The sequence below is a fragment of the Stegastes partitus genome, unplaced genomic scaffold (assembly GCF_000690725.1).
Source record: "Stegastes partitus isolate 25-593 unplaced genomic scaffold, Stegastes_partitus-1.0.2 Scaffold167, whole genome shotgun sequence".
Classification (NCBI taxonomy): Eukaryota; Metazoa; Chordata; class Actinopteri; family Pomacentridae; genus Stegastes; species Stegastes partitus.
The window spans coordinates 112,156-170,054 of record NW_007577898.1 but is presented as its reverse complement, the minus strand read 5'-3'; the positions used below and the strand labels follow the sequence as shown (position 1 = coordinate 170,054).

At 40.0% G+C, this 57,899-nt stretch overlaps 5 protein-coding genes across 11 annotated transcripts in view; 3 read left to right on the top strand and 2 right to left on the bottom strand.

The window, feature by feature from the left end:
* The window catches only part of dnajb4 (DnaJ heat shock protein family (Hsp40) member B4), a 7,874-nt gene extending 7,105 nt beyond the window's left edge, over positions 1 to 769 (bottom strand). The window contains exon 1 of the mRNA XM_008279653.1: positions 369 to 769. Coding sequence (XP_008277875.1) covers positions 369 to 579 — 211 coding nt within the window. The 5' untranslated portion in view covers positions 580 to 769. The remainder of the gene's footprint in view (positions 1 to 368) is intronic.
* Positions 770 to 5,043: 4,274 nt separating this feature from the next.
* Positions 5,044 to 12,723, top strand: slc25a24l (solute carrier family 25 member 24, like). The gene is made up of 10 exons (XM_008279652.1): positions 5,044 to 5,166; positions 5,266 to 5,392; positions 5,826 to 5,913; positions 7,130 to 7,241; positions 7,350 to 7,508; positions 9,479 to 9,616; positions 9,701 to 9,811; positions 10,625 to 10,792; positions 12,030 to 12,168; positions 12,256 to 12,723. Exons 1-10 carry the CDS (start codon positions 5,044 to 5,046, stop codon positions 12,441 to 12,443), a joined length of 1,353 nt encoding a protein of 450 aa, XP_008277874.1. The 3' UTR covers positions 12,444 to 12,723.
* Positions 12,724 to 13,751: 1,028 nt separating this feature from the next.
* On the top strand, positions 13,752 to 26,088 carry fubp1 (far upstream element (FUSE) binding protein 1). 7 transcript variants are annotated; one of them, XR_520106.1, is made up of 21 exons: positions 13,752 to 13,882; positions 14,296 to 14,419; positions 15,653 to 15,688; positions 15,826 to 15,862; positions 15,970 to 16,016; positions 16,124 to 16,195; positions 16,287 to 16,344; positions 16,457 to 16,619; positions 16,943 to 17,041; positions 17,179 to 17,277; positions 17,381 to 17,483; positions 17,780 to 18,019; positions 18,270 to 18,430; positions 19,222 to 19,373; positions 19,479 to 19,555; positions 19,763 to 19,888; positions 20,240 to 20,314; positions 20,781 to 20,843; positions 22,533 to 22,693; positions 22,774 to 24,918; positions 25,426 to 26,088. XR_520106.1 is itself a non-coding variant. In XM_008279648.1 (20 exons), exons 1-20 carry the CDS (start codon positions 13,790 to 13,792, stop codon positions 22,792 to 22,794), a joined length of 1,974 nt encoding a protein of 657 aa, XP_008277870.1. In that variant the 5' UTR covers positions 13,752 to 13,789; the 3' UTR covers positions 22,795 to 26,088. The 7 variants fall into 7 exon arrangements, 6 of the variants coding, with proteins under 6 accessions (XP_008277870.1, XP_008277868.1, XP_008277869.1 ...); XM_008279648.1 differs by having other exon boundaries at positions 14,296 to 14,386; positions 22,774 to 26,088; XM_008279646.1 differs by having other exon boundaries at positions 17,780 to 18,013; positions 22,774 to 26,088.
* Positions 26,089 to 26,162: 74 nt separating this feature from the next.
* On the bottom strand, positions 26,163 to 43,484 carry miga1 (mitoguardin 1). Its single transcript, XM_008279644.1, has 16 exons — positions 43,387 to 43,484; positions 41,542 to 41,698; positions 38,668 to 38,839; positions 38,138 to 38,256; positions 37,562 to 37,694; positions 37,224 to 37,360; positions 34,737 to 34,860; positions 33,777 to 33,877; positions 32,049 to 32,158; positions 31,810 to 31,882; positions 31,077 to 31,163; positions 30,895 to 30,993; positions 30,641 to 30,775; positions 30,464 to 30,517; positions 30,159 to 30,275; positions 26,163 to 28,752 (listed from the first exon to the last, which is right to left on the bottom strand). The coding sequence occupies exons 2-16, from the start codon at positions 41,638 to 41,640 to the stop codon at positions 28,531 to 28,533; spliced, it is 1,782 nt and encodes a 593-aa protein (XP_008277866.1). The 5' UTR covers positions 41,641 to 41,698; positions 43,387 to 43,484; the 3' UTR covers positions 26,163 to 28,530.
* Positions 43,485 to 45,608: 2,124 nt separating this feature from the next.
* usp33 (ubiquitin specific peptidase 33) overlaps positions 45,609 to 57,899 on the top strand; it is a 24,997-nt gene continuing 12,706 nt past the window's right edge. Inside the window, exons 1-7 of the mRNA XM_008279636.1 lie at positions 45,609 to 45,752; positions 49,886 to 49,984; positions 50,125 to 50,178; positions 50,302 to 50,364; positions 54,012 to 54,161; positions 54,388 to 54,496; positions 56,873 to 56,942. Coding sequence (XP_008277858.1) covers positions 49,901 to 49,984; positions 50,125 to 50,178; positions 50,302 to 50,364; positions 54,012 to 54,161; positions 54,388 to 54,496; positions 56,873 to 56,942 — 530 coding nt within the window. The 5' untranslated portion in view covers positions 45,609 to 45,752; positions 49,886 to 49,900. The remainder of the gene's footprint in view (positions 45,753 to 49,885; positions 49,985 to 50,124; positions 50,179 to 50,301; positions 50,365 to 54,011; positions 54,162 to 54,387; positions 54,497 to 56,872; positions 56,943 to 57,899) is intronic.

The following is a 57,899-nucleotide window of genomic DNA, read 5'->3' as shown; positions in this document are numbered from 1 at the left end:
GGCCCATTTTTTTCTTTTTACACATTCCTTTTTTTACAGTGCACATACAGACTGCTGTTCATTTTTGTCTAGTGTAACACCCTTTTTGTGTGGATTTGTCCTGGAGATGGTGGCAGGCTGCTGTTTCTGTTCAAACAGAGGCTTAAATCTAAATGATAGAGCAGTGATGTGCTCCTTATGATAAAGTGCAGGCCTGTGAACAGCTGTTCTGTGGGCCTGCTGCTGATTCTCTGTGGGACTTGAAGTAGAGCCAGTTGTGCAGAATTTATTTTATTTTTTATTATTATTATTTTTAAAAGGCCAATTAAGAACCAGTCTCTCACCGGCAAAAGATCATCCCATAAAAACCCCCAGTAAACACTGGTTACCTTCTTCTCCGTACTGGTCGTATATCTCCCGTTTCTTCGGATCACTCAGGACTTCATATGCTTCGGCGATTTCCTTGAATTTCTCCTCGGCGGCTGCAGACTTGTTTTTGTCCGGATGCCATTTCAGCGCCTGTTTTCTGTACGCTTTCTTTATGTCCTCCTCCGTGGCTCCTTTGGAGATGCCCAGCGTTTTGTAGTAATCTTTACCCATTTTTCAGGGTTTTTCTCTTCCCTTAATAAGCTGAGATGGTTGGAGGAGAGCAGCTGGAGACCGGCCTGAGTCTGGACGACGCTTCGCTGGTCGCTGGTTGTCACAGCAGACTGATAAACACCAAGTCTCCGCAGACAGACGCACAGTTCGGGATGAAGACCATTTAGAGGCGGTTAGTCAACGCCGTGGACCTTCTGTTATTTATCCGAGGCTGGATGACCCTCTTTAAATAGCCACAGCTCCCTCCCTGCATCACACCGACCGTCAAGTCACCGTCAGTGCAGCCGACTGCTTCCGGTGTCTGAGGCTGAGCCGCTTTATTCTGACAGACATCCTCCAAAACCAACAGGCTCTGACGTTTTATTTAATAGTCAAAACAAATAGATACACATTCCCACGAAGCAAATAAATATGGCTGGAAAAATAATTCCTGAAGCAAATAATTAAGGGGATAAAAAAAAATGTAATCATGAAAAAGGAATTTTATTTTGAAAAAAAAAGACAGCATATCTTTAACTGCTAAGAACTGTAAGAAATAAATAAATAAAAAGAACATATTACTGTTATTTTAAAGCTCTTCCCTGTTTTGATAAATTGCAAATGATATTTGGTGAAATTATAGGAAAAAATGTGTTCATTTACATGTTAATCATAAAAAATGTCCACATCATCAAAAAAAAAAAAAGTGTTACAGTTACATTCCACAGTTTCTGAACTATTTCACGGTTAAAAAGTTAAAAATAAAATAAAAATACAGGTTGTTTTTTGTAGTGTACATGTTTTTGAACACTTTACTGGGATACATACCTTCCCTGTTTAGCTAATTTGCAGATAAAACCTAGTTTAATCACAGAAGAAATTAATTAATATACACATTAACCGTAAAAATCAAGGGTCAGGGAGAGTTATTAACAAGTTAAATATTAAAAACAGGCCAAAACTGGTAATAGTGTCAAGACCCATAATCTGTACTTTTGTAAATGGTCACGCTTGAAATTACACTATTATTGCTGTATTTAAATCAGCATAATATAATTTTAATTTAAATATATTTTCATTGAATGAAAAAAAGTGCATTGTACAGTTAAAAAAAAAAAAAAAAACAAGTTTACAGATTTGACCTGTTTTGCTAAATTGCAGGTAATCCATCCATCCATTATCTAAGGGCTACACTTAGAGACAGACAACCAAGCACACTCACATTCACACCTACAGACAATTTAGAATCATCAATTAACCTCAACATGTTTATGGACTGTGGGAGAGAACCCACGCTGCACGGGGAGAACATGCAAACTCCACACAGAAAGCTCCCGGGTATCCTCATCGGGACGCGAACCGGCGACCCTCTTGCTGCGAGGTAACAGTACTAACCACTGCGCCACCTTGCAGCCCTAAATTGCAGATAATATGTAGTAAAATCAAACAAAAAACATTAACTAATATGTTCACTGTAGAACAACAACAGTGACAGAAACAGGTCAAAAATGCACAAAATGTCCACATTAAAAAATATTTTTGCAAATATTTGGCGAACCATAAATTTACACTGTTTTCCTGTTTTTAAAATCAGCTCAAAAGATTTTTTAAAAACTAATATTTGCTGTAATTTACAGTCTTTCTCGTGTGTGTGTGCACGCGCGCGCCTGTTTTATTTTTGACCTTTTTATTTGTCTAAATATTTTTTGCACGACCACAAACGTCTTTTATTTTGAAGGCTGGTGTCGGTGTCGGTTGGCCGTAACTTGACACTGTGAGCTTGAGTCCAGCGGCTCTTTCTAGAAGAGCAAATGCTGAGGCTGGTCAGCCACTAAACAGGGCTCCTGACACATCATCCAGGTGAGAGGTGAAAACTGGGCTTCATGACGTCATCACCAAAATATCACCTGGACTCCTCCCACCCCAGGAGCTCCTCCCCCCAAAAACCACAAGATGACAAAACAAAGAACTCCAGAGGTATTTCATGCTTATTGTGAGCTATAAGGTCAATGTAACTCACTTTCCACTTCCATACACTCAATGTTATAACTCTGTTTTTAAAAGGCGATATATATGAAGTTCTTTTTTCCTTCCGCAATACATTCCACATGAACAAACAGCAAAACAACACAAAACCACAAAGCACACATTAAAAAGACTAATAAATCAATCTAAATGTGTTCCTTATGTGACTCTCTTGCTTTGTGTCGTCGTTGAGAATAAACCTCCAGAACATCCAGAGTCCAATGTCACAGCTGGACTCTGCAGAAGTTAAAGTGTGATGACATGTATATTAATAGTAGCTGCTGAAGAGGTCAAGCCTCCAATAAATATATGAATTCAATAAATATAATAAATAATCGTCACTCTGCTTGTCCAGACTACAAAGTAGGCTGATGGGTAATTTTTTCCCCCAAAATACCAAAATTGATCTATGAATCTAAAATATCACAGACACCGTTTCAAATGTCCATAGTTGATGGTAAAAAAGTTTAACCTGTTAAGATCTGGTGTCCACATGCGTAGACATCACATTTTGGGTTATACTACCACAGTAGTAATAATGTTATATATATGTTTTTCCATATGTTTTTATGTTCTTTATACTTTTTTTTTTTCATTCCGCTTTGCTATTTGATCAGAAGAAATAGCAAAGAGAAATAAAAATTGCATATCAAACAAGGGCTCGGATCTTAAGAGGTTAAAGCGAATCAGAGATGGTCAAGCAGAAAGTCTCTGATGATTTAAAAAAACCCCACATATGATGTTTGGCACAGCTGTATGACCATTTGATGACCTTCGTCAGAGGAACAGAACAGTGTTCATGACAGCTTACAAATTCAAAACTTGACAGTAATGCACAGATGTCTTTGTTTAGGATTTGTTCTTTATCTATTTTGTATAAAAGAGCCGAGACACACAGAGGAGTAAAGTACAAACACTGTAAACGGGGACATGCAGATTTGTGAGTCCTGCTTCGATGTAGTTTGTGTATTCCAGCTGTGTGTCGCCTCTTCAGACATCACAGGTGCCTCAAAGTAAAGATCTACACCTCCTCACTCCTCCAGATGCATTTTAGGAACGGAGACGTCCTTCAAGGCGTTAAGGTTGATTTGAGGAGGTTGAGGAGGCTGGAAAGAGCGAAATGTCTCGTTATCACCCGTCATCGTTCTGTTTCTGTCCACAGAACTTCTGCAGGAACTTTCAAAGACAAAGCGAGTCCAGCAAAAGACATTGATGGAAAAATACAACTTGTTGAGCGTTGTATAGACGCTGCTCTTTTCCTTGTGACCTGGTCTGTTGTGGTTCGATGGGCTTTGCAGGCACATTCTCACCCAAAACTGAACTCGTGTTAACAACTGTGTAATTATTCTAGTCACAACATGTTCTGTGTTCACTCGTGTCTATAAAAAAAAGCTGCACTGAGAGAAGCGGCTCTTCTCTTCTGGTGCCTTTGTTGCTGTGAGACTGAACCCAGGGTTATAATAAAATATTGATCTGATTAATCTGAACTGATCTCTTGTAGAGTTTTTCTGACCAACAGTTATTCCTTCTGGGGTCCACAAAGATATTTGATGTGATGAATCTGAAATATTATATGAGATACATGGATATTTGACTTGTGGTAAAAGAAAATATCTGAAAAGCACATCTGTTATGTGAATTTCTTTTTTTTATTATTATTTTTTTTTTACACTAGTACACTGATTCATACATGGACAGTAAAAAACAAATACCTTATATTATAATAACACATATAGCAATGATATATATGTTTGCTTTTTTTCCCCTTTTACATGTCAGATGCTGTTTCACAAACAAAATATGTAGTTTTTTTTGTAAGTATATGCTTTAATTTTGTCTTTAAATGTCAAGGTCTGATGTCTTTTTGTTTTGTTTTTTCTACTGTTTTTAATTTAATGTATTTTTTGTTTTTAATTTAATGTAAGAAAACTAATGGCAACAAAACGAAGGAAGCAGCTGATTGAACATGATTTTAAACCAGAATATATTATATTACACAGCAAAAAATAAAAAGAGACCAGAAAAGCCTGAACATGGAGCATTTTTATGTGTTTCCTGGATCATTCCCATGATGCTCGTCTGCCTAAACACACATTTAACCCGTATTGTGTGTAATTAAAGCATTTGAAAATGAATCCCATAATTAATTCTGTCATTATTACAGCCCACACTGAGTCTGTGTCGGTAGCATAGCTCGTAAACCGGAGGCCACGGTGCTGATGGAAGCTTCTCCCGCAGCCACAGCGCCACCTGCTGCAGCCCTGAGTCACTGTTACTCTGTTTGCTGCTCATAAAAGCTGCATTGGCTCTGAGCTCAGCCAATGAGTCAGCGTCTGTGCAGAGCTGCAGGTCAACGCTGTCTGATGGTAATCAATGCATTCACCCTGTCCCGTGAAAGGCCCTGCAGCAGACAGAGCCAGCTGAGCATTTGCAAAAATTTAATTACTGTCTTCATGAAACATGGATCAGTTTCGTGGTTTATTTACCAAACTGGACCAGAACCAGGATGGATTCATATCGGTGGCGGAGCTGCACGACGAGATGAGGAAGCATGGGATCCTGTCAGCAGATGGGAAGGTCCAGGTAGCATGTCTGGGTTTAATAAGCTCTATGTCTTAGGGAACAACTGTCATTTCATTCATTTTGCACCTGCTAAACAAAGAGCTCCTCTCTGTCTCCTAGAAAATCATTGATTCTTATGACAAAGACAAGGACGGCCTGCTGGATTATGAAGAGTTCCTCAGCTACATGATGGACAGAGAGAAGAAATGGAAAATTTACTTTCACGACCTTGACAAGAACAACTGTGGTGAGTTAGACACTTTTACCACTTAAAAGCTGACATATTTCTCAAGGAAGAAAATGCTGCAAATTTGTTGTTGAATTCATACTATGAACACAATGTAGTGACTTTTTAATGTGCTTTCGAAGCTTGTCACCTCCTTCTTATGTCATTTAAAGACCGTACTGAACATAATTCCTATTTGTGAAGGATTTCCTCTCTGCAAACTAAAACAAATGCTCGTTCTTTGACAGTTAAATGTGTTTTTCAAGGTCAGACGGTAACGGCTGGCACGCAGACAAAAGATCTGTTTATGGTACACAGTGCTGCAGCTCCACACTGACCCTTGCTCTGTTACCGACACCTTTAGCGGCGTCATCATTTGACACTTTGCAGGGCAACAAGAGGACGAGCAGCAGCAGTGTCTGTTTGTAATTCTGTGCATTTCTTCTCTGATCAGGAGTGATTGACCTGGAAGACGTCGTATGTTTGTTTAAGGAGTTAGGAGTGGTCATTTCAAAGCCGAATGCAAAAAAAATTATACAAATGTAAGATTTTTTTGCCCACTACCTACCTGAACACACAGTTTTTGTGCTGCAGTTGTCACACGGGGTTCAAACTAATTTGCATGTGAGGCAGATAGTTTTACGTTTGATATTGGCTTCACTGTGCAGTAACGTGTATTTATGGTGTAATGAGATGATAAGTTCACACTGATTCCTTCATATACGGTGATAAAACACAATGGAAGTAAACTTAAGTCTTGGGTTGCCAGGTCTGAGCACATTCTAAGTCAAAACGCACATATAGCATCCAAGCCAAATCTTTTTTTTTTTGGATTAAATTGCGCAACATTAGAGGGAATGCAGGTGATGGAGCCTGCAGATACAAAAGAGTAAATGGACTTTTTGCCACCCAGAGTGATCCTTCAGTTTGGACTCACTACCTGGCAACCCTGAGTTTATCATATGTCTGGAAGACAAAGGATTAGTATCGCTCTGTCATAAATCAGTTACTTATTATTGATCGATAAAGACTTTACTGATATGTTTAAGTGATCTGAGGGTTATTCCAGCTCAAATCATCAGCGGCCTCCTGTCCGACCATCTCTGATGTGCTTGAAACTTTCTTTATCATAAACTATGGATATAAATGATATGTGTGACATTTTAGTTTAAAACGACAAGTATGCCCTCACAGATACTTTGACCATGAACCCTTTTGAAACACCTTCTCTACCTGCATCCGACTGTCTACCAATGTTGTTGTTTTTGTGGTACAACTTGTCATACCTGTTCAATCAGTTATGAAAGTTCACTTTTGTTTTATTTTGTAATGTTGTGAAATGCAGCTTCGTATGGTTCAGATATTATCACTGGCTGACTTCTGCATTATAAATCTTTTTTGGTTAATTTGTGTTCAAAGACTTTTTATGACAGCTCCATTTTCTTTTTTTCATGTTTCAGTTCACCCATAATCACAAATTATTTGATTTTCTTTAATATCTTTATAAATATTCATATTTTATGCTATAAAAATCCAGGCAAATCAGAGATGATTGGGCAGAAGTTGTTCTGTAAATGTGATGATTTGAGATGGAATGACCCTTATCGGTTTGTCTTGTTGCAAAGAACCACTCAGCTGACCTTTAAGACACAGTTCAATAACTAAATCTATGAGACAACATGCCTAGCTGGTCATCAAGGTTCTTTTTGAAAAGATAAAACAAACCAAATATTTGCTGTTGTTGTTTGCTGACTGCAGGATGGATGAGGACAGCTCCATGACGGTGGACTGGGGCGAATTCCTGCATCACATCATCCTCAACCCCGTGGACAGCATCGGGGAGCTGGTGTCGTCATGGAAACACAGTTTGGTGAGACCACGTGGACCGACCCTGACACTCCATACACAATATTAATATGGTGAATAAAAAAGATAACAGATATAAGAAGGTCTAATCCCTCTGGTTGTCCTGCTGTAGGTGTTTGATGTGGGGGAGAGCCGCGCCATGCCCATCGAGTTCCCTGAAGAGGCGTCTGGCTTCGGTGTCTGGAGGACGTTTGTTCTGGCAGCAGGTCTGGCTGATGCTGTGTCTCGGACTGTGACGGCACCAATAGACCGACTAAAAACCCAGCTTCAGGTCAGCTCCTCCTCTTAACTTCCACCCATTCCATCCATTATCTATACACCGCTTAATCCTCACTAGGGTCATGGGGGGGCTGTAGCCTATCCCAGCTGACTTAAGGTGAAGGCAGGGGACACCCTGGACAGGTCGCCAGTCTCCTATTAACTTAGCTTAGCTTAGCTTAGCTTAACTTAACTTAACTTAACATACTCACTTTTTATTAAATATGCTAATGTTAACATGTTAATTCATGAAATATTTGCTTATATGGGATGCCTAAATGGAAAAATCTTTTATCAGGAGAACTGAGTGCCATCATCCATGTGTGAAGTTTTATTTGAAAGATAATATCCTCTAGTTTCTGAATAATACAGATGTTTAGCATGTGGCTAAAACACAACTTCAAGTACATCTGTTTAAACATGGCTCAGATACATTTTCTACTCCCTTCCACATTTGAATACCAATAACTACAACACACTTTATGCCCAAACTATGCAAATTATACATCAATTGTTGTGCTTTTTTCAGGGTCAATACCAATTATTACTAATCAAGAAGACCAATTTGGTACAATTTGTATGATAGACTTAGCCATATGACATTTTTGATATTTTGATCCATTTTTTAAAGAACTTAAGCCTATACCAAGATGGGTTTTTAAAATTTTTTTTTAAATGACTTGTTTAAATGGAAGCTCATCCTGTTTCACTTGTCTCAGGGTGTGAAGATACTCTGTTATCTGACCTGACCTGCCCTGTTGTACATAATTTATCTTGTCCTGATAATAGAGGGGCGTCGAGTTCATAGTTAAACATCACTGTGAATACACAGTGGTGTGTAGAAAACAACAACGCTTGAAGCAGTTAAAGCAAAGAGAGGATGCCTTCAAGGATAATGAAATGAATATTTTTGGTTTATCAGTGAGCATTATACAATGTGCAGTGAAGAGGAAAACAGTTTGTTGGTACAGTTTATCAAGGTACTTGGCAGGTAGGTTGTTCTAACACCTTAGAGAACTTGTCATAGTTCTTTGGTGGGTTTAGTCTGTCAGTAATGTTGAGATCTAAATACAGTGAGTTCTTCATGTCTTCGGCTGCATGTTTGGGGCCAATTAGATGCCTCTTTGATGGTACTGATGGATCGAAATCAAAAGCTTCCCAAACTTTTAGACAGCCCTCCTGCGACCCTCGTGAGGATTAAGTGATGTGTAGATGATGGATGGATGGAGCTCATAGTGCATGACCTCTGACCTCCCAGGATAGAGCAAGTGAAAAGAGGTTGACAGAAATGTTTGTTGCATGTGTTCCTGCACTGCAAAAATGAAAACAAAAACAAAAACAAACAAAAAACTGCAGAAAAAAAAGGTTAATTGTGCTAGAAGAAAAAAACATTTTTAATAAACAATGTAATACACTAAGGTCCAAAAACAAACAAACAAACAGTGACAATTACAGCAAATATCTGTAAAATAATGATATTTTTAGCTGATTTAAATACACAATAATTTTGTGGTTATGCGCTATGATGTTTATTTATTTTTATAAAACTACATATTTTCAGTAATTTAAGAAAAGGGGGGATCATTAAAAAATGTAAAGAATTATTTACTGTTTTTCAATCTTGAATTACACATTTTTACTTTGATTTAAATCAATTATCACTATCTGTAAAATAGTGATAATTGATTTAAATACAATACAAATATCATAATACGACCATCAAATGTTGAAAAGAAGGAATTGCCATTTGTAAAAGTATGGATTTTTGATGTGGATGTTATTTACAGTTCTTTTACGGTGTAAATTAATATTTTTTTTCCTTTAAAATAACAGCAAATTCTTTAAAAAATACTTTTAAAACTGTTTAAAAAGGCTAATTGCTTTCACATTGTGCATTTAGCCGGACCCTACCAGCAACAACAACTACCTACAACTGGCTAAGAGAGTGATTCCAGCTGCAACGCTTTCCACTCTGCTCCACAGGTTCATGGATCCAAGGCCTTCTCTCAGGGCTTTCAGGAGATGAGGGCTGGTGGTCTGCGCTCCATGTGGCAGGGAAACGCCGTCAACGTGCTGAAAGGAACCCCACAGTCAACACTGCAGTGTCTTATCTACGCCCAGGTGAGCAGCTCAGGCTCTCTAATTTGAATTATTCATAAAAGGTTTCTTGTTTCTAATTGATAAGGGCTGCTCTGCTCCGTCCAGATGAAGGTTTACACCCAGAACAGAACCCAGGAGACTCTGACGGTGCAGCAGCGCTTCGGTTTGGGCTGCGTGTCAGGAGCTGTTGCTCACGCTGCCTTCTACCCTCTAGAGGTATCAGGTCCGAGTGCTCCGACATTCCTGTCCTGTGTTTTAACATGAAGACTGAGCATTGTTAAAGCAGAGTTATTATTGTTAATTCCAAACATCACTGTGTCGTTGTCATATTATTAAGAAGTTTGGCATCATCAGCAGTATTGCACAGAAAAAAAGTTCAAACACTGCAACCCATCAAAATGTACTTGTTGAAAATGTGCTAAACCAATATAGAATAAAAGAGGATTCTTTATTAAATTAAGCAGCAATTTTGTCAGTGCCTTCACAAAATCCGATAAGAAATGTGCAGATATGAAAATGTTTTGTAGAAAAATCACATGTACAAGTAACGTTATTGTTGTAAGGAGTTGATGTTCCAGTTCTAGATAAACACATATCAAAGTAATGGCTTGAAGTTGTGCAAAAAGAACACACATGCAGTTCTATGTACACATATGTAAACATACGTAGGTTCAGTGTATAAATACAAGGTGCACACGAGACAAAGGTGCAAAATGTGTCGATATTTCCACATTGTGTATATGTAAACACATTCATGAGTTGCTGGTTGGCACTAACAAAGAGAATTCTTACAAGATGTTTAGTCTTTTATGTCATTAACAAAAAATAAATCATGAAGCCACATCAGTACTTTGCTACTCAACTCATGAAAGTTAAAAAATACTTCACAAGACAAAAAACAAAGTACTGGTGTTCATATCTCATTTTGAAATGAAGCCCTGCATTTGTGCTTTATATTTAAGAACTATGTTTAACGTATCAGTGGAGGTTTATTTCAGTGGCCTCTGTCTCTTCTTATCCGTCCTGCAGGTGTTGAAGGTGAGGCTGAACCTGCAGCAGGCTGGAACCTATCATGGCGTCGTGGCCTGCGCTCGATCCATCTACAGAAACGAGTCGCTGTCTTCCTTCTACAGAGGATTTAAACCGAGCATCCTCTGCATGATCCCCTACGCAGGAGTGGAGTGTGCAGTTCATCAGGTGAGCCACGACAACACTGGAAAGATCGAGTGAAAACAATGAATGTTTTTAACAGCTGTACCTGTAATTTTTTTTTTAACATTTTATTGTTATTTCACGGATTTTCTGTGTTTTGGTAAATGACACAGCATGACTGGTAAAATCACAGAAACAAAGTATTAATTTACATGTTACCTGTGGGGAATAAAATAATGTCCATGTCAAAAATATGTTCTTTTTTTTTTTACAGTATTTATTTTTTTGTAGCATTTGACTGTAAAATTATACCATTTTTAATTAATTTAAAATAGCATGAAATCATTATTTTACAGATAGTCGCTGTTATTTGAAAGAAATTGATGTATTTTAATTAATGAAAAATGCTTAATATTATGAGCTGTTATTTTACCGATTTCCCCTGTTTTGTTAAGTTGCAAATATTATCTTGTAAAATCCCAGAAAAAAAGTATTAATTAACATGTTGACGGAAAAAACAGGCCCAAAACTATAAATAACATCCACATCAAATGGTGATTTGTTCTTTCACAACATTTGACCGTAAAATAATTCAACTTTTACTGTATTTAAATTTGCAAAAAACTAATAGTTTTATAAACCGTTGCTGTTTTGGGGGATAAAATGATGTATATCAATGATGGAAAATGGTAAATAATATTTTAAGTGTAATTTTACAGATTTTCCATCATTTGTTAGGTTACAGGTAGTAAAATCAATTGTATTTATTTTTTATTAATCTACATGTTGACAGCAAAAACAAGGAAACAAAAATAAGGCAGACTTTTGGCTGCTGCTTTAGCTCACCTGGTTGAGCTGGTGACCCATGCTCACGAGCTACTGTCACCGATGCAGTGGTTGTGGGTTTGAATCCCGCTCATGGCCCTTTGCTGCATCCCCTTCCCCCCATTCTTCTCCCCCACTTCTCATCTCTGCTTTGACTGTCCTAAGTAATAAAGGCAAAAAGGCCAAAAAATAACTTTTTAAAAAAAAGGCAGAACTGTAAATAATGTCTGTATCAAAAATCTGTATTTTTACAAGCAGTAATTAATTGTTTTTACATAACATCACTGTTCACATTGTATTAAAATCTGCTATAAACATCATAATTTGATTGATATTTACCGTTACATTACTGCTACTGTTATTACATTTTTGTTGTATTGTTTTTTGTTTGGTTTTGTTTAGTTTTTTTACAGTTACACTCTTATTTTGAAACATACCAATTTGCTCCTCATTGCAGTCCATCATGTCCTGGGCAAAGCGTGATCCCACCTACAACAGCGACTCCAGCCTGTTCTTCTTCAGCTTTGTGGCCTTCGCCTCTGGACAGATGACCAGTTATCCACTGGCGGTGATTCGAACGCAGCAGCAAGCGCAGGGTAACATCTATCATTTCTCTGACACATTAGAAATGATTTTAGGCACTTTGAGATGATCTGATGCTCACTTTTTGGTTTGTTTTCCAGCTTTCATTCCAGATTCCCGCCGAGCTTCAGGTGCGTTAGCAGGACTCACTGGGATATATGAGAGAGGAGGATTGCGAGGATATTATAACGGCATGGGAGCGAGCTTCGTCAGGGCTATTCCATGTGCTTTGATAAACTACACTCTGACTAGGAAGTTTGAAAATGTGTTTTCTTCCATCGAATCTTGATGAATGTGGAGAACAATACAAAGCTGTGACTGTTATTAATGTTAACTGACTGTCCAAAAGTAACAGGAATTCTAAAAAAAACAACTAAAAAGGGGGGCTGACATTCATAAAGTAAATCATAATGCTCAACGTAAGTCTGCGGGATTGCTTTTTAATTATTATTTTAGTCAGTGGTTTTTCTACTGACCAGGAAAACATGAAACTAACACTGATGCACCATTGACTGAAAAATACTGAATAATGTGAACAAGTGTAATGATTACCAACTTGGGATTTGCTGTGTAAATATGGATATGAGCTGTCATGTGTGCTGTACAATAAAATTTTATTTCTTAATTGGGATCAGCTTCCATTCATCATTAACAGTGTTGAGGCTTTGACGTGACTTATGACAGATGTGCTATTAAATTGGTGTTTATTAACCATTAATTTCAAATCAAGGCAGTCATTTGACATAAAATATTATAGACGTTGCTCGTTATCACGGCCACGCTTCATAGCAGCTGAATCACAACATTACAAGACAACAGGAAGTACAATTCTAGATTTGTAACACTAATTGTTATGACTAACATTATAAAACACTAAAATAAAGTACAGCCTCAAGCATGTAAAAAAATGGAATTAATTCATGAACTGGATAATGATCAAAACATTACAAATAATGCTTTACAATTGTTTGTGTTGTTCTCTTAGTAAACTTCTTTTCATTTTTATTCATTTTTTTCTTACTATTATTTGTATACTTCATTTGTTACATGCTTTATTTTTGTCATGTACTTTTTTTTATGACTGATTTCACTTTTAAATTGTATTAATGAAAAAAAAAAGTAATTTACATTTACATATCGACAGGAAACACACAAACAAACAAACAGGCCGAAATTGTAAATATACCTTCATGGTAATTTGTTCGTTTCTAATATTTGACCAAAAAATTACACAATTTTACTATATTTAAAACAGCAAAAAATCTAATAGTTTTATGTATATTTAACGTGTTTTCAAAGAAAATTATATATATTAAGAAAAATCTGTATTTGATTTCCCTGTTTTGTTGAATAACAGAACTTTTTTAACTCATTGCAATTTTTCCTTATCGTAATTTTTTCTTTTAATTTTGATCGCATGTTTTAGTGGTTAATTTTTGTATTTGTTTTTTTACATTTTCTTATAAAGCACTGAATAACCTATGTGCATGATATGATGCTATTAAAACACTTTGCCTTTGCCTGCTGCTGACGTTATCGCGAGATAAAGATGTGATCGCGATATTTTCCGTCCAAATCCCGTGAATGAAGCCCGCCATCTTGTAGCGCGAGTAGGAGAAGAGAGCAGCAGCAGATATGGCAGACTACAGCAGCGTGGCTCCTCCGTCCTCTAACGCCGGTGGCGGCATGAACGACGCTTTCAAAGACGCTCTACAGCGAGCACGACAGGTAACAACATCGTCAAAACATTTAATTAAAAAAATATTCCGCGGCCGGACAGCAGAGAGCGAGTTTGGGTGCTTTCTGCGGTCACCAACGAGATCACGGCAGGCTAGGCTAAGCTAACGAACGATGACTAACCATACGCCACACTTCAAAACGGAAAACAGATGTGAGCACAGATGCGACTACAGCTGCGTGTTCAGACTAAATTTACCAAATATATAACAGTAACCACAAATATAGGCGTTATGGGGTGTAGTGAGTCCAACCTACCCCTCGATGTGAAGCTTTCCTTTGTTGCTGCAGACTTCCGCACAAAAGTGTAGGCCGCAAGCAGCGTGTCTCCTCAGACGCACCTACACGAAAACTGCAAATAAATCACCTCAACTGTTGTTTTTCTTCTTTGTTTTGTTGTACAGATCGCAGCGAAGATCGGTGGCGATGGCGTAGCGGCACCCCCTACAAACGAATTCGGCTATGGAGGTCAGAAAAGGCCCCTGGAGGACGCTGGTGGGTATTTTCCCATGCCTAACCTGAATATCGGTCAGTGGCTCAAATCGATTTCAATGCAAGTCTTGTTAGTTAAATGCTTGCCTGCGTGTTTTAGCAGCTACTAAAATGTATTCGCCTGTGTAGACGTGTTATTAACTCAGCATCTCTCTACAGTACTGTTGTCTTCATATCAATGTGCATTTTCACCAATAAGTCTTAACACTCTGTTCATTACTACTAACCATAGGAGCAGTTCACAATGTTGTAGACTTTATGCAATTTGTTGGTTATGGCATGTGTTTATGGTTGATGATAATTCACTGTTTGTCTTCACAGCTGTTTGAAATCAGTGTATATGTATTAATATTTGGATCTGAACTGACCAGTTAGCGTAGTTACAGAAGACAGAAAAACAACAAGAAAAAGCAAAAATTCGTGAAAAACTACCAGAATGTCCATATACAAAACCCAGATATTCATAGCCATATTGCTCCAAAGTCATAGTTGTAGAGTTACATCTCAAGCTATGCTAATAATGGGCTCCACACCGTTTGAAATCTTTGTTATAGTGAATCTGTTCCATTTTGGCAATGGGGAGAATGTTGTTGAGACTTCAGGTGTTTTTTGTTCTATTTATTTTAAGATGTAATAATGTTTGAGTTACGCCTTATTGGGGAAAAAATGCCCCTTGAAAACTAGCTAAATATGCACCACCAGAATTTTGTATTGTGCTATAAAACCAGGTTGAACATGTTGGTTTTCCCAATGCTAAACCAGTCAACTGTGGAGAATTTGAGTGAAATTAAAAGCATTATACATGATATTTTTGTTAGTTACACACAGGTAATAGTAATAAACTCTGATACAACACTCCTGCTATAAATCCTGCCTCAATTAAGGTTGTGATGTTAATTTTTTTTTGCTTAAACTGTCTGAGATGTGCTGATTTATTACTGAATTTATTATGACTTTAGAAGTTCTAGTCTATCTGTGTTGCACAAAACTGAAGATTTTTTTGCCTCCAAAGCTGAATCAGCAACTGTCCTAAGCAGTTTGAACAAAAAAAACAAACATTATAACCCTTTGTGAGGTGGGACTTCCTCCAGGGCTGTTTTATTGAGAGTATTGTCTATCCCTTTATGTGTAGATGCTTCTGTAATTGTTTTTTATTTCAGGCTATGTTTAAAAACCAATTTCACATGTGTGAAACCACCAGTAATCAAGTGATAGTTTTGGCATAATGAAAGATTCTGATGATTTTTTGTTGTTGTTGTGTTGTTGCAGACCAACCAGAGACGAAGAAAGTGGCTACAAATGATGGTAAGTGACCCGATGACACTGCTGTAGTTAGTTGTGTTTGTGTAAATCTGCATTTAATTATTAACTTGAAAGAATAAATATTTGTACTTATTGATATGGATACTTTTCCTCTAATGTGCTGTGGTGTGTTTTTTCAGCCTTTTCAGCAATTGGAGGCATGGGAGGCCCCCCAAGGTAGATAAAGTTGCAGCTTTGCTTGCTTTTCCTTACCTACACCTACGCCTTATTGTATTATTCAGTTCATAGGTATAATGTGTAAAGTTTCTTCTTTTCATTATCAGGTCAACATCAGAAGAATTCAAAGTTCCAGATGGAATGGTTGGATTCAGTAAGTTTTTTTTGTTTTGTTTTTTTTATGGAAAACAAGCAATGAAAACATAATTTCTATGTTGTTACTGTTACTGACAATTTTCTTTTTTTTTTTATTTTCTTCAGTTATTGGAAGAGGAGGCGAGCAGATATCACGTCTTCAGCAGGAGTCTGGGTGTAAAATACAGATTGCTCCTGGTAGGTTTGGATCTGTTGGTGATGTAACAACGGCTAGTTTTTGTTGTTGTTCGAGGGTTTTTGTATTGACAGCCCATTTTCTGTGTTGTAGACAGCGGAGGGATGCCAGATAGGTCAGTCACATTAACGGGACCACCAGAATCAATCCAGTAAGTGCCAACCTGTTTCCAGTTAAAGTAGAACATCTCATGAGTCACTGCTTCAGTTGGTTCCTTGTCAGTGTTTGCAGATGATGTATGATGACAATTTTTCTCCCATCAGGACTGCAAAGCGGCTACTAACAGAAATCGTCGAGAAGGGACGTCCAGCCCCAGCGTTCCACCACAACGACGGCCCGGGAATGACTGTCCAGGAGATTATGGTCCCTGCTTCTAAAGCCGGCCTTGTCATTGGAAAGGGAGGAGAAACCATCAAAAGCCTTCAGGTGAGTGTTCAGTCAAAGTGAGAGACAAAAATGGAGGGACAGTAGGGTGATGTAGTGAGTAGAGCCGCAACAATTATTTGATTATAAGGTAAAAGCAGTTGACAGATTAAGACGACATTGATCAAATTAACAGAGAGACGATCATTTGGATTCCGTTTAAAATGTGTACGGTCTATGATGAAAACTCATGCACCACGCTGAGAAGCTGATGGATAAACCCAACCCTAAATTATCTGAGACCTGAACACACACAAATAAGAGACGAGTGCGTTTGTTTTTGAGACTGAAGCACACTGATGGTTTCGATTTCTCTGGATTTGCAGGAACGAGCTGGAGTGAAGATGGTCATGATCCAGGACGGACCCCAAAACACAGGCGCAGACAAGCCACTCCGCATTTCAGGAGAACCCTTTAAAGTTCAGGTGGGGTTTTTTGTTTGTGCATTTCAAACATTAGAATCAGGATATGATCTTAAGTGATCTAAACCACTTGCTTAATTGTCTGTGTGGAGGCTGCTTATATCGAGCTGTAATGATAACGTGATTTCTTTTCTCTTCAGCAAGCCAAAGAGATGGTGATGGAGCTGATCAGAGACCAGGGCTTCAGGGAGCAGAGAGGCGAGTACGGTTCAAGGATCGGAGGAGGAGACAGCTTAGATGTGAGTATTTATTTTTTCCATTTTATTTCATTTTAAAATCCGTTCAGAAATGAGGGTTTAAAAACATGCCTTACATTTGTCTTTCTATTCTTTTGCCGATCAGGTTCCCGTCCCACGGTTTGCAGTAGGCATCGTCATTGGGAGAAACGGTGAAATGATAAAGAAAATACAGAATGACACCGGCGTCAGGATTCAGTTCAAACCAGGTGAGCGATGAACGTGGCATCAATACAATTCACAAAGAAGTGGCCAAAAATACATTGATTTAGACTTAGTTGAAAATGTGTACGGTCTGTGATGAAAACTCATGCACCACGCTGACAAACTGATGGATAACCCCAACCCTAAACTATCTGAGACCTGAACACACACAACTAAGAGGCTGTTTTAGTTTGACCATATTATAGAAAATAGTACATTTGTTCTGTGTAATAACAACAGAGGCTGAAATTGGAGTAACACTGTCTCAGTAGTGTCTAATCCCCCTGTTTCCTCCCTCCAGATGACGGCAGCACACCAGACAGGATAGCACAGATCATGGGTCCCCCTGATCAGGCTCAGCATGCAGCAGAGATCATCTCCGACCTGCTGAGGAGCGTCCAGGCTGGAGGACCTCCAGGACACGGGGGCGGCAGGGGACGTGGCCGCGGACAAGGCAACTGGAACATGGGACCCCCCGGTGGCCTGCAAGAGTTTACTTTCACGGTCCCAACAATGAAAACCGGCCTGATCATTGGTAAAGGCAAGTAGCTCCTTAGCTGCTGTGCTCCACTTTGGATTTATGAGTAAGAAAATCAAGTTCAGTTAGAAGAACCAGACATAACTAGTTTTGTCAGGTGCATTATTGTCTGGAAAACCACAGACATGCTCTTGGGCTGGATTTTATATCTCAGCAATACAATTTTAAGGTAGCAAAAGTGAGAGGCAAGAGAGTCAAAGTCTATCAGCCTGTACATGTTATTACATGGAGTAATGATTTATGTATTTTCCAGGTGGTGAGACAATCAAAGGCATCAGCCAGCAGTCTGGAGCCAGAATCGAGCTACAGAGGAATCCTCCGCCCAACGCTGATCCCAACATAAAGATGTTCACCGTCAGAGGCTCCCCTCAACAGATTGACTACGCCAGGCAGCTGGTGGAGGAGAAAATTGGGGTGAGACCTTCAAGCGACACCACACTTCCACTGCGACGTTTGAGGTTAAACTGGCTAATCCAGGCATGAAAGAGGCACATAAGTGGTGCGCTTGCATTGCGCAGAGATCTGTACTGCAGATTTAAAAATAGACAAGTCTTCCATTTACACAGAAATGAGTCAATAATGTCTGGATTTTCTAAATTTCCTACTTTGTATTGGACAGTGCTTCCACTTTGGGGTTAGTCCTCAGCTGGCCCATTTTGCGGTACACATTGGTCTGCCTGCACCTCAGTGTCAGTCTGCGTCTTTAAACCAATCACAGTCATCTTGGGCGGAGCTAAGTGAAACATGCAGCTTCTGTGTTTCCTCAATAGTGACAGGTGGAACATTGGCATGCATGGAGCCGAGCACTGTCATCATAATAAATAATCACTGCCTTACTGTATGATCTAAATCCTCGGCAAAAAACCGTCAGTGTTGCAGGTTGCTGTAGTTTCCTGTTGTGGTGGATTTAAAAAAGAAAAAGTAACACACAGACAGTGGAAGGGCAAGACAAAGCTGATCGTGAGCAACCAGTGACACCGATGCCCACATCTGGTGACTCAGACTACTGTGGAGATCTCAGTCACCCTGTCAGCATTTCTTTTGTCAGTATCAGCTGACAGTTTCTTGGTAGCTGTATTCTTTACAAAATCTACTGTAGATTGTAGATTTTAATTTATTACACGCTGTCACAAAACGAAGGCCATTTATCTTGTTTTGCTGCGACTGCTTGTTTATTGACTGCAGTGTGTTTTTGTTTTTTTCAGGGACCAGTCACTCCTATGGGTGGTCCACATGGTCCTCCTGGCCCACACGGAGGACCAGGCCCACATGGTCCTCCAGGACCACCAGGACCCCCCGGAGCTCCCATGGGTCCATACAACCCTGGACCATACAACCAGGGACCTCCAGGACCACAGTCAGTCCAGTAGCCATTTCTTCGCTAGCTTTTTGTGATTGTAAGAATATTTAGACACAAGTGGAGGATGCAGCGTGTTGATGGTTCTGTGTCATCTTTCATCAGTGGTCCTCCTGCTCCTTACCAGCCTCAAGGATGGGGCAATGGCTACCCACACTGGCAGCAGGGACAGCCTGATCCAAGTGAGTACCTGCTGACAGAAGACGCAGTGGTTCAGCTAAAAGGCCCTTTGTCACGATTATTCCTTTTATTAGAGCAATGGTTTTTAATCAGTTACAAGATATATAAACAAGAATTCTGAATTACTCACAGGTTATATAATGTATCTGTATGATCATAGCCTTTATCTTGGCCCGTGTGTGGTAACAAAACTCATCTGCCATGTGCAGATAAAGCAGCAGCTGATGCCAACGCAGCAGCGTGGGCAGCCTACTACGCTCAGTACAGCCAGCAGCCGCAGGCTCCCATGACCCCGACCAGCGGAGCTCCAGGCACAACTCAAACCAACGGCCAAGGTAACCGAAACGTTCTTCAGCTAACGCAAAGCAGAAAGTGTTTGCTTCTTGTACAAGCAGAATCTGCTAGATGAGTGTAGAGCAGCGTAGTTGAGTAGATTTACTTTAGCGTTCTGTGCTCATGTCTTCCTGGTGTTGCTAACTGAAGACAGGTTGGATGGTTTCACCTTTAAATGACTTTGCTTTTGCAGAGCAACTCTTTTTTTTAAAAAAAAAAAACTTTTTTTTATATTACCCCAGGGACAGGATAGTTTTCCTCCACCATCCCTAGGCTGACAGCCCAACCCAGGCAGGTGGAGGACAAACTGCTGAGAATGATTTACTAATTACAAGTACCGTTTTTTTTAACAGGTGACCCACAGGCTGCAGGTCAGAGTGGACAGGCAGATTACACCAAGGCCTGGGAGGAATATTACAAGAAAATGGGTATATGAACGTAGTTTCAGTGTACACCTATTAACACAAGACAGTCTAAACAGTCACTGGGCATTCAATCAGCTTCTTTTTCAGGTCTGGGCATTTGTCAGCATTACTGGCCTGCAGTGGAGCTTGTCAGTGTGTCTCCACTTGGTTTGACATTTGACGCCTGTGCTGTTTAGACTGCAACACTTTTGATTATCTGCAGGACTGAGCTGTCGACACAGAACCACCTTAATGATCTTAGAGTAGCCTACTTTTTTTTTTAGTCTATCTCAGGGCTTCATCCACACTGATGGCAGAGTTTTGCCACGTGTCATGAATGTTTTACTGTTACTGAATGTGTGTAGAGTTAAATGATGAACATGTTGGATTTGTGGCTTATGGATATAAGCAATGTAGGACCAGTGTTGTGTTGTGTCTTGTTCCCTTTGTTACACCTGGATGCATTGACACGTTTGGATTTTCTCTGCAGGTCAACAGAGTCAACAACCTCAGGACTACACAAAAGCCTGGGAGGAGTATTACAAGAAACAAGGTTAGTATTCTTTTCCATTTTTAGAATACAACAACTGTGATTTGAACTATTTTTATGATGGATGACTGCATTAGCAAAACAGTCTGCATCTTCTGAAGTGAATAATTTAGGTATTATGGGATTCTGGTGCTAAAAGTAATGTTTTATACGAACTTGATATGTAATATTGACAGCCTCCTGAGCTTAGAAACAGTTGTAATTTCTGTAAGAGGCTTACTAAAAGATGGCCACAGATTTAAAGAGTCCAAGAGCAGCAGCACTACAATGTGGTTGTTAAATAGACACCTGAGGTAAAACCGTCCTAGTTTCCTTGCAGCTCTGATGATGCTCATGTTAAAGGGTGGTTGTCTCCTCTAGCAGCTCTCTGTAGTAGAGTTGCTGCTCTCTCAGCCGCCCAATATAAAGGCAGAAGGTTTCTGACCCACCACCAGAGGCGTTGGTTGTGGGTTCGTTCCCCTTCTTATAAATATAATCTCCAAAGATTCTAAACTGTTGTTGCCTTCTCTGTTCATTATAGAAACTGGAATAGTAGCATATCATATGTAGTCATTTCATAATATGTTGGAGAACAAGTTTTACATCGTGTTGTTGCTTCATAGCCTAAAGGGTTGAATAGAAGAATCGAGTACTTTATACCGAGGAGTGTTTGTGTTGAGATCAGTCAGTCTGTGCAGGATAAAGACACCTCTCCTCCTTCTGCCCTTTTCTTGTCTGCTTTTTAAAGAGTGAAGTCAAACTCGACAACAGCAGCTGCTCTCGTCTCAAACCGCTCAAATATTCAGGCCTGTTGGAGTCATGACCGCACTCAGATCTGTTATTAGGCATGCCATTTTTTTTTTCATGTCTGCAGCCAGAAGCAAACTGTCTGCTTTATGTAGCTGCTGAGTGCCAGAGGTTTGAACATGTTTCAAGTCTGTACAGAGCAGCACAACTGTTTCTCTGCCTATTTTCAAATGTGAATTTATCACTAAAAGATTTAAAATGTGAAGAACAGCGGCCACAAGTGGTAGCCACAGGAACAGCCCATGATGAATTTACCTTCATTTCGCAGCAGCCATCACAAGTGTTTTTTAGTTTTTGTGTTTGCATCATCACTTTAAATTTTAGTTTTGGGGTGTTTGGAAGTCTTCCAAAAGTCTAAACAAAGTTATGCCACTGAATGTGTTAAACAGAGAATATATATTACAGGTAGTTATGTAGGAAGTACATCTTTAAATGTAAATATGGAAATAGTACTGTTTGCTAAAGCTGCATGATTATAGGCAAAATTATTATCTTTATATATTTTTTTATAAGTATCACAATTCAGTGATTTTTTTTTTTTTTTAAGGGACAAAATGTTTTTATTGCGCCTCACAGTACACCCAACGAATGCTGTTTGTATCACAGTAAGGCTCTGCAGTAATGGTTCACTCCACATCTCTGCACATAGAAGTCTGTAGTCTCCCCACTTAACCACAACTAGTGCAACATGGACTGTTTTTATCTGATTAATTCAATTATTTATGCATCCCTACTGCTAAGTGGTAATAACCAAGTATTCTGTGTTAGATTACAGTCCTACACCTGAAGTTAACTCATTCAGTCCTAATCCTGCTTCTCAGTACAGACCTCTGGATAAATGTTGGTGTCGTTTCTCTCGAGCTCGTTTTCTCCACTCACCTGATCCACTCTCGTTTTACCCTCCAGGTCAAGCAGCCCCTCAGGCTGCAACGGCGGCGGCGGCAGCCTCTCAGCCCGGAGGCCAGCCGGACTACAGCGCTGCCTGGGCGGAGTACTACCGACAGCAGGCTGCATACTACGGCACGGCCAACCCTCAGTCGATGGGTGCAGCACCACAAGCCCCTCAGGTACACCCCCGATAAGAATCCGCCCTCCACATTCACTTACACTCAGTCGATTTGTACCGTAACCCTCCTTCCCTCCTCAGGTTTCCACAGGGCTCCAGTGACTGCAGCAGCTGCTCAAACTTAACCAAAAACTACTTTCCTCCCTACACAGGTTTTTAGCTTTTTATTTTGGGAAGCTGAGTCCACTGTTTCTGCTGTTAACATGCAATGTATCTTCTATGTATTTCTTCTGCACAGGGCCAGTAATGTGAAGTGGACATAAAGTAAATGCTACATTGTCGAAACAAAATCCTTTGTTAAATGTTTGGATGCAGACGCCTTGATGAAGATCTTAAATTTCCTTGGTTTGAAAGTGTTTCACATAGATGGCAGATTACCCGGCGAACACGTCCTCCTTGATTTTTTCTTTTTTTGTTGTTTTTCTTTTTCTTGTAAATGCTTTTGTTTTTAGTGAGGTAATTATACATATGGTCATTCCAGCCCTGTATTCTACATTAAATGTGGTTAGAACTCATGTTTATTAAACTGTAGACATTACCATGTAAATCATCTCAGTTTTAAAATGCTCTTTGCCTGTTGTGTTTTTGCAATAAAACAAACTGAAACCTCCTGTGTTGGTAAGTTGGGGTGGTTTTAAAACCAAGAGGGGGTGGAGATGAACTTCTGTATGCTTTTGTTATTTTACGGGAGGGGAAACTGTTGAACTGCAGGCCATGTGTGGGGTTTTAATTGTCCAAAAATGGTTGACTCCAAGTTGTTGCTGTCCTGTCTCTCTCCAACTGTCTATAAGGCTCTTAGATAATATTTGCGTGCAATGATCCTGAACGGTTCAGACCAACAAACGTCCTTGTTGATAGACGATTTTTTTTTTAATACACTCCCTGTTTCCTGACTTTAGCAGTAGACTGTTTGACATGAGCAAGTTGCCAGGTATCTGTGTATCGCATCCCATGCATTAACTGCGTTGCTGTGGCTCTTTCTTTATTTACTGTTGCCTCGTTTGCTGACATTGTTGAGGTAGTATGCACTGTATTTTGCCTTGATATAGTCACTTCCTCCTCCACAGGCAAGTTTAGAAAAGCGGTAAGCAAGTACTCTTCTCATGTTCCTCAGACAAACGTGGTTCCAAGAAATGTTGCATATTTTTAGTGTTATATATATCTATATATCTATATTTTTGTGCTGTTCTTTTTCCAGGACAGTCAGGTAAAAAAACCAAAACAAATTGCCACTGTATCAGAAATGCATTGAAACTTTTGTCTTGCCCAATTGTGAACTAACTCACATGTATAAATTTGTTTTTTTTAAAAAGAATGTTTTTTTAATATAAAAACATTGCAAAAAAAAAGTTTTTTTTGCTGTGCCCATTCTGTTAGTGTTTATCCAGTATAAGAACGTAGATGTTGTAGGCTCGGGGGTGGCTAAGCAGTCTTCATCCTTCAGTTGAGCCCTCCTGTAATGTAAGTACACTTTGAGAAATACACGCCTTTTTTTTCTCGATGCTTTATAAATTGCAAAACATGTAGTACATATATATCTATTTTTTGTCACATATTGCCATTTTCCCCTTTGTCTTGGGTAAGTATGAAATGTTCTGAGGAGAGGCATAGTGCTTTAGACTCTGATGATTCTTGTACCACATGTTTCTGAGACTTATCTCCCCCTTTGTGACTGCACAACATTCAGCCTCTGAGTCTCCACAGTATGCTGTAGTGTTTGTGTAGGTAGCATTTCAGTCGGATTTCTGAACTGAGGGTTTGAATGTCAGCACTCTGATACACTGCTGGTAGGAACTGTTTTAAGGATGTCCATGTTGGTTGTATTTTTTGCGTTGTGATTATCTGACCTGCTAAGTGCCATTGTGTAGTCGATGTGTTTTCTTTTTAAAAAGAAAAATGCCATTCATTGCAACGCTAGAAAACTCCTACTGCATAACTCCAGCGTAGCATGCTTAGGTTTCTTGCTGATAATTTCTTTAATGTCCTACATGAGCATGTGGAATGCTAGTAGTGGAAGTGCTTTCTGACTAGCTCAGTATTGATTTTTTTAAAACAATGATTCTGAATGAGCACTGTTGTTGAAAGGCTGTTGATATTTAAGGTTTCGAAAAAGCAAATCTTATTTTTTTGACTGCATTGTTCACTGATGGCAAACAGTGCGATTATATCTGATCTTTGCAGTGTCGTCCCAGACCTTGCACCTTAGGTTCTGCTGCAATAACACAGGTAAGCGCAACCTAAGGAAACCAGTGTTTTTGTCCAGTGACATGACCAATATTACATGCAAAGAAAATGCTTACCTGTGTCGTTAACAATGCATTTAGTCGTTAAAGAAATGTCCAGGATTATCAGCCCTTTTTTTTTTTTGTCTTTTTTAAAAGATGCTTTCATGAATGAACTGCATGATATGAGCTGTTTCACTTGTTACATGACCCCAGGAAAAAAAAAGGTTGTTGCATTAGGAGGAAATGTTGTGCTTAATATTTGATGATAGCCTTATTCTTTGCACCCGGTAAGTCTGACAAGCGACTGTATATCGATGCTTTTAGTGGTGTAACAAACTGCATGCCTGTTGCCAGAAGTTAGCAATGTGCTCAGGTTTTTAAAACACAAAACGGTGAAATACATGATTTTTTTTTTTGAAGTACATTTTTCTGTCGTGGTGTGAATCTGCCCTCAAGTGCAGTGCAAATCTACTATTGAAACGCTGCTGCCTTCACTTCTCGCTCACAGTGTTGGAGGATGCTGCAGGCTTAGGTCGTAGAATCAGGCCGTGTCGTAGTTTGTCCCCAAAAGGAGGAATCCTTTGAGTCAATCCCACTGCTGAACGTAGACCGTTCAAGAGCTCCAGTGATAAGGTAACAAAACAGCAACGCAATGAAATTCAAATTCTGTGATTGCAAAAAAAAAAGAAAAATTGAGTGTTGGTCAGATACATGTTTTTCTAGCCCGGATTGTTGTTGTTTTAATCATGATAGTGTATCCAGAGCTGTCTGATGGCTGTTTGTTTCATCGTGTCACTGCCTTCATGAATAACTTTTAGTCACGAACAGGAATGTGCTTTAGAAAGTTGGACGAGGACAGGAACTGATATACTGGCAGTAAAATTTGGGATTAGCAGTTGTTTTATTTTTTTTTAAAGATCACTTTTCTCTGTAGTTACAAAGGTCACACTGTTTTGTTTGAGGCTATTCACTCTGTACATGTGAGATGCTCAGTGTTTCAACACAGAGTTCGAGGGGGTGTAGAAGACAAAACAAGGAGCATGCCTTAGAGGTAAACAAGGTTTCATGTGCTGTGTATATTAAATCTATTGGTTTGTTTTTTTTGAATTAACTGTTCTGACTTCTAAAATGTTGCCATGTTCATTAATAAAGTTGTAACTAATAAACTGGACGAATGTCCTCGAGTCTTATTCAGTATATCACAGGGAAGTATGCACACATTTAATTGAAAGCAGGAAAAATACGTCAAACACATTCAGAGTCTTTATTTGCTTAATTTATACACAAAACAAAGTGAATGCACAAAATTAACCGTCCCCTCTGTGTGGACAAAACTACTAGTGTCGTTGTAAAATAAGACTTTTATTACAAGTCGGTCTCAAAACAACACAATATGTGCATTAGAAGGTTTTGGTCACTTCTCAGGTTCATACCAACCATAAAAAAACACATCTGAAACTCAAAAATATCTTCAAAGGGCAGATATTTAGCGCTTAACTCGCTCGTGTTGCTGTCAGTGATGGAAAACCATCTCAGATCATACATTAAACATCGTCGTCATTTTTTATTGCAGAGCTGTGACTGAAAAATAACCAATATTTGGTTTTGATGGTTGTGAGTCACTGCGTGTCAGACTCAGTGCTGTCAGTCTCAAATTAATTTAAAGGAGGGACCAATAGTCCTTTTTCAAAGCAGCCATTTGGACACGAAATAACAGGTAAACAAAGGTGTTGCTAATAATGATAATTAAGGCTCTGCACCGAAGTAGAAACATAATCATTACTGTCATCACTAATGCCCATGTTTATCTGCTATTGAAAAAGGTTTGTTTATTAAAACATATGGTACAAAGAAGCTGAAATTATTACCCTCACAAAACAGTTTCTACCTGCCCAGCTCATCAAAAAAGTCGCCTGAAACCCAGTCAAATCTGGCAACACTGCAGCTCTGACCTTAGTGTCTCTAGTAGTAATTTCATCTATTATTGATTGTCAGCAAATAAAACACACCGAAAAGTTGCGAGAGGCCGTCTTAACATCCTAAAATGTTTTCTACAGCATAACTAGCAGCTGAAAATACAGAAGTGAATGTGTTTACTGTCTAAACAAAACATAATCACAGTGTAGAGCCTGGATCCAGCAATTTCTTGCTTTAAATTCTCCTTAAAGGTTGTAAAAACAGCTGCTTACTTGTTCACTTCAGCCTTAAAGCATTTAACATAGGGTAGATGATCATTTATGAAACAACAGGCTTCTTTTTATGGTCAGTATGAACAAGAGGAGAGATCATGTGAGTGGTGTTTTAGGACAGACTTGAAATAATATAAAACTTTAAAGGTGGAGTCTGTGATCCTGGAGAACGACTGCTTTTGAGTTTCTTGACATATTTGAATAGTGAGCATGTGCTAGATTTACTATCCTTTGCACAAGCTGAAGCAGAATTCGCTGAAAAAGTGTGTCAATATTCTCAAAATTTATCAAAAGCTGCATTGGTTTAGCATCACGTTCTCCACCTTTAAGAGTGAAATCCTACAGAAACAGCAGATGACAGCAGGCGGTCACACTGGTGTCCACATGTGTTCACACTGTATGGTAGCAGCGGCTCCACTGCTCACACTTCCACCTTGTTCCACATCTGTTCTGTACACGGCAGTGACTGAGCAGCAGAGCAGACGACAATATACTGCAGTATTCTTCAAACCTCACAGGTTAAGAGAAACACCAAGACTCAGACTGACATTCAGTGACAAAGACAAGGCTTGAATATGTGCATTCATAGTAAGGCTTTTAGCGTTTTTTGCCCGTCATGAAAAACCGAGTGGCACAAGTTGCTGAACAGCACGAAAGTCTTCTATTAGTGCCTCGCGGGCTGCATTTCAATCTTGCATGAAGCTTTTTCCCTTTTTAAATAACTCCATGTAATGAGATGGATGTTCCCTTTTCATCTGTGACTCGCTGTGCTCAGTGACGGGCAGCTTGTACTTGTAGCAAAAACACAAAGTACATTTAATAGTGTTGCATTGCTGATGCTCAGTAGGATGTGGAAACACATCGAATAAATCTGACAAAGTCTAACTGTGTGTTTGAAGCTGACCACAAATCCATTAACACGTACAGGCACGACTACAACTTCTACAAAATAAACCCTGCATCATTTAGCTGTGTAATAAAATAAATATGGTAAAATATCTCCTTTTCTCACACAAACTGCTCTTAACGGCAATAAATATGCCCTTTAATTACACTGCGTTAATATCTACCGCTAGAGAATCACTGCCAGTCTCACAGCAAGTTGAAATGATAAATATTATTGCTATGGTATTTAAAAGTGACGGCCATGGCACAGTGAAAGGGGACTGGGGAGAGGAGGAGGAGGAGGAGGAGGCCACAACAGAGATGAAGAACATGTGTGAAGGCAGGCAGCGAACACAGTACACCTGGATCCACAGATACAGAGACCACACGGCATGATGGGAGATGTAGTGAGCGGATTTCAGAGGCGTGCTCACACCTACGGATAGGTTTCTTTGGTCCGGCAGTTGGTGTGAACTCACCCTAGAATAAATGCTGTCATGTCCTTGTGTGCAGTGTCTTAAAACTCCCCGGGTGGCCTCTCACTGCACCGGAGCCTCCAGCAGGGCGGCGCTGGGCAGCAGCTGCACCTGCGGGGAGCTGCAGCCGTTGTGGTGCAGCTGGGAGTCGGCTCCCAGGTAGGCCAGCAGCAGCTCGGTGCGCCGGTGCAGCAGGTGGAGCATGTCCTCCGCCAGACTCTCCATCGACGAGTAGCGCACCTTGTCCAGGTCAAAAATGTCCTTCAGGAAGTAGAGCACCTGGTCCTGGAGGAGAAGCAGGAGTCATAAGTAAATTAATATAAACTACACTTCAAGTGGAGGTTGATGCAGCAAAGAAACACAACGAGTAAAATGTATTTTAATCATGATCCTTGGAGCTGCAGCATAAAGCAACAGAAGAAGATCGTGTTGCTTTTTAGTGAAGCTCAAAGAATTACCATGACCGGCATGACTGAACATCTACAGACTGTTTTTCATTTTGCCAAAACACAGATGTACTGGTTTAATTCATTCTACAAAAAAGGGAGACATCATTGGTGTATATTCTTGAAATATTTAAGCCTTTTTTGACACAAGAGCTCCTTGGATATTGTAAATTACAGTTAGAAACCTGATTTGTAAATTAAAAATGTAAAAGTCTTTGAAAAATATAAACGTTCTAACATGTAGAGACACAAATATATGAAGAAAACAAAAACAGATTAAACAACCCAGTTCCAGTGCATACACAACTGGTGGTTACTTTTTGGTCACTTACTGGTCATTATGTTATAGAGTTCAAATATCTGAATATTAACAGTTTTAATGTAAAGCACACTGGGTTTACTTGCACTGAAAATGCTGGAGAATTAAATTTGCCTTACTACTTAATAAAATAAAGAATATTATTTTGGCACATACCCCGGTAGCTGTGGTGTAAAACTGTTTTTTGTTGATTTTTTTGAGTGGAAACGCTGACACTTTGCTCAGTGAGTCTGGTTCCATCTGCATTCTGCTTTATTTGACACATAGGTGTAGATATTGTTCGTACCACCAGGGGTCTGGGCCTTCTTCTCCAGAAAATTATGGGCAGCAAACACTAAACTCCCTGCATTGTGGTGAGTTTCTACGCAACAATTTCAGACTTTTCTGCCTCAAGTCATGTGAAGGAAAGCACAAATGTCCACATCATCACACAAAAACAATGGCACAATGAGTAAACGTCAGATTCTAGAATAAAGGTTGTAAATATTGTGTCCTCCCTGAAATCCACTTCTATGAATTGAGACGCCAATTTGTACACCTCAGTCAGCTGTTAGCTTTATTGTGTTATTTTTACAATCCACAGAAGCTTCTGCTCCACTGGAGAGATTGAAACCTGAAATGCCATCATGTTTTTATCATCTCTTTATGCTCTTTTTCACCATTACAGGTGTTATTTCAATTACAATATGTAGTTGCGCCCTCTTCTTCTCTGGTGGTTTAATGTTACCAGACTGGAGACTCAGCATCACCAGCTGTTTGTGTCAACTAACAAACTGCATTAGCATACAATGCATTAGCATACCAGTAGCGAATGGCCACATGTATTTTTGTTGAATTCTTGGATGGAAACTCAGCCTCTGATAGAAGGCAGCGATCACATTTCCAGAAGGTTACTGGTTGATATCATGTGTTCAGTTCTGACTGACCTTGAAGAAGCAGCAGAAGTCGTGCAGGGAGCTCTTTGGCCCCAGGAAGCCCCAGGCCAGGACGGGGCTGATCTGTTCACACACAGTGTAGAAATGAGCGATGAAGCCGTCGGCCACCTGAGACAAACAGCAGAGGTTACAGAGGGGTTTGGACTTCCTGCTAACGGTCTTGCTGCTTTCATATTTCACACCTGATTGACCTAGTTAGTTAGTTGTGTCTATTTATAACGTATATGAGTTGGCAGATATTAAAACAAAGATTATACTGTATACTACATCAGATAAAGAAATTAACAGACTTGTACCTTCATGTGTTGTCTCTTCTGCTTCAGGACTGACCAACAACTGGACGCCACCGCCTGTGAAATACGCACATAAGATTCAATGAAAAGCCAAAATTCAAAAGGTGTTAGCTTAAACCTAAAGTGTCCTAACAGAATGTGGAACCTACGTGGATCATTACATCGCACAGTTTTACTCACCGTCTCCTTGAAGGAGCTGTTGAGCCAGCGGTTGTTGATGACGTTCTGGATGGAGATAGGTGGGTTCTCCAGGTCCTCAAAGGAGTCCATCAGGATGAAGTCCAGCACGATGTCATAGAAGTTCAAGTGCCTCACCTGGCAAGTATCAAACATTATTAAAAACCGATCACGTTGGTCCTTTCAGTGCTGTTTGACACTGGACAGAACAAAGTCAGCTGGTGGAGTTTGAACTATCACTGCTACGTAACACTTACTCCTCGCGTGGCCAGCTCCACCTCCGTGTCCTCCCAGTGCTCCGTGTGCTCCATAAAGGAGATCATCTCTTCAAACACTTCCTCAAATCTCTTTGGGCTCTGCAAACCAGACACACATTTACGAGGGGAACACCTCAGGAAAGAGCGATAATTGTATTTACTAGCTGTGTCTTCGGTCTTACCTTCTGTGCTTTAACTATGATTGAAGACAGTATTTTCTTTCCTGTTTCGGCCAGAAACATCCTGGTCGTCCTCTCGCACAAAATGAGCTGGAGACCAAAGAGCGTAGCTTTAATAATCATTAAAGTAGAGCTCAGTAGTTCCCACTGTGGTCCTGATGCAAACCTTGATGTTTACATGACTGTTTACAATTCAATGAGAATACAGCTTAAAGAGCCCATACAGTCCTATAATTGTATATTTGGGGTCTACTAGAATATGTTTACAGGCTTTAATGTACAAAAAACATATTAATCTCATCCTGCTCATTGCCGCAACACCTCCTGTCTCTTTAAAACGGCCCTTTCAAGAAGCTTAGTCTGCTCTGATGGTCAACAAAAGCAAACATGTGATGCAAATGTGTTACCTGATGATATAAATAAGTAACAGAGAAAAAAACCTAAACTTCAAATGAGGCGTTTTTTAGGCAGGTAACAAGCAGTGTTTCTTGTGGGAGCAAATAACTCCCTTTGGCAAGGACTCGGTAAGTTTGCAGTGGACAAAAAAAAAAGCAGCTATAGAGACGCACGAAAGGAAAGGAAAACATCCAAGAAGCATAATATGGGCTCTTTACATGCACGATACAGAAGAACGAAACTGCAAAACAGCCTTTAAAATATTTTCTTCATCTTTATATACAAGTGATGGTGGGAACAAGTTCTTAAACTGTGCTACAATTATGAAGGTGAACCTTACCTGACATGCCTGCCGCACACAGTGTAACTTAGCCAGGAAATCCAAGTCTCCGAGACACTCCAGCAACTCGGTTCTGAAAATGACAATCAAGAAAAACACCATAATTAAAATGTCAGCAGACATCACAGGTATCAAACAGTTTTCAAGCAGTTGCCATTTAATTTCAGCCTCTTGCGTGTTCTGTAGGTTCTCTAAAGCTGACAATCGTGCGTTTTTCACGTGTTAATGTGAATAATTACCGCAGCACTCTGCAGGAGATCTTGCCGTCTTCGGCCATCTGCAGCGCCTCCTCGTAGAAGCGGTGATGACCCAAAGCAAAGGCACTCCTCAGCTCTCTGTGCTCTGACAGCTGAGACAGAAATCAAACAACGATGATCACTTTTACTTCCTGCGTGTCACACACGATGCTTAAAGTGTTCATGACATCAGGTCCACTTTTCATTATCCACAATTGTGATTCTCGTTCTGGGTCCACATCTTGTAACAACACAAAGAAACTTTTTTATAATTGCTTTTTCTTCTTTGCTCTCACAGATTTTTATTCACTGCTTAGTTTTTGTTTGTTGAATCTGAATTAATGTTTAGGACAATAAGAGAAAAGTTAATTTATACAGCAACTGGTGTTGATCACTGTGTCAACTCTGCCTCAAACGTTGAACCTGAAGTGTTTGTAAATGAGTGCAGCCTCACTGCATCTTTGAAATCTGTGTCACGTCTTCAGAGGGGCCTCGCGTCTGTCCTTTAACCTATTAACCTGCACCGTGTTTTGAGCGGCACACTTTTAACAAGCATGAAGAAAACCCTTCGTGGCTCTTCGTGTTACGGCAGCGTGTGGAGTGTGTAGTGAAAACAGCTGACTACATGTCGTACAGTGTTGCAGGAATGTCGAAGGTCTATTTTCAGTGAGTCACCAAGTATGAATGACCTCGTTTCACTGCTGAGAGCAAATGGCAAACGACAAGTTTGCAAATGTGAATACTTGTGTTTAAAATGTTTAAATCATATGTACTTTAAAGCATACTTGTAAAGCATTTTGTAGCTTTCTACAGGTGAGGAGTTAAAGGCTTTGGTCTGAACAGAGAATCCAGCTTGTAGACTTTGTAAACAGCCAGTTTGTTTTTGTATTTTGTTGGTCAAATGCAGCAGCAGCAGCACAGCTTGAGCCCCCACAGAGACTTAATGAGTAAAGGAGATCAACAGAGAACGGGTAAACAGCGGCTGGTGAACATACAGGAAGATCAAAGTCATCCGCATCAAACTCCTGCTGTGAATCAAAGTCAAAGTTTCAGACAGGTTGAGATTAAAGCGTTTGCTGGGTTTCCTTATTTCCTGTTCAAAACCCGTATATCATCCATAACTGTACAGTTCTGCGGTTTATCAACTGAGAGGACATCTCCTGTTTTGCAATCGCGTCTAAATGTATTTGTCATATTGTGAATCCACATTTTTGTTTTATGTTTTGAAAGCTAAACCTTTTGAAATCTGAAAAAATGTACTTTGATAACACCACATATAAACAGACTATTAATGAAGCACACGCTTCTCCAGATCCTTCGAATCGATTGCATGTTATTTGCAGGGTTTTTCCTGCATAGAGGACTTCTTGCTGCCCAAAGAGGTTGTAGCCAGCAACAAAAGAAGATCGCCTGCATGCATAGTGACCCTCAAAAGCAATATTCTGATTCTCAAACAAAAAAACAGCAATCCTGATTTATTGTCTATTTATGGTAGCACCTAACTAAGAATTCAAGGGACGGCAAATCTGACATACATGTGAAAATGCATGAAGAGATTTATGTTCACTGAACCAAAAAGTCTGTGCTGCAGAGTTCATTCATTAGTATTGAATGGCATTTTATGCTATTTTTGTAGAGAATGTGATACTGACAAAATGCCATTCATGAACATCAAGAATTGTTGAGGTGTAAAAGAGGTGATTCCAGAGAGAGGTTTAGTGCTTTTCTTACCTCAGCAGCAGACACAAAGGAGTCTGTGGAGGCGATGCTGATGCTGTCTCTCAGACAGGCGTCATCCAGCTCTTCTCTGGACAAAACGTCGGCCATTTTATCTGGTAGAAAGAAAAATCATGTTGACACAACAGTAAAGTTTGTATCTGATTGCATTATAGCATATGTTACATGTTATATTAATTTAAAAAGCACTCCAACTAAGCAGCCACACATTCAAGCTACAACCTGAACAATCATGCAAAAGCAGAGTTTACATCTCGGGGGCCCTGTCTCAATCTAAATGTCAAGTGAATGTGAAATATTGCCGAAAAAAAGAAACGAAATGTGAATTACACTTGTTTTCATTAACTGCTTTGGAGGGAATAATCTAGGCTGCAAAGTGTCGTCAGAGGATGGCTGTATAGGCAACAACATGACTGTAATAAACAAAGTAGAAGAAGCAGGGGCAAATAATAGTGGTTTGCCAACTGCTAAAAAACCTTAAAGTAACAAAACAAGACCGTTGCCACCTTCAAGACAAAATGTACATAACTCTTCAGGAATTGATTTAAATCTGAAATGTTGTAGTTATTCTTTCATGTCAGCTTTATTGGCCATGTTTCACGGAGGAAAAAACTAAAGAAGCGGACAGAGCTGATCAGTTATTTAGGTTTAATGGTCTCCGTGTCAGAGCTTAACATCTCCAAAAAAGCAAAATAACTCTTTCTGGAAAAGGTCATCAACTACTTCAAGCTCTTATGAAAACATTTTTGTCAAATTGAAGACATTTTGCGGTTTCCATTAACTTTTTCCTCATGCGATAGTTTCTAATTTGCACCAAACTATCTAAACCCGACTACTACCTGTTACATTAGATGCTTCACAAAACTACTGTGCTGCTCTGCATTATATTGAATCGATCCATCTGTTTTTTGTGGTGGTATGGAAGAATCGCACAGTATTGTATTTTTGACTCACCTTGGCTGTTGCTGTGGGAGGAAGGCTCTGACATGCCCAGCACACCTTCAAACTCCTCCTGGAGGTGGTAGGCCCTCTGCAGCAGAGACTTCAGCCTGTGGATGAACTCTGCACTGATGACATCCTGAACACAGAGACATTGAAAGAGAGCGATCAAACACCTCTACCTTAATCAGTATAGAAAAACAAGACTTACGAACTTTAACAGTGTCCCCGAGTCAATATGGGCTGTTAGCTCATTTAAAATGTAATCATTACACAGTGAAGTTTAGAAATATTACAATTTTTGGCACAATTTCACTCAGATTATTTTCAGCTCGTCCTTGGGAATCCCCCGCGACCTAATTTTTTAACAAGCTTTCTACACAGGCACAAGTGAGCAGTGGATTTGCTTGACTGAAGACCAAGCAGCAGCCTCAACGTCTGTTTGGGTGCCCAGACTTAACTATTTGACCCACACTAATCCAAAGCCTTTGCAGTCAGGTTAGACAGCCAGTGAGTTATACAATCCAAACTCTGGGACAATGGTGGGCTGTCAGAGGGCAGGTTAGTCATAAAGGTGACCTGTAGTGCAGTGTTTGTGGGCAGTCTTCCTCTGGTTTTAAAGAACTGAGCACACAGCACAGAAAATGTTGGCGTGACTTCAATCAACACATCAACTCTTGGGACTCAAGCTGAGATAGACACATGGGTGTTGTGCAATCATTTTCTTTATTGGAAAAGAAGAATCAATTGTGCATAAGTCATTTTATGTTGCAGTAAAATGGGCATTTTAGCACAGAAATTGTATTGAAACGAGGAAGTGCCTCATATTTTACCCTTCCACCTCTGTGACTAAAGTACAAAAACACACACTTATTAGGAACCCCTGTTCACTTCCTTATTCATGCAATTATCCAATCATCCAATTGTGTCACGCATAAAACCATATAGATAAAGGTCAGGTGCTTTAAATGTTTACATCAAACATCAGAATGGTATATTGTAACCTCAGTAACTTTGACCATGATATGCTTGGGTACCAGACGAGCTGTTCTGTCTATTTCTGTGCGTTGAACAAAACAAAAGACATACAGTGCTGCAGACAGAAATAATGCCTTGTTGGTGAGAGCTGTCACAAGAGAATGACCAGACTGATTGGTGCTGACAGAAATGCTGCAGCAACTCAGACAACTGCGTTTTACGACTGTGCTGAACAGGAAAGCACCTCCGACTCACAACAGATACAGCTATGAGTCAAGAACAAAAACATGATCCTGCAGTGGACACAGGCTCACCAAAAATGGAAAGTTCTCGACAATTTCTGCTGAGATATGCAGATGGCACTCAGAGTTCCTGAAGTGTAATGATGAGCCCCTCACCAGGGTTGTGGGGGGCTGGAGTCCATCCCAGCTGACTCAGGGTGAAGGCAGGGGACACCCTGGACAGGTCACCAGTCTATCACAGGGCTACACTTAGAGACAGACAACCAAGCACACTCACATTCACACCTACAGACAATTTACAATCACCAATTAACCTCAACATGTTTTTGGACTGTGTGGGAGGAAGCCGGAGAACCCGGAGAGAACCCACACTGCACGGGGAGAACATGCAAACTCCACGCAGAAAGATCCCAGGCGACCTTCTTGCTGCGAGGCAACGATGCTAACCACCAAGTCACCTTGCAGCCCCATGTTTTTTCTAATTGCTTTAATTATTTTCATTTTTCAGAGCTACAAACTGCAGATATTAAACTTTCCAAAAGTCCTTATACTAATCATGTTGCATTTACAGTTCCAATGGAAAACTTAACCAAATATAAGCTTAAAATTATGATATGTCATCAAAATCACTTTGGTCTCATTAAAATTTTTGGCAAAAATAAATGCAATAACCACATTCTGTAAAAACGATAGACTTTATGCTCCTCTGTGCAACCAAGAAGTCATTAGTGACTCAGCTGCAACCAAAATGTGACTTTTCAGTTGAACTGCAAGTAATAAAATATCGATTCCCTGTAGAGTCATCATCACACTGCACTGAGGACATTTTGAGCTCTCTCTACTTCTAGTCATGGTTGTTTTGTTTCCATAGAGGAGCACGACTTTATACTGCAGTGAAAAATGAGCCCACAGGAAGTAAAAAAACATGACAGGAGCAAAACATGTCCCATAACTGCTTGGGGTTCAGAGGGTTAATACCAGTCAGTCATGGTTGGGATGCCACAGCCTGTCTGAGAACTGCTGCTGACTGTGTGCCTCCCTTTATGGTCACAATGTACCAATTTCTAATGGTACTCCTGGTATGAAAACGCACCATGTCACAATCATCTCAGACTGGTTTCATGAACATAACAATGAGTTCAACTGTCTGCCGAGTGACCAGCTGACAACAGGGACCACAATCTTTAAGGAATGTTTGCAACATGGTGTGGAATCCAAGACACCAACAACTGAGGCTGTTTTGAGACCAACACAGGCCTTACACAGTATTAGTGTTTCTTACCTCCATGGTCTGTTCAGCGATGGTGTCTCCAGCTCCTGTTTTGACAGATGCACAGCTCGCATCATCCTCACCCTGCCTGCTTCTGAATGTCAAGGCCTCCTCCCACCGCCGCAGAGCCTCTTCAAACAAATCCATACCTGAGAGGGAAAAAAAAAACACAAACTCTCAGTCTCCAAAAACAATCGATAAATTCCAATTTTAAAGCATACTGCAAGCCAACAAAAACAACAAATTGAAACTACAGACTGAACGTTTCCATTTCTTCAGTTCATTTAGCATCTGGTCCTTTCTCCTTATTGCAAACACAGAGAGGTGATGCAGTACACAAGTCCATTTACCCATGAGGTACAGGTTTTCAGGTGTGGTTACAGGTAAGTTGACCACACTGCAGATGTCAGCGTCCCCCACTCTGTCCCAACAGGTGGATTCATTTGCGCAGGTGCTGCTGCTGGACGAGTTCATACTTTTTACCTGCAAAGACACAGCAGAGGAGCACCGTGAAACCTTTGAAGCCACATCTCAACACAAATACACTGCAGGTCAGCTCTACCAACAATAGATTTTATTAACTACCAATAGTATAAACAAAAAACAGACAAGAAATACTTGAAATCTCACATCAGGCACGGTTAAGAATTACTGGAAAACCAAACAGAAGTACAGAGAATAAATCTTACTCATCACTGGATTGTGTCTATGAGGAGGATATGGAGCAAACCACACCAGACACAAAAGGATAAGCAAAGTTTTCTATTCTGGTTTAAGTACTGAAAACTTTTTAATGTATAATCAGATTTTTCCTTCTCTTAAAGTCAAAAACAAGCAATCACTGCATTGTGTCTGTGGGCTTTGTCGCCTTAGATAAAAATGATCTGTAACATAGTCATTAGATTAAAACTATGGCTTTGTCTTACCGAGGCCAGGCTTAACAGAGACCCAGACAGTTTCCTATAATCTCCTGCAGTGAGGACCAGGCCAGAGGAGTAGCCATTCTTGGAGTTGAGGGAGAGAGTGATGTTCTGGCTGGTGTTGTCTGGGTAGATAAAGACAACACTTATGAGATAAGGTCCTGTAAATGATAAAACTTATATAAACTATGTCTATTTATTAAATTCTTTGCGGTATTTAAGTGTATATCTGCTGCATTCACAGGAAAAGATTATTTACTCTGGTCAATTGCTAATTTGACTTCCTTTAATCCTGCATTTCTTTTAATTTCTTATTGGGACTCTAATCAGAGGCAAATCTTCCTAAGTGAGATTAAATGAGGTAAAGCATTTATCTGGAGCCTGCTCCTTGCAGTTCAAGGTAATACAGGCGCAGCCTCGAACGTCAGACTGATTACATAACCAAACAGTAAATGGGCCAGCGTATTAAACGGAGATTACAGGCCAGTGAGCTGCTGCTCGAAGGCAAAAAATATCACAGTGTCAGGAAGTCTTACCATTTTCTGCTGAAGTTGCAGCGAAAAACTCAAAACCAGCCTGCTCCCATTGTGGCGAGTGAGCCTTCTTTCTGCCCTTCCTCCTCTGGAAGCGACGAGCGAGGAAGAGGAGCGAGACGGCACCAAAGGCAGTGGCAGCCACCAATTTCTTGGTGCCTGTGCTGACACTCACCTAGAGGCAAGAAAATGAAGAAGAGCTAAACGTTAAATGTTGTTACATCGTACAAAGAACCCATAACACCACATTGTGAATGAAAATCGAAACAATTTAAAGCCCGTATTTCTCTGCAGGTTCACATCTTGTTATGATCACAACTCTTTTCCAAAGCATGGGGGTCAGAAAATCCCCAAACCAAGTACTTTTTGTTTCTGTTTAGCTAAATATTAACGGTAATATGTAAAACTGAAAGGAAAAGAAGACAGTTTTATCAGTCATTACAACTGAGTATCAACACAGATGAACTTTGTTATACAAAACATGTTTACAGTTCTCTCAGTAAGGTCTCAAATAACTTTCGATTTAGTGTTGAAAAAAATAGTTGAAGCCTAACTAACTACAGACACAGACCGAAATGAAATTCAAAACACCAAAAGTTACATTTATTGACCTTGAGACACACACTGACGGCACCTGGCTCTCTTTAATAGCCTACAAGCTACAGGTACATTAGCTTCTAGGGACTACTTAGGTGGAAACAAAACTACGTGAAACACAAAATGTTTACATAAAAGCAACACGGATATTAAATAAATAACTGTTCCTATAAACAGTTCAAAACATATACTCAACATTACGAAATCAACACCACTTCTGTCTCCAATTTTGTGCTTAAACCAATAGAAGGCAAGTACTGTCGACATTTTACTGAGAATATTATGATGTATGTAGATAACAAAATTCTGCACTGAAGTTTGCTTATGTAAACAGTGATTTAAATAACTTGAGCAAACAACACAAACGGTAAAAAGGAAAGACTGGAAGGTGCTACACTGAGTGCAACACTTGGCTGTCTGATGAGAGTTGAACGTAGGATGCAAGACTCAAAATTTAGTGGACACATGTTGTACCAGGCAGGACTGGGGATCAGCTACTCGCCTGTCATATAGATTTTAAAAAATCTGTTTCAGATAACGTGCGTATCCCCCTCAGTCTATAGTTAGAAACACTGACTGAAGAGGAGATAATCCACATAGACGCTGCTGCTGCTGCTGCTATTGCACATTCGCAACAACTGATGCATTACATAAACACTTGGATGGGAGGTATGACAACAGACATAATATTGACTATTTGAAAAGGGTACTGAAAGGGCTGGAATGATTTAATGGTGCAGCAGGTCTGCAGCGCTTCAAAGCTGTGTCCATACCCGCTGCTGCCACATGTCAGGCATTCTCGTACCAGAATATCCAATTATATCCGACCTGCTACGTGACTCAGGGCACAAACACACTCATGCCCTCCATGTACTGTAAGGTAAGTACACACGGAAAGATGGTAAAGGAAAATACCGGACATTTAGCATCTAAGGTAACATTTAAAATCACAACTGCTCTGACAGCCTGAAAGTTTAACTGTACAACGTTTTAATGTAAGCCTGCTCTATGCCCAGTTTACATGAGGGCTCGACCGATTATCAGGCTGGCCGATTATTGGATGCAATAGTCAGCATTTTTCTGATTATTGGTATTTTTATTTCAGCACGCTGTGGTTCAGCACAACTGATGAACACTTATTGAGTTACAACTCATCAACACTGAAGGATGAATGTTTAAAAAAATCTGTTTTAATTACACATAATTAACAAAGGCATTTTAATTCAGTTTTTCATCAGAGTGTGTGTTGTTCTAAATTTTGACACCAAGATTTTCATTTTTACTGCATGTGTATCAATTGCAAATAACGATTATCGGTCTTCTTGATTAAAAATAACAGGCATGAGCCCCAAAAACCCATTACCATTTAGCCCCTGGTCTTCATGAACTTTTGCTTTGATTAAAAAATAAGTATTCTGACGTCTGCGTTTGCAAACTATCTACACAGAATCACATAAATCTTTTGACACTCTTTCTCATTAGCTATAAGACTGGCTGAGCGGCAGGTCAGTATCCTTCCACCGCAGAAAGCCTTCGCCGAAAAAACAAACTAGTAGAAGCACTTTATATGTAAGAAGTGTAGCCACCAGCTCATTTAATCAGCTTAAAAGGAAGACTATGAAAGGACATGTGCCAAATTCAGTCATATCAGACCTTCATACAAGGTTATCTGCGTCACAAAGTTGCATTTATGAACACACTCATCAGTAAAGTACAAAAATAGAGAAAATGAAACACCTCAATGCCAGGTCCCAGCAACTGTACTTCATGTTCTGCTTGCATGCACATGGGAATGTAGATGCAACCACAGGCATGATGGGTTACTGTTAGTGTGTTTTTAAACAAGCAAAAACTGCAAGTTAATCAATTACAGGAGGTATTCTGAGGCCGTGTAATTTGTGTTTACACCAAGTATAATTGGAGAATGTGAACTATTATACGAGCCTAGATATTTTTGGGGTCATAATATCACAGTAGGAATTTAATGTGTGTTTTACTCAACAGTAAATAGTACTTTTGAGTGTCAGTCTTGTCAGAAATTGTGGAGCCAGTGGGGATATTTTGATGCAGATTATTCCAGAATTGCAGATTATTAAGAACTATTAGATATTTGTTTAAATCATTACTAATAGTTGGGGAAAAAGGCCTTGGGAGGATTAATCTGAGGGTGCAATTGTGTCCTCAACAGCACTGTTTGAATGGACCAGAAATAGCCACCAGTGAGCACTCCATGTAACACGGCTGTGGAAGAACACCTGCCAGTTTCAAACACATGCTCACCTGTGCCAGGGAGCTGCAGACGGACAGCGGTAGGTCAACCATGCGCAGGGCAGCAGCCTTAACAGACAGCTGGGAGCTTGAGAGGGTCTCATGTGTCATTGTGGCACCCTATCCATGACTTGGCAACTCCTGTGTCTTGATCACCATTGTGCTGGAGCTGAAGACGATGACACGAAGACATTATTAACAGCTTTAACATTGGAGGGGACACAATGATTACATAAGACCTGTGACATATAGCATTGTGGAAGTAGAAAGTCTTGCCAAAACTGAACGAAGCAGGTCTAATTGACCATGTACAAGTTGTTCAACTACCTTAGGAAAAAAAATAATCTTGATTGAATGAACTGTTTGATTCTCAGCGACTACTTGCATGAAAACTAAAATGAAAGTACGATCAATCAATGAACTTCAGGACTGTCAGCACACCCACCAAAGGCATTAAAATATGTCAGACCTCGCCTTACATTATACACAAGTGGGCAAAGTGGCTGTCTGAGTACTTAACTAAGTTAGATGATTTACCTTCCTAACAACACAGCATTGCTTTGACAGTCACTCGCTGCACGACCACATCCCCTAAGCCGATCTATATCCATCTGACACGGCAGAATGCAATATCCAATTAAGTTTTCACAAGAGACTCCTGGCTAGTTCACATGACGGATTCCCCCTGTGAGGAGGATATGAGCAATTACTTTGCGCATTGCCTGCTTTAACAACTAACAAGCAAGCAACTTTAACAACAGGCAAGGAAAGGATGACCAAAAGTAGTTTTGTTGTTGTATTTTTAACGTCGTAAACATTTTTTTTTAACAATTACACATTAATAAGAGGGCTTGCAGTGTTGTCTACAGTTCATTTATTCTTTTAATGAATATGTAGAAACCTATTAGCCTTCCTCTTTCAATCAAATGTTCCTCTTTTACTGGCATTTTTTCAGATAAATCCTAAGATGCACATGTTTTAAATGGCTCTGAGTCTCCCTTCATGATTTTATTATTAATTTTAGAAATTGACTTACAAGTTGTTGTCCTATTTAGTACTTTAGATTATTATATTACAAGACATTGTCTTGCTTTTGCATATATTTTTGTTGTTACCCATCTAATAACATGTACAGCACTTGGGTCAACTCAGGTTCCTTCAAACATGTAACATAAAGAAATTGTCTTATGTATTCCTGTCACAATCTTGTCTCATCTATTCACATAGACAGGTATGTAGACAGAGGAATTCATTGATACCCTCGGGGAAATTGCAGTGTTGCAGCAGTAGTTCACATTTTTCAAAAACCCACAATGAAAACACCGTTTAAAATAGATGTACTTGATAAAAAAGCTTTGTCTACTCGCCTGTTTTGTTATTGGGCCCTAGAGATTTTTTTATTTGTATTTTTTTCCCTACATGCTGCAATGCTCGCCTTTACCTTTAATATAAACTGTGAACTCTTTGGAAATCCCATTGTCTTCATACTGACAAGGTTTATAACTACTTTTCAACAATTACATAACTATTCAAAGTTACACAGTTTCCTTTTATAACGTCACAAACATCCTCCAATAAATGGCACATTTATTTCAAGAATTTCACATTAGTTTTCAGGGACCAAAACGCTGATATGAACAGCTAACTAGCTCTGAAGCAGGATAATCTCATTAGCACATGGTTGAGAAATGATGAGCGCTCAACTGTTACCGGCCTGCCTCAGCAGCTAGCGGCTAACTCAGCTAACAAGGCTAATAACGGCTAACAGGGTGAACGAAATTTGTTAAATCAGCCTGGATTAAGCCAGACTGACAGATGAACTCGCTGTTAGCTGATAAATGGATGTGACACACTTACAGTGCGGTTAATATCGCTGATACGTTCAGAGGCTTCCTCCGCAGACTCCGGTCCCGGGGGTTGTATCTATGGTTGAACCGGCTCTCCGGCTGACCTCAGCTGCTGCCGACTGAAGGACTCCAGCACGAGCAGCAGCACGCATGCGCAGTGTGGTGTTATGATGTTGTGGACTTTCTGCGCCCCCGCTCGATGTTGTCAAGTATCACAGTCTTCTGTGGTCATGCTCCCTTTAAAAGGTTTTCCATGTTCAGTTAAACCTTTAATTATTCAAACAAAAGCCAGTGTTTTTGTTTGTTTTTTTTCAATTTCGCGATCAGGTTTCTTTTAGCTGTGGATGAAATAAACAAGCCACAAAATACGCTCCTTGTGTGAGAGAAATTAAAAGTTTACCTACTGGTGAAATGAAAATTCAGTTTAATAACACTGTAATAACTAATTTGGGACTTAAATGTAGATATTAATAGGGGAGCGTTATTCTTAGTTATAAATATTGAAAGAAATTATGTGTTAATTTTAAGAGCCTTACAGAAGCACATTTCCACTCAGAGAGAAGAAAAATGGAAGATTAAAATAGACTGTCATAGACTGTATGTGAAAATAATTATATGATACTATTAAACCATGTTTTTCTTTTAAAGTCAAAGATATGAAATTAAGAAAGTGAAAGTGCGCACTGTGATCTGTAAGTCAAAAATATTTAGTTCTGGAAGAAGCACAAGTCCGATTTCTGATCTACATTACATAACTTTGGCTTAACATATAGCTTTTTGGACCAATATATACTAATTAAAAACTGTCTTGTGTAATAATTATGACTTATTGAGTTTTAAATTGTTAACATTTATCTGCCTATTTATCACCTTGGCTATTTATTAGATAACTTGTATTTTAAGTCACTGAACACCGAATAAACATGTAAAATAGACTTCTGGTCATAGGCTGTATGCAAAATAATTTTATGATGCTATAGCTTCTCATGTAATACTTATGACTTTAATAGTTGCTATTTTTTTCAAAAATAAAACTTTTGACTGCTTATTTGAAACTCTGATAAGGTCATAAGGTCAATCATCTATATTCTGAGGTGGCAGGATTATGGACAAATCAGACTTTTGATCTACATGTCATAATTTTGACTTAGCAATGTCTTTTTAAATTTAAAAGTTAATGTTTTCACATCTAATCTTAAACTTCAAGACAGCTGAGGTGTCAAACTGTCAATATTTTGCTTATTATCTGCCACCTTTGACTCTATTGCATAACTTGTGTTTTAAAATGTCAAATCTTATTACATTTTATTTACATTCTTTTAATACATCGTTACTTTAAAAAGCCAACTTGTGACTTGTCATCCCATTGTTAAAAATGATATTGTATTCACCTTGAACTTTGAATCTCAAAGTTAAATTACTAACTATTTTAGATTTTTTACTTAGTAGGTCAGTTGTTTTTTTTTTCAACTTATTGTGCACCAACTACATCAAAACTAGCAGCAGTTGTGTCGAGGTGCTTTCCTCCTGGAAAAATAGGAATTGCATTATGAAATAACCCCCCAAAAATCTGCAACTATAATAACTATATTATAATATAAAGTCTCTATATAAAACTATAGTATTCTTGATAGTGAAACTAACTCATTTTCAAATTTTCAAAAACATACACGACAACCCATCAAATAAAAGATTTCACTGGATCCTATATGAGCAAGCTTTTATTGATTATTTTAGTTTTTATGTTTTTCATTTTGTGTTTCATATATTATCTCACAAAACATATTCTGATTGTCTGGGATGAACTGGTTTCATTTATTTGTCTGTGTCACCTTTACAAAACCCGCTAGATGGCGCTTGGGATGGGTTTACTGCATATTATGTTTAATTATCATCAGGTGACCCTATTTTCACATTTTACAGCCCACTCCTTCTCAATTAAAGTCCATCGTGATGACTTTGCAGATGTTATTATGGCGAGTCCATAGAAAACACACATGCAAAACATCTGCACGTTTTGTTATGTAACACGTTAATGACCCATTTGTAACGCAGGATAAATAATATTTATTCACACTGGGCTCATTGTGACACTTATACAGATGTATACGTGCTAAAGTTTAAAGAGATTAAAAATCAGATGTAGTGTTTAGTAGGAAGGGAGGGTTTATGTGGGGTTGTTTTTTTTTTTTTTTTTTTACCCGGAAAAGGGGCGGAGACAGCTGTAACGTTAGCAACCACGCTGAGCGGCTGAAACGGTTAATGTGAAGGATTGTCCTCTGAATTATGTCTCCAAATACTCTCTGAATCTCTGCTTTTGAGACGTCAAGCCCAGTGGGATCTACCAGAGAAGCGGCATTTCTTCTTATCGAGCAGGTAAGCACACGCGTGGAGGTTATTTTCGGGTGCCTGCTAGCTGCTGCTGACTCCGGTGTAGTCACTGTGGGATCGTCGCTGATCGTGTAGCGTTAGCTGGTTAGCATTAGCTAGCATCTTACCAGTGAGATGGTTATCGGCAGCGAAAACATCTCACCCCGGGATTAGTTTGTGTGGCTAAAAACGTCCGCCGCCTGCTTGTCTGCATTGTTCGGAGCGTTTTGGCTGGCTCGCAAAGTGAAACGGTAATTGGATGATGAATTATTGCCAACAGGCTAATGCTAACAGTTAAAGATGGCTAGTCAGGCTGTGACGCTGTCAACGCCTCGCCTGGTTTTGACAGCTCAATTTGAGGAACAGCGGACAAGGCCAAGGCCCACACACGTCTGTAATGTGCGCTGTGTTTATTTACAACACATTAAGCTGGCTACTTAGCTGAAACCCTGCTCAAAAAGAGTTATTTGTTAGTTTGCAAAAAAATGGCACCCTACATCTAGCTAACATTGGCTGCCAGGTAACGTAGCTACGTTTTCACATATTGGCTAATGTTACCTTTTTTTTGGTTTATAGTCTGCTTGCTAAACTATGCTAATAAAGTACATTTCCTTCAGTTACTTTGTGGCCCTCACCATCAGTGTGTTACTGTTTATCATGTGAGTTCACTAAGGATATGTGGCAGCCAGCATAGGCTGCGTTTGCACTGGCTGGCTCGGGTCAACGCCCCACCCCGACGGTGGGACCTCCTTTGTGCAGGTTTTTAATATCCTGGGGTGTCATTATTTGAAGACGGTGAGAGTGTGAGGATGGGATGTGATGGTGAAAAGAATCAGCTCAGATCTTCCTTCTATCGCTCGAGGCTTGACTATTGAAACCACCGGCTAATTACATTTTCCTGGTGTCTACTACAAACAGTCAGAGTCACTGTTGACTGTTTGTCTCACTTGACCTTTTGAACGGATTCACCCAAAGTTCAGGCCAATTATGGGAGCCTGGCCAGATAAATAGAAGTGTAGTTGGCCTTGTCTCTTATCTGTTTGTTTATTTGTATGGAAATACAGGATTATTTTGTGAACCAGCGTGATAACTGATTATTAAACAGACTTGGAGATAGTATTAATGAGGTGAGGAAGCAGGCGTATTGACTTTTACAAGACTGGACATGAACTTAATTGAACATCTGCTGCTTCGTCCTGTGTTTATGACCTGTTGTTGGGATCCAGGATGCAACTTCATCTATGCATTAAAGAGTAATTTTATTGACCTGTGGCTGCAAACAAGCAGCACTCATAGACTCAAGCATAAAATGAAATAAAAATGTTAACCGCGAACACAGCTGTGTCTCGTGTGTTTTCGCAAGGGCAGTTTGAAACAATGCAATTAGCAGATCACAAAGGCTGCAACTTAGGATATAGGAGGAGTATATCCTAATGCTGTAATTCCCTTTTAGTTCGTTTAAACAGGTTGAAGCAGTCAGCCATTGTTTACTGTTGCCACTTGGTCAATGTAAACTATGTGGTTGAGGCATGCATGTTGTGGTTTAACTGACACAAGCCCAGGCTCACTACTGAATAGCCACACCTTGTACATATTGCAACACATGCAGCATGTACAAAGTGCACATATTTCAGTACGTGATTGTAGTTTTACAAATGAAATCCTGCGATAATGCTCTTACACATGTTTTGTATCCACTGCACTGTGAACAATGAACTGACTTTAACAAAAAAAAACATCCCAAATCACTATATTTATCAGGAAAATCACAGTAAAAGATTCGCCCCAAATCATTCAGCCTCAGGTATTCCTCATACATTTGCACCTGTGAGGTGTTTTATATGCTTGTTGGCAAGCCAAAGCCGTGCATCCTAGGTTTAATGAAGTAGTGCGTGCTGTGACGCTCCAGGCAGTAAGTTTTTACCACTGTTAGTGTGATTTACATGTGCTGAAATCCAACTGGTTTCTGCTGTCATCATGCCATGAACGCTCCCTGAAAACTTGAATGTCAATGTCTAACCTCTTGCAAAAAAAAAAACACAGTTTGCAGCCTTGATAGGAGCAAAAGTGGTAAAATGTTTCATTATCTGGTGTCTTGTAGGTGAGACACACATTGCCATTACAGTTTTTAGGTCTTATCGGTTAGAGAAGGAGATAACGTTAAAATCACTATGATCAATCTTTTTATTCTTTCTTCATTTTGAATAATACAGACAAAGAGTGAAACACTTGCAGCTGCAGTCACTCCTTGACTACGCTAGCCGATTGATAAAACGCACTATCATCATTTGTGTTACACCGTAGTAACTCCTATTGTTTTCTTTCCTGTTTTTGTTTACTTCAGTAAATGTTCACATATTCTTCAAAAAGATGCTTTGTTTTTTGTTAGATATCTCTTTTCCTTGAGAGGATGTGTCTTAAAGCCACTGCCCAAACATCGCTGGTTTGTCACTTCAAAGAAGTCCTGCTCACACGAGGCTAGTTTTTAGTTTTATGATGCAACAGTTCTTCAAATACAGATCTCTTGATAGACAGACCCTGTGTAATCCATTTCCTCCGGGCGCTCTGAGTCAGCGCAGGGGCCTTGCTATGCTTGTGGGGATTGGATGAGATTGTGGCCTTGTCACGTAGCCAGATAATAGAAAGTTCCAGTGGTTTCTTCTCATCCCACTGCAGGAAGCTTGTGTCTTGTCAGTTTGCAAATATGCTGAAAAATAGCGCAGGAGTTTTTTTTATCAATTGTGCTAATTCTGCTTAAATCAATAATATACTTTCAAACTTTAAACATGGGGAGCAGTATGATGCTGAAAGTTTGGGAGGAGTTTTCTCATTCAGAAGGATAATGAGGTGGTGCATGCAGTTATAACATACAATGTATAATGGGAGTTTTAATTACTTCTACTGCACAATCAATATTTACAGCCTCTTACGGCAGCACATAGACTGAAGCAACAGGAATAAACCTCTTGACCCCCACTACAGGGACCAGGGCTCAAAGATGGGATATAGTTGAAAGTCCCAAGTGGTAAGAGGATGAGAAGAGGCTTACAAGAAAGTAAGCCTCATAATATTGTGTACATCCAGCAGACAGAGTAGAAAATAAGCTACCAGCCAAAGCTAATTAGTACATTAGAATCATGGGTTTGTGTATTTAATTCATGAGCATTTCTGCATCTCCTCTCTGCAGACTGACCGCATTTGATTTCTGCCTGCCTGAGCTCATTTGCCACTTTGCTAGATTTAGCTTTTTCCATTTGACCACCAGTAATGGAAATGGGGTGTGACTGTAAATCTTATGCTCGGCATTACTGGTGTGACTTTCACGTTCATTTCAGTTTGTTTATTCAATACGGTACATCAGATATTTTCAGAATATTTAGCTTTACTGAATGACTGCTAATTGGAGTAGAAGAAGTACCTACATACATGACTGACAGTGATCAGAAACTTGGGTTGCATTTACATACTGCACAGTTTCTGTTTGTGGTTTCTGAAAACCAGGATAAGACCTGTTCAGATTTCTGAAACTTTTGTATGAGGTTAACATGTACAACACGCAGGCATGTAAAGAGACCCATTACCTTCCAGTCCTACAGAAGTGACATTCATTTGAATGCCGCAATCGGTGATAAAGCTCCTGACCCACATTTGTGCACATTTGCTAAGTCCAGATCAGAGCAGACCATCCTTTACTGGTTCTTTCCATCATTTTGGTGCTATTTCTGGAAGATTTTTTTACAAACTTGTTCTGTGCTCCTGTGCTTTTCTACTCTGTCAGCAATAAAATCATTTATAGTGACAGCATCCAGACAGTGCCGCTTCAACATGAGTTATGTTTCATGTTTTACTGCTTGGCGTGTCAGTGACTGATAATAAGAGGAATTTTTCAGTCATGCAGGCACGGAAAAACTTCTGTTGTATGACTCAGGCTACTGTAGACTGACTTGTTTTAACTTTTTCCTCAGTGCTGTGAATATATTTCCCATTTCTCTGTCAAGTATCAGAAGTAGGGGTGATAAACCATCTTTTAATACAAGAAGTCTGGCATTTCTGTATTAGTCACCCAACTCAAAATACAGTTTTTCAATTGTACTGAATGCTTTTTTTTTTTTTTTCTTTCTTTTCCTGTTACATTTCAGATTAGTGGGTGAGCGATGCCGCCGGCGTCCAGCTGTGACTGTCCCCACCTGGACTGTGTGGGGGAAATCACCAAGGAGGAACTAATTCAGAAATCCCATGTGAGTGACCCTCCTGCTTGACCATGCCCACTTCCCTGCTCATGATTTTTAATCATGTTTAATAGTCTGAATTTTTTGTTCTTGCTGAATTTCATGTCAAAAGAGGCTATTCTAACCTGACCATTTTCATATTGTGCTAGGGCCAGTGCCAAGACTGTAAAGTTGGAGGACCAAATTTGTGGGCATGTCTGGAGGTAAGACAATGCTGCCAGCAAAAAAAAATGTTGATCTGTGTGAAATGCTACCTCCTAACACTTAGCCGCTGTTTTTTTTTAACACCCCGGTGTCTGCATCCTCTGTTTGTTTTTCCTCTTCAGAATGGCTGTGCATATGTTGGCTGTGGAGAATCTCACACTGACCACAGCACTGTCCACTCGCAGGTGAGAGCTCTCAGAACCTTCCTTATGTCTTTCAGCCAGGAAATGACAATTATTGAGTAGAAAAGAGTTGAAAAGTGACTGAAAGTGACAAAGTCCAAAGTATGATGTTGAGTTGAAAGTACATGTAATGAAAAGGGGAGCAGAGATATCCGTAGAGAAACAGAAGAGGCACAGATGGCCGTTCAGGATGGGAATACCAGGCGTCCCAGGAGCCGTGACTTGGAATAAAACTAAGCCAGGCCTGCTTTTATTTTTAACATTTTGTTTCCACGATCAAAGAGCCTGCACGTGTGTCTTTTAACTTTTGAAGTGCATGCTTTATTAAAAACCACCAAGCCAACTGTGTGTGCCTACATCTCCACATTCAGTTCAGTTTCAGCAGTGGATCATCCATTATTAATTGGCATTCCTCTGGGAAGTGGGGGAGATTCACTAGTTCTGTCAGTTCCATGGTTACAGTATCTATCCCTCCTAGCTGCGCTGCAGCTTACTCAGCCGCTGGTGTTCTCACTGTTGACTAAGGCTTTTCCTGCAGCACTCCAGGCCAAGTGGGGTTAGAAGGAGTGAAAAAGGATGTAAGGCAAACATGCAATTTGCTCTATTAGAATCTACATCAAATGCTCAAAGCTTTATCTGGAAAGGGCCTGTTGCAGCGCTAACCTCTTGAGAAGTGGAACTCTAAACCCAGATGTAAGATAGATATCAGATGCAGACTGCGCTGTTACAGAAATGTAATGTTAGCTGGCCAGTTTCAAATGAAATATCACTCATGGATTTGATATGCATTCACTATCTGGGACATCTGTCTGCAGCTTTCCATCTGCTGTTTGTCTTTCTTAAAGCAGAAACCATCCTTAAATCTTGAAAGAATGGCAACCATGCTTAATTAGTGCTCTGGAAGCCCTGAGGGGATGTAAACATTTTAATCTCTTCGCTATGCAGTAAGAGAGTCTGCCACTGGTTTACATCAGATGCAGTGGTATATGAGAATGAGGGCCTCTGCTAGTCAAATTATACTGGGTGTAGATATGAGTGACTAATGCAGAGAGTTGAGGATAAAATTTACAGCAAAGTCAGCTTATTTCAGAAGTTGAAGCTCCACTTCTGGTAAAAAGAAATAACATAACGGCAGACATAATTAGTATTTGCATGTATTCTCTTTCAAACACCATTATGCACCAAAAAGGACTTCTGAAGCAAAATTGGAAATCCTTCTGCACATTGCAGATAAAGGATTTAAGCCTTGCATTTGCTTTTGAGCTACTAGTAGTATTAAATTAGCATTTTTTTTTGTTTATGAAATACTGCAGATCCACAGATAGGATCGCCCTGAGACGAACAGTAGCCGCTGGCGTTCCTTATGTCTTATTGATTTGAGTCAGCAATGTCTGGAAGGCAGAAAGCTGGGGATGAAGAGAATAGACTTGACAGATGAGTGTTTTTATTTCGTAGACAAAACCTGACCCAACCTGCTTCTTCGGAAGATCACACACTGAAGCAGGTGTGAGATTGAAAGCACCACTGCAGCAACATAAATAGTTATTATGGCCCAAATATCTGTGAGTTGTTTACACAGGTTTTACTACATTATGTCCATATTGCTCTGTGTGTGTGCTGAAGTAGGATTTGGATTTGTGTTGATATAACACTAACACAGTTAATACTATGTGAGCCTGCCTGAAACAGCCTGCAAGCCCTGTAAATTCATCTTGCTATGAACACCCAACCTGCTATAAATGATTTAAAACGGGGGAGTTTCGGGGCCATGCTCAGGCTGGTGTGTCGCCCCTGCCAGCTCTGCTCTGCCCCACGGTGTGAAGACTAATGCAGCCCTGATGAATAATGCAGAGTCTGCTGGTTGGCTGCTGCTCGTGTTCAGTCTCGTGTCGACCTGCCAGGCTGCTGGTGTGTGTAAGAGCAGCAGTGGGTCAGCAGAACTCGGCCATGTTTGCACAGCAGCAACACTTCTGTCCTGATGCAGCCCTCATTCTGTCTCACACCTGTCTCCCTGAGACACCGAGCTTTGTCTGAATCTTTTTACACTTTTTGTGATGTGTTCACACTTCTGAGACCTGCAAATGTATGTTTGAATGATGCAGTGGATGTCAGGTTTTTTTGTGTTTAACTCGCAACAAATCTCATTAAGCTGGAAGCTAAAAGAATAAAAATATATATTATAATGTGGCCTCCGTCTCCATTAAAGTAGTCTTCTCGTGCAGCGGTGCACTGCTTCCAGTGCTCCTGCAACGCTCATAGCGCTCATTATGGTGACATGTCAAACACTGTGTGGGATGACCGCTGAATCTTCTAAACTGGGTCAAAACGGCAATCCTTCAACTTGAATATAATTTGGGGGAAGAAGAAGATGTTGCAGGGAGCCAAATCTAGCGAGTACATATTGCACTAAATGTTCTCCCTCAGACACCTCAGGACAGTACTGTAGAAGTTGGAGTTGACAGTCTGACCCTGGGGGACGAATTCTTTTTGCACAACCGCATGAATGTTAACGAAAGCGATTAGAGTGCTCCTGGTGCTCCTGAAATGACGCACTTTGTCTGGTCTTGGAATCAGCGGGTTCTTCCTCTGTGAAAACTTTCTGTTTCTTCTGTCGGTGGTGGCAGCAGACCTACCTGGGCTGACTGACAAATAATGTGACATTTTCTTCTCTTTTCCGTGGAAAAATTGCAAGTGTTCACCTACCAGTTTCCGTCAAAACAGTGTCAAACAGAATCCAGTAAAGCTGCACATGTTGCACGCGCTTCATGGACAGTCCCAATGCTTTTGCACCAAGTATGTGCAGGTATTGAATTTCAGTTTCTTAAGAAGCTACTTTTTCAATAAAAAGTTTAAAAACTCAAACCCAAACCTTTTCAGTTGGTTTCACTTGAGCAGGAACAAGACCAAGTTGATTTTCGTTAGAATTTACAACTTCTCTAATGTGATAGCAATCTGAATGTTTGAAAATAGCAGCTCCTATACTTTTCATAGCTGCAGATTTTTCTCAAACGAGACCTGCATTCTAAAAAATAAAAAACCACAAATCAGAGTAATGTGTTACTACCTGAAGTCAGCTTTTCTAAGTAGTATATCTGGTTTGATTGTTGTGCGGTTACTGTGTGTTGCAGCTTTCAAATTTGTTTTCCGTGGTCCTAAAAATGTGTGTTATTTCCCAGTCTGTGTAACATGTAGATCTGTGGAAGTCTTAGTTTGTAGCATCGCATAAACAGAGGAGTTTTGTTGTGTCGTTTAAATCTACTAAATAGACCACAGAAGCTAAGGCAACAGAAGGACATCATTATAACTGAACAAATGATTTTATTTTACCGAACCTACATTTTACTTGAGGGAAAAACATTTAGTACCAGAATTCTTCATAACACTTTATTCTGTTTTCTGTAGACTTACGCAGGTCCAGCTGGCGGCAAAGACACATAGTTTTGTTATATAAGAGCTGCAGCCTTCATTTGATAAGTTGCTGATTGTTAGATTGTGCTGAAGATTATGAAGCAGGCGCACGCGTGTCCTATCGGCTGTCAGCTGTTCTTGGACAAATAACAACACTGTTCCCTTGTTTCGCTTCATTCCTGCAGTCTGCTATGTCCATTCACCCAAAGTTTTTTTTTTTTCTCTGACAACTTTGTGTGCAGGAGACGAGGCACAACCTCACCGTGAACCTGACCACGCTTCGAGTGTGGTGCTATGCCTGCGGCAAGGAGGTATTCCTGGAGCGTAAACTAGGTCCTCACTCTCCCCACACCAACATCAAACCCCTCCCCTCGCCACCGAGCGTTGGCCAGGTAAGAGCCGGGCTCCCCTCTGTGATTATCTCACAGCTTGTTATTGAAGTTTGTTCATTTTCTGAGCTCGAAAGCAGGTTTAGTGATGAACCTGCAGAATGCTCTCCTCCTGCCCTACATAATGATGAATAGTTCCAGCGCTGCTTTCTCAGTCGCAGTTATGTTTAGGTTATTCATTTACAAGATAAGATGTTTATGATGAGGTCTGTGTGTCCTGTTGCTCCAGGATAACAGCAGGGCCCCTGGGAGCCCGACCTCTCTGAGAGTGCCCTCTAATGGAGGCTGTGAAGACCTGGACATGGAGACAGAGGAGGAGGACGAGCTGCGTGCCAGAGGTGAGCATACACAGATGTGGCACAAGGGCTTAGTCTTATATGTCATAATGATATGATAATATTATCATTTTGCAAGTATTTCAAATCATTTTACTAACACATCTGGCAATTAGATCAGTATTTATTGTTTCCACTCACGTTTATTCTTGCAGAAAGTCAGACAAAAATGAACATCTTTCACCAGTGATAATGATTATTGCAGCACAGTTCTAGCCGTTTCCACAAATATCAGGTGCCATGTCAGCAAATAAACTTGGAAATAAATGTCTAAATGTTGTAAATGAAGCAGTTTTATATTCATATCAACAGCTGAAGTGCCGCCGCCGTCGGCACGCTTTTCATTCCAGTGTTCTAATTTTAATAATTAACATCATATACTTTTGAAGTCAGTGAGGTGACAAAAATTTAATTACATTTTATCACCTCTTAATCCAAGTTTGACAAAATTAAAAATGAACACCTCACACACAGGGGCGCAGTAATCAGCAGTTGGTTTAGTTCAAAGCGAAGGTGATGATTGGAATTAAAAAAGAGCAGTACATTTTTGTGTCAAGACGAGCGCTTTTAAAGGCCCTGACACGCCGAGCAGACTTCAAAAGAAGAAGGGCTGATGAACACCAACTGATGTGTTGCCTCACCCTGTCTCGAGTTAAAAGTTGTACTTGAAGGCGCCACAAAAAAAAAAAGCAGAAACCATCTGAAACATCATTTGAAAGGCAAACAAAATGAACCAACTAATGATTTGCTTACGACTTAATCTGAAACAGTCTTGTCACATGTAGGTGCTGATAAGGAAGGACCAGGACCAACTGTGCGAGAAAAAAACTATAGAAAATCACACACGCTCGTAAGACTACAGGCGGCAGTGTGGCTCAGCGGGTTGGGATCCGCCAATGCAAATAGTGTCTTCGCTCAGCGCTGCCGTACACACGCAGGCTTCACCAAATGGCATATGTTATGTTAAACCTCATGTGGTGTAGCTCAGGCGTTGGCAGCGGTCACTGCTGCAGTTATTTTGGTCACAAATACAGTATCGTATGATCAGGAGGCAGAGTGAATAAGCTTTGAACACTGTTGTCCTCGGCTGAATTGGCTCGTCACGCAAGGTCAGAGGTTTGAAAAATGTGAGACACGGCTCACCAGGAGAGATGCAGGGGGAGGGAAGGAAGGAAGGAAGGGAAGGACGGCTCTCTTGCTTTGGAGACGCTCGTATGGATGGTGCTGCTGTCTGATGCTGCAGGTATTTAATAAACTCAGAGGAAACATTCCTCCAAGCAGCTGGAAGTCCATCGCTTGTGCGTTCATACGGTGGCACGCAGTCCAGACTTGTGCCATGGTGAAAGTGATACTGAAATGTTACCAGGTCTGACCTAGTAGGATGACCTCAGCGCATTGTACAGAACAACGACCAGAGTTCTCATTGCAACATGAAGCTGATGCCATCAGATTAACGTAAAGGAGGGACTTTCTGAGAGGGGCTACAAACGCTGCATGAGTGCATGCTCTAAAAACATCTTAGTTATTGTAGTTTGTCCTGTTTACGAACCCAATAGCTGCAGCAGTGACACAGCACATGAAGACTGTTAAGGTGCAGAACAAAACTTTACATACACTTTTAAAGACTTATACAGTTTTTAATGATTACTTTAACTGTAAGTTTTCTATTTAAATTGGCTCAGAGGAGTCAGAAGCTGTAGTCAATTCTAATCAATCACGAGGCGTTACGAGGCCCTGCCATTCAGAACACAGCTTTCTTTATCCAAAAGTAATAAATCAAGTTGCTGTATGTACATTTTTGACCCAACAGATTTTGCCATTTTTCAAGAAGACCTAAGATATATTTATGAAAGGTTTTAGACTGTGCGAGATGAAAATAGCCAGTGCTAGAGTGATTAAAAAACTGAGACTGGAGGAAAAAAAGCATTTATTTTAATCAGTTTTCGTAATTGTGGTTCCATTCACTCAAGCGTGAGACATTTTTGTTGATCAAATGCTCAGACATAACGGGAAAATACGTAGACATCGGTCAAGTGAGGTTACGCAGACTCATTGCCTTTACTGTAGTCACCCCCCAAAGGCTCATTTCATCCAGGAACAACCCTGCTGTGGGAAATATGGTTCCAAAAAACTGGAGCGTGATTATACCCCAGACAGAAATAAGACAAAGAATAATAGCAGGAGCGACTAGATCCATTAATATTAACTGTTCTGAATACACCAGGTACCCACTTTGTCCGCTGCTGCTGTAAAATATTCATTCCAGAGATTGACTAGCTCTTGTGAAAATGTAAAAACTTTCCATCCGTCCTCAAAATTTACAAGCATTTGAGGAGAGTCTTGTTTTAATTTCCCCGGTGTGTTTTCTGTCTCCGTCAGGCCTGACAGGACTGAAGAATATCGGCAACACCTGCTACATGAACGCAGCCCTCCAGGCTCTGTCCAACTGGTGAGACCTCGGTTCACCTACCTGTCTGCCCCACGTCACCCCTCTCGCTTCTCTTCTTGTTACTTTCTTCTCACCGCTTTTAACATGCTTGTTTTCGGTAGCCATTTGTTGTTTTATTCACTGCCTGCCTGCTTCTTGTTGACTGTGAGAAACGACCACGGCTGCGCTCATTTGGGAGAGTGACGGCTGAGTGAAAATTTGCTGCACTGCACCATTTGAGATGGCAGGAATGGCCTTTTGTAGTTCCCTGTAGGGTCTACTGTTACAAATGAACACCAACTCTGTCTCCACATTTCTTCTGTTGCTTCTCCTCCTGTTTTTTTTTTTTTTTTCCTTCACCCCCTTTCCCACTGTCTTTTTACGTCTCCCTTTACTGTTTCTCCTCCAGCCTGCCACATCTTTTATTGTTTGTCGAAGTGCCCATCTGTCTGGTTCACTGTTTATGTTGGAATTGCTGGTGTGGTCATTTAAATTAGAGCTCTGCAGCAGAGCTTGAAGACGTCTTTGCTACTCTACCTTTTTCCTTTTGTTTGTCACGGACCAACAAAGCGCAGCAAAAAAACCTCTGTCCTCCTTTCTAATACCATCTACCCACGGGCTGGTAAATTCTTAAATTAAACAGATGATGCCAAGTCTGGATACAAGTCAAAATGGGGAAAGATGTGGGTCAAAATTTGCAATCTAAATCACATTCCAAAAATAGGAGGAACTGAGTCACGCAGCTGCAGAAGGAGGGACCTTTTTCTGAAACTTTCCTTTGATGTCTGTTTGTGTGAGCGCTGCTTCTCTCAGCTACTGTCGGGTCATTATTCACTTCGAAGGACTTTTCTCTTGCCAAGGGAAGGGAACACACCATGCCTTATTCATTCTGTAGTTTGTCTCTTTCTTGCAAATTTCTGTCCATTCTGAATCCATCAAAATAAAATCCCTTCAGCTGTTTTTCTTCTTTTTTTTTTT

What these genes read in the sequence shown, in the direction of transcription:
- fubp1 (XM_008279645.1), top strand. Translation starts at nt 13,790, where the DNA reads ATGGCAGACTACAGCAGCGTGGCTCCTCCGTCCTCTAACGCCGGTGGC. An exon ending in GAAAGTGGCTACAAATGATG is followed by an intron (nt 15,689 to 15,825) that starts GTAAGTGACCCG and finishes GTGTTTTTTCAG; the next exon opens with CCTTTTCAGCAATTGGAGGC. An exon ending in CAGCACCACAAGCCCCTCAG is followed by an intron (nt 22,694 to 22,773) that starts GTACACCCCCGA and finishes TTCCCTCCTCAG; the next exon opens with GTTTCCACAGGGCTCCAGTG.
- miga1 (XM_008279644.1), bottom strand. Translation starts at nt 41,640, where the DNA reads ATGACACATGAGACCCTCTCAAGCTCCCAGCTGTCTGTTAAGGCTGCT. An exon ending in ACAGCTCCTTCAAGGAGACG is followed by an intron (nt 30,518 to 30,640) that starts GTGAGTAAAACT and finishes CGTATTTCACAG; the next exon opens with GCGGTGGCGTCCAGTTGTTG. An exon ending in ACTTCTGCTGCTTCTTCAAG is followed by an intron (nt 28,753 to 30,158) that starts GTCAGTCAGAAC and finishes CTTCTCCTCCAG; the next exon opens with GACCAGGTGCTCTACTTCCT.
- slc25a24l (XM_008279652.1), top strand. Translation starts at nt 5,044, where the DNA reads ATGGATCAGTTTCGTGGTTTATTTACCAAACTGGACCAGAACCAGGAT. An exon ending in CCTTGACAAGAACAACTGTG is followed by an intron (nt 5,393 to 5,825) that starts GTGAGTTAGACA and finishes TTCTCTGATCAG; the next exon opens with GAGTGATTGACCTGGAAGAC. An exon ending in AGTGTCTTATCTACGCCCAG is followed by an intron (nt 9,617 to 9,700) that starts GTGAGCAGCTCA and finishes TGCTCCGTCCAG; the next exon opens with ATGAAGGTTTACACCCAGAA.